We start from the raw sequence: 72,089 nt of genomic DNA, 5'->3' as shown, positions 1-72,089 counted from the left end.
TGTTTGGAATGGTTACAGGATTTTATTGGGCTGCCCTGGTGGCTCAGATAATAAGAATCTGCTGCAATGCAGGAGACCCAAGTTCAATCCCTGGGTCAGGAAGATCCCCTGGTGAAGGGAATGGCTACCTACTCCAGTACTTCTAACTGGAGAATCCCGTGAACAGAGGAGCCTAGCAGGCTACAGTCCATGGGATCACAAAGAGTCGAACATGACTGAGTAACTAAGCACACACAGTATTTTATTATACCAAACTGGGAAAAGATCCATACACATATGCTTGACTATCCAAAATCACTTAATAAATAGAGATCAAGGTCAAGTTTGTCTGGATCAAAGCTCACGCATTGCAGACTCTATTGTCTACTACTTTTCATAGCTTAAGTGGTCTGACGTATATTGGTTAGAGTTAGGAATGCCAACTAGGGTTTCTAACTTTTCTTTCTGTTTTACTGAAAGGCACGTACAAAGTAACATTTTGTCATAGGTCAGAGACCACCTCCATCTAGATTTCCTCCAAGTATTTCAAGAAAAACTGAGAATAAAAATTAAAATCATTGAATTCATAATACATTTTAGGCTTATATTAATCATTTTATATGTTATTTCTGTTTACAACAAGTTCAATATGCTCTAAAGTTCTATATACTACATACGTGTGTGTGTGTGTGTATATATTATAATGTTTTGTATACTGTAACATTCTAGGTACTAATCACCTTATTTTGCAAATGAGAAAACTGAGACTGAGAGGGTTGAAGAGTCTGCCCAGTACATGCAGGTAGAAAGTATCAACTCCAGAATTCAAACCATCTGTTGGACTACAGAAAAATCTATGCTGCTCTGAATTTCTCCATTCTGAAATATTTCTAGAGAAAAAGATTCCTCCAACTCCTCCCACTTCTTGTGCTGGCATCAAGTTTCTGTGTTTTGGCATAAATAAGATCTTGGCATAGTGCTAATCATTAAAAAAGAAAAAGTAAGAGCCTGGGATTAAGCATGAGCCGATATTAGAGATAATAGGCAGATCTGGTATTTTATCCTTAGCATCTTCAGCGCAGAGATCATTAAGAGCCTATATCTTCAATAGTAAAAGTTCACTCAGCTACAATGAACTCAGACCCTTAGTAGGGCACCATTAAATACTTAAATGTTAATGACCAATTGAAGCCAAACTTTCTCTATGTTTGTAAAAACCTGTGTCTCAGAACACAAGTGCCATGTGACCGCCTGGCCAATAATATTCTCACTGAATCCCCCATCACGTCCTTCCCTTCTGCTTCTAATTCCTGACCAGTTCCTGAACACCTGTGTACTTGACCCAGGGAATTAGCTTCTTGCCCTCACTCACTCTTGAACCCTGATGCTTTGAGTGGCTGATTTACCATCACCTTAACTTCCTCCCTCAGTAGTCTCTCACTTGTTATTGGATCACATTTAACAGTGTCAACTTCAGGAAAAGAGGTACCAGATGATTCTTAAGGTCTGGTGCTATCAGTGGGTTTTCCTCTAACTAATGAGAATCATGCATGTTCCTTTAGATGCAAAAAGAATACTAGCTAAGTTCATGCCCAGTTTGCCTTCTCTTAATTCTCAGAGTAGGGTTATGAGCAGATTAACACTAACAAGATCATGTTAAGAGATAGGGGGTAAAGTCAGTTGGCACCTGATCCCATTTGAGACAGCAACACACACACATGCATGCACGCGTTTACGCATGCGCGTGCACACACACACACACACACACACACACACACACATTACCTTCAGGAACAAGGCAGTGACCTAAGAGAATAGCAGAGTGGGGACAGTAAGGAATGGTGGAGACTGTGATGAGCAGCAAAGTTCAGGGCCAGCAAAAGATCTACAGCTTTTTAAGTACTTAGCGGACCAAACAAAAGAGGTGTGCAGCAAATTCATGATCTCTATATTGGACAATCCATCTTTTAGCCTGGATTAATTGCACGTCTATCAAAAAGTTGATTTCAGATAAAGATAGAATAATGGGATTTGTCCTAGAGGTGTGTCCTGGCCCTAATCTCACAGGCCACCTCTGATGCCACAGAAGTTCTCCTCATTTCCCTGCATGAAGCAATGGGCTGGCACCAATTTCACCATCATATCAGTCATCATGTATTGCAAGAACAAGTGGTGAGTGAGAACAAGAACTGGAGAGCCAGGGGACCTGGGTTTGAATCCTAGTCCACCATTTGCTAGCTAGGGAACCTTGAGGAACTTACTTAATCAGGCTCAGATCTGTAAAATGTAAAGACTAATGGCACCACCACTTCATAGAGCTGCTGTAATTACTTAGAACAATGTCTGGCACATAATAAAGACTCATTGTCAGATAACAATCATCGCATGACCAACTGAAATGTCTCATGTCTGCTTTGGAGAAGATAACCTGAGGATGGCATACTCAGTCATCGTTCAGTTTGGCAGGGAACACTGGAATGGAAAAATCTGGAACTAATTACATCTTCCTGGGAAAGACCTGATATGGATGACAGAAGAGGGGGTACATGTTGTACACACAGACTCCATCTGAAGGGAAGGATGGGAAAAATCCTCAGTGTGGCAGAGGAGAGGTAGGTGGGGTTTGAAACTGGGTTTGTCCCAGTCTGAAGTATGGATGGTACAGGGAACGAGTTAGCGCACATCAACTTCCCTGTACTGTGAGGATGAGCTTTTCCTGGCACCTGCCTCTCCTCTAGCCTCTCTTGATTTTCTGTTTGTTTTTGACCACACCCTGCAACATGTGGGAGCTTAGTTCCCCAACTAGGGATTGAACCTGTGACCGCTGCCTTGGAAGCTTGAGTCTTAACCACTGGACCACCAGGGAAGTCCCTCCCCTAGCCTCTCTTAACATCCTCTTAATTTGAAAACACGTTGCCATCAGCATCCAACTTATGCTTGTCTCTCCACAAATCACCCATACTAGAAAATCGTCTTTTTCTCCATGACTCTAACAAAGATGCCAGACTTTTCCAAAGAAAGCAGTTTAGTTTTCTAAATTACAAGATAGTGTAATGATTGCTTACTTTATTTGCATTTTAACCTTTATCCCCCATCAAGACTTTCTAGTCACTATAGTACAGCATTTTTCAAATCATGATTCATAACCTATTGGTGGTTAAATCAGCTTAATGAGTCCAGACCAGTATTTTGTTGTGAAAATAAAATAGAAAATGTTAAAATAGAATTAAAAGGAATAGAAAATAGACTATAAGCATTGAACTATATATATATATATATATATATATATATATATATATATATCTACATCTTTATCTGTCAATTATGTCCTAATATAAAATGAATTTCTTACTGAAGGTCCATGATTGAAATGGTTTAAGAAATACTGCTTTAATGCCCATAGTCTGATGTGTTTGGGTGCTGGCTTAAGAGAACTCATGGTTCTTTTCTTTCTTTCTCTCTCTCTTCTTCCCTCCCTTCCTTCTTCCATTCATCACAAATACATTGAGAGCCTACTGAAAGCCATAACAATATTTAGGCAAAGGGAGTTCCAGGCAAAGGGACCAGTGGAGCAGAGGCCTTGAGATGATAATCTGCTTGGGATTGGGAAGAATGCCAGGAATCCAGTGTGATTTGGAGGCAGGAATGAGGGGACAAGTGGGTGGCAAATGAGATGGGGTGATGGACAAGACTAGGACTCTGGCTTGCACTTGAAGCACGATGCAGACCCACTACTGTTTTTGGAGCAGAGGGCTGATCTGACCTCACCAGCATTTCTAAAAGAACACTAGGGGAAAGATGAACTGGAGAGAAGTAAAGAGAGGACATGGGGACACCAGCTAGGACAACTTGTTATCCAAGGAGTAACGTGGTGGGTGACTCTGGCCAGAAAGATAGCAGTGGAGGTGTTAGAATGTGCTTGAATGTAGATTTGACACACTGATGAGGTAAATATGAGTGTGAAAGAAATTTTAAAAGGTAAGAATAAATCCAAGGACTGTGTCTGAGAAACCAAAAAGATGAAGTTTCCTTTCCTGAGAAGGGGAAACCTACAGGAGAAATAGGTTTCAGGAAGAAATGAAGAGTCATTCTGAACATGTTAAGGCTGGATGCCTATTAAGTATCTAATAGGAGATGCCCAGTAAGCCTCTGGGTATAAGGAGCCTGGGATTCAGAAAAGAGATCTGGGATGGAGGTATAGATTTGGGAGTTGTCAGTATATAACTAGTATTTAAAGCCATGAGGCTGGATGAGATCACCAAGGAAGTACACATAAACAAAGAAGAAAAGATATTCAGACAGTGAGGTAATGTTCAAGCACTTTATAACCGTCTTCATGCCCACCAGATGGCCAAAGCCCCTTTATATGTATGTAGGGGACTGTACAGAAATATCTGGACTGCAGCATCAGGGAAGCTGCCCTTCCTTCTTGCAATAAACAGTGATTGACTGCCTGCTGGTGCCAGGCATTGACAACCTTAAAGTGAAGAGGAGATGCAAAAACATTCAGTCTTGAAGGAGAAGAAGAGACTTGCTAATGAACATGAAACTCAAAGTGATGTGGTTTCCACAGGCAGAAGAACTTTCATCAGGTCTCTCTCTGCTGCCTGAAAGCAAACTCAACCAGGAGGCTGTGCACGGTCAAGCACCCTCCGTGGGCTAGGGCAGAAGCCCATCTCCGCAGGAGCCCCACCCCCATCCTCCAAGACCCCTTTCCTGCCTTCCTTCTCCAATGACCCACCCTCAGCCTGCTCTGCCTTTCTTCCCAGAACTCCAGGACATTCTCCCAAGAAGCATCAGCTCAGCTGGATCTGGTGAACACAGTGATCTCCCCAACTCTCCATCCTGAGTATCCTTCTTTCAAAACTTTTAGGGAAAAGCATTGTGATTGGCAGTGGGTGAAAAGGGATCCTGACAGCTACAGCAAACCACAAAGTCAAACAAGACTAGCAGCAGCCCCATAAGCAGGCATAACTGGTCAAGCCTCATTATAGTGAATTATCCTATGTCTTTAAATACCATTGCCTAAGGCGTTGTTTTTGTTTACAGTGGCCCCTCGTAGATATCTAGAAGGAAAAATTGCTCTTTCTGCCAAGCCCTGGAGCAAAAGATTCACTTATTTTGATAAGCAGTTTTCTGTATGTTTTCTCATATTTCAGAGTGTTCGTTCATAGAAATGCTATAGTGCGTGTATGGTGTGTGTGAGGGTATACTGCGTTGGCCAAAAAGTTTGTTTGGGATTTTCTGCATGATCCTTTGGAAAAATACGAATGAACTTTTTGGCGAACCCAATAATATGTTGCATGAGTAGTATGTGTTGTATACAAATGTGTGTGAGTATGTGAGCAGTATGTGTGTGAATGTGTGTGAGTGCTGCCAGTACTGTGAATGTGTGTGAGTGATATATATGTGTGAATCTGTGTGTGAATGCATGTGTGTAGGTCTGAGTGTGTGAGTGATGTGTGCTGTATGTATGTGTGTGTGAGTGGTGTGTGTTTTTAGTGTGTGAGGGACTGCTGCATGTGTGGGTGCATGTGAGTCTGTGTGTGTTTCTACCTCTCTAAATCTATATCACACCTGTGCTGGGGCTCAGACTGCAGAGAAGCTGTAATAAAGCCAAGATCCACTTGGCGGGAACTTCCTCCCTGCCTGGAAGATAAAATGGGGCTGCAAGTCAGGTGAGGCCATGAATCACTATTTAGATCCTAGCGATCAACATTCAACTAAGAGCCCAAATAAACAGTGTGAGCTAAGTTGGGGCCTCAAAAAGCATTTGAATGGCTGAGTTTTCCTTCCTGATGAGGTGATACGTTTGCTAATCGAGGTTGCATGAAGTCATGTGTCTCAGAAAACAGCTGCCCCATTCTGCTGCCAGGGGAGTTGCTGCTGTCCCTTGCCCTTTCCAGATAACACAGGCATCTCCCACTGTACTGGGAACACAGAGCCACGTGTCTCCAGGAAGGAGGGGGAGAGCGCTGTGGGATCCTGGCAGTTGTCAGAGGCTGCAGGGCAAATACTGTCTGAAAATCCTGGCCTTCTAAATAGCTTGGAGAAAACTTTACTATAACTGTCCCTCCAACTTTACTATAACTGTCCACTCCAAGCGAGGGCTCCTGGGCTGCATTTGAAAAAAAGGGGTGAAAACACCTGGACACTACTTTAGAATGTGCAGAGGACTTTTATATGGGTCATTCTCTTTGTTTCTCTTAACCCTGAAAATGAAACTGAAGCTCAGAAAACTTAGTTTTACAGAAGCAATCTCAGAAATGAGCCTAAAGCCTTTAATTTTCTTAATATTTATCATAAAAGTAATGCATGCTTATGATGGTTTTTTTTCCCAAACTATACAGAAGAGTATAAGGCAAAAAGTAGGAAAAAAATTGTTCATTCCTAGTATAATAAGGGAAGAACAAATCTGATTCCATATTCAATCTATTTCTTTGACTTGACCTCTCTATTCTTTTGCTTTTGCTTCCAGTTAAGAATATTGCCCTACAGGCTGAAATGTACACAACAGTCCATTCTTAAAGCTCCAGTCTTTAAAGGCATAACACTTTCCATTTATATACAGATAAAAAGTTGCAGAACAGAGAACATTTGTCTTGTTGGAGGGTTACAGGATCATAGTGACTTGACCTATGTGAACAGCTGCAAGAACGAACAATTCCTATACCAAGAAGTATGCAAGAACAAAACATGCCACTCCCTCACCTGGCCTTTAAAGGTGCTTTGCTGAAAGCCTTCAGGGAGTTTGAGCTTTTTGGAGGAAGAGTCCCCCGTCTCCTTGCATGGCCCTGCAGTAAACCTCTCTCTGCTCCAAACTCAGGTGTTTCAGTGTTGTCTGGCCTCACTGTGTGTTAGGCACACAAAGCTGAGATTAATCAGTCCTTAAAGATAATTATCTACTGGTAACTATGTCTTGTATTCCCAAAATATATATGATTGTTTTACACACATACATATGAATAGAAAACACTTTCATTTGACAATGTATCTGTATATCAATGTATGTGCATGCTAAGTCTCTTCAGTCATGTCTAACTCTTTGGGACCCTATGGACTCTGTCCATGGGATTCTTCAGGCAAGAATACTGGAGTGGTTTTCTGTCCCCTCCTCCAGGGTATCTTCCTGACCCAAGGATAGAACCCATGTCTCTTATGTCTCCTGCACTGGCAGGTGGATTCTTTACCATTAGCATTACCGGGGAAGCCCATGTATACCATCCATTAATACACAGAATTGCTTGAGTCAGTGCACCCTGGTTTATGTAATTAGCTCCTTGCTGATGAATGTTTAGATGGTTTTAAACCCAAATACCTTGCTGTACATACCAGGCTCTCTTGCTAAAAAACTATATTGCTCTAGTCAGAGAATGAGTTTTCCAGGCCAGCCTCAGGCAAAATTAAAGTTATTTATATGTGTAGGTATTTCTTTATTTACACAACACCAAGTGTCAAATAAGGCCTAAAACCTTCACACTCAGACCTCTTCTTCCTGAACGCTGTTCTCATCAACTGGACTTTGGACTCTTTTTCCATTCCTCTGTCAGATCCTTCGGAGAAGGCGATGGCACCCCACTCCAGTACTCTTGCCTGGAAAATCCCATGGATGGAGGAGCCTGGTAGGCTGCAGTCCAAGGGTCGTGAAGAGTCGGACACGACTGAGGGATTTCACTTTCACTATTCACTTTCAGGTATTGGAGAAGGAAATGGCAACCCACTCCAGTGTTCTTGCCTGGAGAATCCCAGGGACGGGGGAGCCTGGTGGGCTGCCGTCTATGGGGTCACACAGACTCGGACACGACTGAAGTGACTTAGCAGCAGCAGCAGCAGCAGCAGCATATACCTTGGGACCAACGGTTTTGACACTGAGTAGGACCCTGTGGGGCTTCCCTGGTGGCTCAGAGGTTAAAGCGTCTGCCTCCAATGCAGGAGACTCGGGTTCGATCCCTCAGTCCGGAAGATCCCCTGGAGAAGGAAATGGTAACCCACTCCAGTATTCTTGCCTGGAGAATCCCATGGATGGAGAAGCCTGGTAGGCTACAGTCCGTGGGGTCACAAAGAGTTGGACACAACTGAGCGACTTCACTATTCACTAGGACCCCCTGGGGCTCCTAGGCACAAAAGCCTTTCTATGTCCCCTGTTTCTTATTTGCAGAAAAGAAGCTTCATTCAGCTTCCATGACCTTCCCTGACTGTCAAAGTGTAGATTCAAACAGTTGCTCTGTGGTTGATATTGCTTTCATCTTGTACTGTTTTGCTTTATTTTAATGAATGTTTTCAAAAGCAGAGACATTACTTTGCCAACAAAGGTCCGTCTAGTCAAGGCTATGGTTTTTCTGTGGTCATGTATGGATGTGAGAGTTGGACTGTGAAGAAAGCTGAGCGCCGAAGAATTGATGCTTTTGAACTGTGGTGTTGGAGAAGACTCTTGAGAGTCCCTTGGACTGCAAGGAGATCCAACCAGTCCATTCTGAAGGAGATCAGCCCTGGGATTTCTTTGGAAGGAATGATGCTAAAGCTGAAACTCCAGTACTTTGGCCACCTCATGTGAAGAGTTGACTCATTGGAAAAGACTCTGATGCTGGGAGGGATTGGGGGCAGGAGGAGAAGGGTACGACAGAGGATGAGATGGTTGGATGGCATCACTGACTCGATGGACATGAGTCTGAGTGAACTCCGGGAGCTGGTGATGGACAGGGAGGCCTGGCGTGCTGCGATTCATGGGGTTGCAAAAAGTCGGACATGACTGAGCGACTGAACTGACTGAACTGAATGAATGTTTTTGTGGGGCATGAACACTCCAGTTCACCAGTGGCCTCCATTTTATCAATCTTATTTGCTGTGTTTTTTTTTTTTTAACTATTGCCAGCCTGGCCCTTGATGGCATTTAAGTTGGCAAAGCTGGGAACCAAAGAGGTAGGCAGAGTTTGGGTCACAGAGGTCTTGGTGGGCCATGTGCTTCACTTAAACTTGAACCAAGAACTTGGTGGAGCTCGAACTTCACCCTGAGTGAGGCCTCTGAAGTATCCCACGAAGGTTTCAAGGCAGAGGATAGACCTGGTCAGATTTTCTTTGCAGATCAGGGGTAACGAAATCTTTTTCATAAAGGACCAGGAAGTAAATATTTTAGACTTGTGGGTCATACAGTTTCCGTTACAAGTACATAGCTCTGTGGTTGCGGACATGAAAGTGGCCACAGACAATATGTACATGAATGACCACGGGCATGTTGTACAGCAAGACTTTACACCTGAACATTGAAACTTGAATTGCATAGAATTTTCACATCATAAAACACTATTCTTCTTTCAATGTTTTTAACCATTAAAAAATGTACAAGCCATCTTAGCTCATGAGTTATCCAAAACTAGATGAGCCAAACATGACCAGGAATTAGTTTACCAGCCCCTATTTTAGATGGATCATTGTGGGAGAGTGATGAAGATGAAGGCAAGATGACAGGACTAAAAGCAGAAGCACCACTTAGGTGGCCATTGCAATGGCCCAGGTGAGAGGTGACCAAAAAAAAAAAAAGATGCTTCTGAGCCTGGCATGGAAAAGGGGCAGAGAATCAGATTGGAGGAACTGTGATCATGGAAGTGGGAGAGATGATAGACAGATGAGTCAAGGATGACCTGCAGATTTCCAGCATGGATGAGTGAACAAGATGTTGCTATGAACTGAGAGAGACCAAAATTGGGTTCAGGAATGCAAACATAAAGTTTTCCTTCAGACATGCAGTCACCTTGGGAACTTACAGGGTATGTGGGTGGAGTAAGGCCCTGGCAGTGACTGGAACTGTTATAAAGAATACGCGTGGCTTATATCATCACAGACTCTGGGAGGAAGGAGGAATCCTGTTGACCTTTCCACCTCAAGAGAAATTCAGAATTAAATCATCCCAGACCAATGAGAATTCTTCCTTCTTTTCCAGTAGTCACATACAGATGTGAGAGTTGGACCATAAAGAAGGCTGAGTGCTGAAGAATTGATGCTTTCTAATTGTGGTGCTGGAGACGACTTTTCAGAGTGCTTTGGACTGCAAGCAGATCAAACCAGTCAATCCTTAATGAAATCAATCCTGAATATTAATTGGAAGGACTGATGCTTAAGCTGAAGCTCCAATACTTTGGCCACATGAGGCAAAGAGCCAATTTACTGGAAAAGACCCTGATGCTGGGAAAGATTGAGGGCAGGAGGAGAAGGGGGCATTAGAGGATGAGATAGTTGGATGGCATCACTGACTCAACGGACATGAGTTTGAGCAAACTCAGGGAGATAGTCAAGGACAGGGAAGCCTGGCGTGCTGCAGTCAATGGGGTCACAAAGAGTCGGAAACAACTTAGCAACTGAACAACAGCAACAGCAGGCAGTATAAACTGCATCCTCCATGCAAAACATGCTAATTTCCTCTCAATTTGCTGCAGCAGAGATGGAGGCCCACTGACAAATAACGCCCGTGGATGAACACTGTAAAGCTCTTAAGTTTACTCATCTTCATGAAAATTGCTGCATGACAAATTTGCTCCTCTGAAAGTTGCCAATAGTAATTGGGAGAAAGAAAAATGTTGAAGATCTTAGTACATGGTCTTATCAGTTCAGTTCAGTTCAGTCGCTCAGTCTTGTCTGACTCTGCGACCCCATGAATTGCAGCACGCCAGGCGTCCCTGTCCATCACCAACTCCCAAAGTTTACTCAAACTCATGTCCATCAAGTCGGTGATGCCATCCAGCCATCCCCTTCTCCTCCTGCCCCTAATCCCTCCCAGCATCAGAGTCTTTTCCAATGAGTCAACTCTACGCATGAGGTAGCCAAAGTACTGAAGATTCAACTTTAGCATCAGTCCTTCCAAAGAACACCCAGGACCGATTTCCTTTAGAATGGACTGGTTGGATCTCCTTGCAGTCTAAGGGACTCGCAAGAGTCTTCTCGAACACCACAGTTTAAAAGCATCAATTCTTTGGTGCTCAGCTTTCTTTACAGTCCAACTCTCACATCCATACATGACCACTGGAAAAACCATAGCCTTGACTAGATGGACCTTTGTTGGCAAAGTAATGTCTCTGCTTTTCGATATGCTATCTAGGTTGGTCATAAATTTCCTTCCAAGGAGTAACCATCTTTTAATTTAATGGCTGCAATCACCATCTGCAGTGATTTTGGAGCCCAGAAAAATAAAGTCTGTTTCCACTGTTTCCCTAGCTATTTCCCATGAAGTAATGGAACCAGTTGCTATGATCTTAGTTTTCTGAATGTTGAGCTTTAAGCCAACTTTTTCACTCTCCACTTTCAATTTCATCAAGAGGCTTTTTAGTTCCTCTTCACTTTCTGCCATAAGGGTGGTGTCATCTGCATATCTGAGGTTATTGATATTTCTCCTGGCTATCTTGATTCCAGCTTGTGTTTCTTCCAACCCAGCGTTTCTCATGATGTACTCTGCATATAAGTTAAATAAGCAGCCTGACAATATACAGCCTTGATGTACTCCTTTTACTATTTGGAACCAGTCTGTTGTTCCATGTCCAGTTCTAACTGTTGCTTCCTGACCTGCATATAGGTTTCTGAAGAGTTAGGTCAGGTGGTCTGGTATTTCCATCTCTTTCAGAATTTTCCACAATTTATTGTGATCCACGATAAATTTGGCATAGTCAATAAAGCAGAAATAGATGTTTTTCTGGAACTCCCTTGCTTTTTCCATGATCCAGCAGATGTTGGCAATTTGATCTCTGGTTCCTCTGCCTTTTCTAAAACCAGCTTGAACATCTGGAAGTTCATGGTTCACATATTGCTGAAGCCTAGCTTGGAGAATTTTGAGCATTACTTTACTAGCATGTGAGGTGAGTGCAGTTGTGGGGTAGTTTGAGCATTCTTTGGCATTGCCTTTCTTTGGGATTGGAATGAAAACTGATCTTTTCCCATCCTGTGGCCACTGCTGAGTTTTCCAAATTTGCTGGCATATTGAGTGCAGCACTTTCACAGCATCATCTTTCAGGATTTGAAATAGCTCAACTGGAATTCCTTCACCTCCACTAGCTTTGTTCGTAGTGATGCTTTCTAAGGCCCACTTGACTTCACATTCCAGGATGTCTGGCTGTAGGTGAGTGATCACACCATCGTGATTATCTGGGTCGTGAAGATCTTTTTTGTACAGTTCTTCTGTGTATTCTTGCCACCACTTCTTAATATCTTCTGCTTCAGTTAGGTCCATACCACTTCTGTCCAGTAATGCTGAAGAAGCTGAAGTTGAATGGTTCTATGAAGACCTACAAGACCTAACTAAGAACTAAGTTCTAAGAACTAACACCCAAAAAAGATGTCCTTTTCATTATAGGGGACTAGAATGCAAAAATAGGAAGTCAAGAAACACCTGGGGTAACAGGCAAATTTGGCCTTGGAATATGGAATGAAGCAGGGCAAAGGCTAATAGAGTTTTGCCAAGAGAACGCACTGGTCATAGCAAACACCCTCTTTCAACAACACAAGAGAAGACTCTACACATGGACATCACCCAGTGGTCAACACCAAGATCAGGTTGATTATATTCTTTGCAGCCAAAGATGGAGAAGCCCTATATAGTCAGCAAAAACAAGACCAAAAGCTGACTGTGGCTCAGATCATGAACTCCTTATTGCCAAACTCAGACTTAAATTGAAGAAAGTAGGGAAAACCACTAGACCATTCAGGTATGACCTAAATAAAATCCCTAATGATTATACAGTGGAAGTGAGAAATATATTTAAGGGACTAGATCTGGTAGATAGAGTGCCTGATGAACTATGGACAGAGGTTCCAGACATTGTACAGGAGACAGGGATCAAGACCATCCCCATGGAAAAGAAATGCAAAAAAGCAAAATGGCTGTTTGGGGAGGCCTTACAAATAGCTGTGAAAACAAGAGAAGTGAAAAGCAAAGAAGAAAAGGAAAGATATAAGCATCTGAATGCAGAGTTCCAAAGAATGGCAAAGAGATAAGAAAGCCTTCCTCAGGGATCAATGCAAAGAAATAGAGGAAAACAACAGAATTGGAAAGACTAGAGATCTCTTCAGGAAAATTAGACATGGTCTTATGGTCTCTATGATTACCTAGGAGCCTATCATAGCATCCTGGAGAGTGGGAATTAACCTCAAATAATGATTCTCAAAATGTGGTACTCAGACAAACAGCATCAGCATCACCTGGAGACTTGAGAGGATGCAGATTCCTGGGCCTGATCCCCCAAACCTACTGAAACTCTGGAGATGGGCCTATTAGTCTGTGGTTTAACAAGCCCTCCAGGTGATTCTGATGGATACTCAAGTTTAAAAACCAATGACCTAAAAGAGGTAGCTGCTGCTGTCCTTGCCATGACCTTTGACATTCCCCTGCTCACCCCCTCCTCACTGCTCTGGTTTATTCAGTTGTTCCACACCCTCACCCTGTCTTTATAAACCTTTCCCTGAAAGCTTTAAGGAAGTTTGGGTCTTTTAAACACTAATTGTCCTAGACTCTTCACCTGGCACCTTGTAATAAAGCTATTTTCTTCTACTTCACCCAACACTCTGTCTCCAAAATTCAGTTCGGCATCAACTGCACAGGCCATGAGGCTCTTGCTGAGTAAGGTTAAAAATTCTCCATCCCAGCCTTCATCCCCACTGCTCAGCTATGCTCAAGGAAGTTTGGCCCAATGATTTAAAAACTAATGGGAGTATGAATATCCATCTGGATAAACTGGGAGAAAGAAGGGCTCTAAGGAGTGTTATGGTTAAGAGTACAGCTCAGAAGTCAGACTTCATAAACGAGAATTTCTGCTCTATCTCTTACGATGCTGGGTAGTCTCAGGCACATTATCGAACCTCTCTGTGCTCGGTTTCCTTACCTTTATAATGAAGATAATTAGAGTATGTTGCTCCTCAGGTTGTTGTGATGACTACAGGAGTTAATATTTACAAAACACATTGAGCAGTGCCTGGCACACAGTGCTACATGATTTCTAAGCAGCAAATTCTTCATTTTCAATCAACCACGTAACCCATAACACACTGCATGCTCATGGGGCAACCATGTTCTGAAGATCCCCAAGAAACTGTAATCCTCTTCCTGGCAAGTTTAGGCCTTGTCTCCCAAATCCTGTACAATGCCCTACATTCATGAACCAGGCTCAAGCACACATCTCTGAGAATTTTCCTTTACTTCTTCTCTAATTCAAAGGACTATTTTGAAGCAGGCCTAGTGGTTCTTTCCATAAGACTCACAGTGTCACCTTAGTCCCGGGGCTCTTACCTCTCCAGGGGTCCAATGAGTCCACTGAAGGAGCCTTCCTCCTTGACAAGAACTCAGGTGCACTAAGCTATCCTGGGGGTCTCCTCTCCCTTGAATCTCCACCAACCCTCTCAAAGTGGATGAGGCTGAAATCTCCAAAACAGGGAGTCAGAGTATTGTACCAGAGGCCTAGGATTCTGACCAGGGTGGAAATGCAGAAAGCAAAGACAGTTTGTGTTTCCTAGGGCTGCTGTCACAAATTACTACAATTTAGGCTGAAACTACAGAAACTTATTCTCTTACAATTCTGAAGGCTTTAAGTCCAAAACTGAGACGTCAACAGGACCCTGCTCCCTCTGAAAGCTTAGGGAAGAATCCTTCCTCAATGCTTCTTAGAATCTGGTATTTTCCAACCATTCTTGTTGTTTCTTGGCTTATGTAGCTGCATCACTGCAACTTCTCCCTGTGTGTCAGTATCCCTGAATCTCCCTCTCTTTATAAGGATACCAATCATTGGTCTTAGGGCCACCGTAATCCAGCATTCAAGACTGGTGCTGAAGTTGAAAATCCAACACTTTGACCACCTGATGTGAAGAGCCAACTCATTGGAAAAGACTCTGATGCTGGGAAAGATTGAGGGCAGGAGGAGAAGGGGGCGACAGAGGACGAGACAGTTGGATGGCATCACCGACTGAAAGGACATGCTGCCAAGTCACCAAGTTACCCCAGTCATGTCCGACTCTGTGCGACCCCATAGACAGCAGCCCACCAGGCTCCCCCGTCCCTGGGATTCTCCAGGCAAGAACGCTGGAGTGGGTTGCCATTTCCTTCTCCAATGTATGTAAGTGAAAAGTGAAAGTGAAGTCGCTCAGCCGTGTCCAACCCTTAGCGACCCCGTGGACTGCAGCCTACCATGCTCCTCTGTCCATGGGACTTTCCAGGCAAGAGTACTGGAGTGGGGTGCCATGGCCTTCTCTGGAAAGGACATGAGTTTGTGCAAACTCTGGGAGATAGTGGACAGGGAAGTCTGGCATGCTGCAGTCCATGGGGTCACAAAGAGTCAGATGAAACTGAGCCATTGAACAATGACAATCCAGCATGACATCATCTTAACTTGATTTCATGTGAAAGACCCTACTTCCATATAAGGCCCCATTCACAAATATACCTCTGGTTAGGACTTCAATATTTCTTTTGGGGGGCACAATTCAATTCACAACAGATGGCAGATGTTTCGTCTCGAGTGCAAACTCAGAGCTGTTGAAAGCAGCCTGTGTGCAAGGCTGTGTGAGGATTGGAGGTGGTCAGGAGTCTCGGCAGAAAGGAGCCTGGGAATGAGTCACTGAGGTCACGCCTGCCTGGAGCAGTGAGAGGGCTCCCCCGCCTGCTCTTCTGCCAGCTTCTTGCCTCCTGGAGGCAGAGAACAGAGAAAGTACCGGGATGCAAAATGTCCAAAGGGAATGTCCAAGTAGGGGACTGGGGATATGGCCTGGCAGAAGGAGGCCTGGGCTCTGGCTGGAAAGAAGCATGGAACAGAGTCCTTTGTAAGTACTAGGTGTACTCAATGTTTAGATGTGTAGACATTACCTAGCATATAAGATGCACTTCATCAGCCTCAAGGCATGCTCAGCCTTGATTTCAACCTTGACTATGCTGCCTGAGAAAGAGAAGAGACTGGGAGGAGAGAGGGCGAGGGCAGGCACGTGGGGGTAGCAGGGCTGGTAAGCACATGCCCTCCACATCTGGAACACTGGGTGAGATGCTTGGAGTCAGGACCACTTCCACATGCTTCAGCTGGAAACTCTGTCACTGCCCCCAGAGGCCATGAAATCAGATCAAGGAGGGAAGAAGGGCTTTCCCATTGCCTCCTGGGATGACCCCAATCAGCTTATCCATGCCTTAGCAACAGTGTGAAAGCCAATCCGTCACACACCCCACAGTGAGATTTAAGGCTCACGGAAAGATTTCTGAGGGCCGGAGTGGCAGCTGCCTCCTGTCAGATCCACTGGCTGAGGTTCAGCTTTGCTGGGTTTGCCCACCACCCAGTCTAAACAATGGCACCCTGCTTATTCGTGTCTCCAATGAGGTGGGAATGGCTTAAGGGACACATTATAGGGTATGTCTGGAAATAGGGCTTTCAAGAGGGTAGTGAAAGTGAAAGTCAGTCACTCAGTCATGTTTGACTCTTTGCAACTCTAGTTGCAACTCTAGCTGCAACTCTAATTCTCCAGGCCAGAATACTGGAGTGGGTAGCCTATCCCTTCTCCAGGGGATTTTCCCAACCCAGGGATAGAACCAGGATCTCCTGCATTGCAGGCGGATTCCTTACCAACTGAGCTATCAGGGAAGCCCTGATATCAAGCCCTGTTTATCAAGAGGATAAATTCATCGCAAAAGGTGGTAGGGAGCCAGCACCCAAAAGGCCACCCTGAAATGAAGTGAGTGTGGTTTTGCCATCATTTAATAACAGATGGTCCAGGATCTTCATTCCATGCAAGAATCAATTGTCCTCTTGCACATATCCAAGGGGCCTGAGTCTTCCAATGAAATGGATTTGATCTCATGGGCATTTGCCTGATAGAAGATTTTTCTTCCAGTTTCTCAAGACAAGAATTCAAAGTGAGAGGGAGAGAGAGAGAGAACAAGAGAGAGAGAGAGAAAGAAGTTAGCCTCTAGGGAAAGAGAGAAACACTTTAGTCCTGGCACACACTACAGCAAGCACACAAAACCCTTTTTGTTCCAAGGCCAGAGCCGGAACAATGAGCTGTAGGGGCGTCTTTGAGAACCGCTCACGTGTCCACTGAAGCAGAGCTGACCGAGTTACAAGCCGGGAGCCCAGGAGTTGTCTGCAAATTGGTGGAAAATGAAGTTCCATTATCAATTCCCTGAATGGGAGGCCTGGCTGGCACCTCTCACTCTTGATGTGTGGTACCTTCACTCTCGATTTGAGAAAAGGTCTCATCCCTGGGAAGCAGTGGAGAAAGTTCTTTACAAGTGAATCCTTCCTGACAGCCAGACCCCTGATAGCAGCTGTCAGACGGACAGGTCCTCATATGTGAGCATTGCACCCACTCCCACGGGGGTGACTGGACCATGACAGGGGAATCCTGCTCTGAAGCGGTCACTAAGGCCCACCTGACTCACCTGGAGGGCTCCTTTCCTGTGAGTCGAGCCCCCAGTACTGCTATCCCAAGCTGAAAGTAGAATCTAGCCCCTTCCAGCAGGCACATGGGGAGCTGCTTTCTCACACCTGTTCCTCACATGCATCCTGGTGCCTTCCTGATCTCTACCTCTGACTTCAAAAGTTTCCACATCACCTCTCACCTGGCCACCACCTTTCCAGCCTTCACCATGGCCACTCTTTCTGAGAATGATGTATTTAGCTTCTTCATACAGCCTCAGCCCACCTGGTGTAAACCCCAGACCCTCCCAGCAGAGCCCATTCATGGTCCACAGAGTCTGAATGGCCAGGTGGAAGAATGGGAGGGTGAAATGAGCTGTCTGCCACGAACTGTCAGCAGAGGTACTAGTATAATGAAACTAGACCTTTGAAATATAAAGCAGCCAGCCTTGTCTGCTGGTCTCTGAATGAATAAATCAGGAAATGTGTTGATTCAGTGACCATTGCCAGATTGGGGGACCAGGAAGACTCACCCGCTTAATCATTTATTCAGCAAATATTTCTTGGCACCAACAAAAGGCTTTTGGAACCTTGGAATACAATGGGCATCAAGATTTTTGTTTGTTTAATTCCTACCTTGACGGGTTTTTTAAACTCCTTTTTTGCAGGGGAAAAAGTCCTGAGATAGAGACAAAGTGTGGCATGTTTGGGAGCAGAAAGAAGATGAGTGTGGTCAGAGTACAGCACAGTCAGGGGCCAGTGGGAGGTGAGGTTAAATAGAACTCAGAGGAACAGGAAGTGAAGTCATCTGAATAACAGGGTCTTCTCTGGTGGTCCAGGGTTTCCCTGGTAGCTCAACTAGTAAAGAATCCACCTGCAATGCAGGAGACCCCAGTTCGATTCCTGAGTTGGGATGATACCCTGGAGAAAGGATAGGCTACCTACTCCAGTATCCTTGGGCTTCCCCTGTGGCTCAGATGGTAAAGAATCCATCTGCACTGCAATGTGGGAAACCTGGGTTTGACCTGAGGGTTGGGAAGAGCAGTATTCTTGCCTGCAGAATTCCATGGACAGAGGAGCCTGGCAGGCAACAGTCTATAGAGTCTTAAAGAGTTGGACACGACTGAGTGACTTTCACTTTCACTCTCCCTGGTGGTCCAGGGGTTAAGACTTCACCCTTCCAAAGCTGAGGGTTAAGTTCAACCCCTGGTCAAAATTGATGAGATCCTACATGCCATAGGGCAGCGCCAAAAAGTCAAAATAAATAAAAAATATTCATGTACCTGCTCTGTGGAAAACAGATTGCAAGAGAGTAAGAGTAGAAAAGGAAACCAATGAAGAGCTATTATAGGACCATCTATTTAGTGTGGGCCATCATAGGAAGTGCCTTTGGAAAACTGCTGGGAATCCAAGGAAGAGAACGTCCAGACCCAGAGAATCAAAGCGTCTCCTAGTGTGGGGATGACTGAGGAGGCAGAGTTTGAGTCAAGCCTGAGAGATCTGGGTACAGCAAGGAGCAGAGGAATGAACAGGGTTTGTTCTGGGATGCTGAACAGTGATGTGATTTTGGAGACTGGGTGTAGAAAGGGAGGTAGAAGGAGTTGAGGTCAGGAAGGCCGTTGAGTACCAGGTGGTGAGGGCCTCAATGCTGGGCAAAAATATCAGTCTTCTATGTCATGAGTGAGGGAGGGGGCTTTCTCAGGAGGGAAGCGAGAGCACAGAAGTCATGGTTGCAGTGGGGAGGACAAGCTCTGAGAAGAGAGTAGAGCAGAGGTCTGCAAACTTTGTCTACACAGGACCAGAGAGTGGATATTTTAGGCTTCACAGGCTGTAAGTTTTGTTTTGCAACTACTCAACACTGTGCCCCAGACAAATATAGAAACAAAGGGTGTGGCTTTGTTACAGTCAAATGTAACTTACAAAAATAGGCCTTGGGCAGGATTTGGCTTGCTGGCTGTAGTTTGCCAGCCCCTGGATTAGAGAAAGGAGAGAAGTTAGCTGGCCCTACAGAAGATGCGGAGGACTGAGCAAGATCAAACATGGAAGTGAGGACACAGATTTGAGAGGCATTGTGCAAACTGTCAAGGGAGGCAGGGGGCAGAGTGGAAGTGCAGAAGGGCAGAGGGTGATTCAAAAACTTCTAGTAATAGTAACAGGCAGAAGGGCTTTATTCCTTAGCCAAAATGAAGAGCAAGCAAAGGATGGGGGGTGATTTAAGCTGGAGACTTACACATGTACTCACACACATGCATGCAAAGAGAAGAAGACAAAGAGAAGACACATCTATGTTTATTAGACAGCCAAAAATACAGAACATGGAGTCAGCTGCAAAAGAATGATTAGAGAACTGCAGGATGACACAGCCTTCTCGGGGACTCCCAGAAGAGCATTTCACCCCTAGAAGTGGGCTGGTGGTGCTGATGACCTCAGGGATTTCATCCACTGCCCTGCCTAGCTTCTCCCACATATTATGCTGGTCCTCTGGCAATTTGGCAGCACCTGTTTCCTGAGTACCTGCCAACTCTTTAACCTTGGACTAGACACTGAAGGACCATGACAGACCATGTGGTGCAATATTTACTGTTAAGTCATGGGAGAGTCAAGAGATACCAAGGATCTGGGAGGGACAGCTTATTGCAGTGTCTGGGAATGCTTCCTGGGAAAAAGAGGGTTCAGAAGGGCAGGGAAGGCAGGTGAGAAATGTCTAGGTGAGGAGAGAAACATGAAAATCAGCTAATGACAGCAAGGAGCAGGCTCCCCAAGAAATAAGAACAGTCTTTAGGACATTGCATAATTCATATTAGAACACACAGGATGATTTTGAGTCTTGCCTTTTTTTCCTCTAGTCTTACTGTCCCTGGTTTTCAGTGAGAGGCAACAGAGTTCAGTAACACAGAAAGAGGACTTGCCGTAGCAATCAGGTTTGAATCTCACGTTGTCTGGATCATGCCACTTCCCCTTTCTGGACCTCAGTTTTCTCCCTCTGCAAGAGGGGTAGGTAATAACAGAGCCCACTGCATGGACCGTCACAGGCATTAGATGGTCAGTCTCTGTGCAGGGCTCAGACCTGTGTCATCCTATGTCCTATGTCAGTGCTCTCCTCTGCGTTTTCCTGTTCTGCTTATCCTGGGGACTAACTTAAAGGACATGGAAGAAGTGGCTGGAGGTCCAAGGAGTCCCCCTGCCCAGCACCAAGGACTGACCCTTTCTCTTTCTCTCACTGAGAATGTAGGTGAAAATTGAACCAATCTTACAGCCATCATCATCTCCTTTCTTCCCATGCCTTTTGGGAAAGATATTTTCTTTCACAAGACTGAAACTAGGCAGGTAGAGAACATTTTGCAGTTTTAATTAATACAGATTTATCTACCTCCCAGGGCTGTTTGTAGAATTAATCCCTACCCAGTGCCTTAAGCTTCTTAGCAGACAGGCACTGTGTTCTCGCCAAATAAGCTGGTCTCTGGATCTTTCAACCCAATTCTCTCAGCCACTGCCCCCTCATCTCATATAACAGCCTCCTTGCTCTCTTTAAATTGGTTGGCTGGCCTGTGTGAATTTAAGTTTATCCTCTGCCTGGTGCAATTAAGTGTGAAAATCCTTGATCCTTGCCTTGGGCGAGGGGAGGTAGGGATGTTTGTGTGGTCTGGGCACAAGGCTGGGGCTCAATCCTGAAGTGACTCTGACAGGCGATGCTATAGTCCCTGACCTCCTGGCTGTGTTTCTGAGAAACTCATGGAGTGGCTGAAGGCATGAGGGAGGGATTCAGGGTGCAGAAGGAGCAGGGCTGGAGGATATGGATGGATTTGATAACTGGGTAGAATAGCCTGAAAGCATGATCCCTGAATTAGTCATAGGGTCCTACTTAGAAACTGTTGCAAGAAATAAATCTGCTCATCGATTTGTAAAATCTTGTTTTATCTAGGATATATCAATATAAATAATTTGCATCAGGGTTTTGCCTAGCTCCATGCTTTGCTTTTGTTGATTTGGTTTGTTCCTGTGTGGGCATCTTATTTCTTGAGAAAACTCAGAACAAAGTGTTACAAACACATCTCAGCTCTTCGGGCGTATTTAAAATTTAATTCCTTGCTACTTTAGCACACGTCTTAACCAAGCTGCAATGACCTGGGTAAATGAAGTAGAAAAAGACAGCAGGAGATTCCATGAGCCAAAGAACCATAATAAAATGTTAAAAAGTACCAAGGAATACAATAACTAAAATTGAGGCTATCTCTTTGCCTGTGACATAATTGCATCAGCAGATTAATTTTACAAATGCTATTTTCACATGCATTAGTCCTCACCTTGGCCTTGCTAGTAGTGACCAAACATAGCTCAAATCAAATTCTGATAGAGCTTCAAAAATCCTTTAAAGTACAATTTCCTAAAGAAGAAACTATGAGAAAAACAAATGTTGTATATTAACACGTATACATGGAATCTAGGAAAAAGGTACAGATGAACTTATTTGTAGGGCTGGAATAGAAACACAAATGTATGGACACAGTAGGGTGAAGGAGGAGTGGGATGAATTAGGAAATTAGGACTGACATATATACGGTCATTATATAATAGATAGCTAGTGGGAACCTGCTATAAAGCACAGGAAGCTCAGCTTTGTGACCTAGATGGGTGGGATGGGGGTAGGATGGAGGTGGACGTGGGAGGGAGACCCAAGAGGGAGGGCGTATACATAAACTTAGAGCTGATTCACTTCATTGTACAGAGAGAACTAACAAAACATTGTAAAGCAGCTATGCGTGCCTGCGTGCTCAGCTGTGTCTGACTTTCTTTGACTCCATGAACTGGAGCCCATTTTTTTCAGGCAAAAAAATTCTGGGGATCCAACCCATGGGATTCCATTTGATCATGGAAATCCAATCCAGGGATCAAAACCGTGTCTCCTGCATTGCAGGTGGATTCTTTACTGCTAAGCCTCTAAAAGAATGGTTCTCAAACTCTGGGTTGTATCAGAATCACCAGTAGAACTTATGAAAAAGTACAGAATCCTGTGCTTGTTGAGGGAGAACAGGGCCTGAGCCTCTGAACTGTTACCAGCTTGTCCCCAATAATTGTGATGCTCAGCATGTTTGAGAATCGCTGCTTTAAAAGCCAGTCCAGAAGTAGAGAGAAGCCCAAGAGAGGGGTGGTTGGGGCCAGGCCTAAGAGCTTGTCAGAATACTGAATCCAAAAGTGTTTGCTGTGTGTCCACCATCTATCCAGCTTAGGTTACAACACCACTAATATCTCATGACATTCTAGGTAGTATACTGTTTGTTTCTCTAGATACAGTCCATCAGGGAATAAAGAGAATAAAATGGAAAGAGTGACAAGGTACAACTCAGTTGGTCTCCAAAATTCCTTTCCTAATCAGTAAGTACTCCACCACTGACACTAGATGATATAAAAGTAGCTGTGAGAAATTCTAAATGAGGGACAAAAGCTCATGTCCATGAATTCATTATTAATCCTTTTTATTTTTACTTTTTGCGTCTCTAAAACTGAGCCTGAAATATACTAAAATCTACCATCATAGGACTTCCCTGGTGGTCTAGTGGTTAAGACTTTGCTTTCCAATGCAGGCGATGTGGGTTCAATCCCTGATCAGGAAGCTAAGATCCCAAATACCTCTCAGTCAAAAATCCAAAACATAATACAGAAGCAATATTGTAACATATTCAATAAAGACTTTAAAAAAATGGTCCACATCAAAAAAAAAATTTTAATTAAAAAAAATAAAATCTACCATTTTTTAACAAACTTTTATAGTTTATGAGGTCAATACCTATTCCATGTAACAGAAAACTCTCATAATTTCTGGCTTGTTTATTTGTAATTTTAATAATTTCGACTTGAGAAAAAAATGCCAAAAGGCTGTTTCTAGGTAGCCTTTCCACAGAAATTACCTGAGCACATCATTAATTACCTCTGAGTCAAAGAAGAGAGCTCTCTACTCCCTTCCCAAGCCAGACATGAGAGATACGTGGGTGGGGTATGCCCATTTGGATGGATAAAATGGCATTTCTTCATTTATCATTGAAGATCTGGGCTTCCCTGATGGCTCAGATGGTTAAAGAATCTGCCTGCAATGCAGGAGACCTGGGTTCTATCCCTGGATTGGGACATTTTGCTGGAGAAGGGAATAGCTACCCTCTCCAGTACTCTTGCCTGGAAAATTCCATGGACATAGGAGCCTGGTAGTCTACAGTCCACGGGATCGCAAAGAGTTGGACACGACTGAGTGGCTAACACTTTCACTTTTCAATTATTATTATTGAGTCGGTTAGATCTGTAATTTTGCCAAAATCCAACGAACTGAAACAACACTGGATTAAGATTGGGAAGCGAGGGCAGTTGAAAGGGACTGAGGAAAGGAGACTCTTTGAAGACGCTCACCTGGGAATAACAGATTCTGTGCATTATGAAATTCATTTGAACATGCCTAAGGGTATTTTCAAAGCTTCCGAAGTTAAAATGTGACAGAAGGAAAAAAAGAAAGCATCCATAATTTTAAAAGTTCAACCTTAGATTTACTAAAGGAAAGGCTGAAATTTCTAAGCACTTGCTTAGAAAGGCCACAAATCTCAGACAAGTATGATTCAAATCCTGCCATCACTTTTGACATTCCTATCCCACCCAAGGAGCCACAAGGAAATCCCTACATGTATTTTCTTGCAGAGTGAGTCTGGGACTCATTTTAATGACTGTATCATGGTCACGGGCTTCAGCTTTTAACATGATAGTTTAATGCTGATGAAACTCAATAACAACTTACTGATATTAACTCACATCTTCTCAGAAAATTCCTGTTCCAGTATCAAGTTTCAGTGATTTTTTTGGAGAAAGGAGCGTGATTTAAAAAAAACAAAATCTACAGCTCTGATGAATACATAATATGGACCTGATTTTAACATTATGTCTGTTTTCAGGATAAAATTATTTATTTCATTTGATGGAACTCCTAAAAAACAGCTTTTAGTCACATACAACACCTCAACTGAAATAAAGTTCTATCGCTCTAATTCTTCTTACTGAAATTCTCATTAATAGCCCCTTGATTTTCATGATCAAAGATTCCTTGCTCTATGAAGGTGTGTCTCAGCCATTTTCAAATATTCTTCATTGACTTTGTGGGAGTAAGTTTATAGGATTGTATGGAATCAATATATTAACTATTTATTTATTAGTTTAAAAGACTAATCTCCAAATTAGCTAATAGCTCTTATGACAAACCTAGACAGCATATTAAAAAGCAATGACATCACATTGCTGACAAGCATCTGCATAGTCAAAGCTATGGTTTTTCCAGTAGTCATGTACAGATGTAAGAGTTGGACCATAAAGAAGGCTGAATGCTGAAGAATTGATGCTTTTGAACTGTGGGGCTGGAGAAGACTCTTGAGAGTCCCTTGGACAGCAAGGAGATCAAACCAGTCAGTCCTAAAGGAAATCAACCCTGAATATTCATTGGAAGGATTGATGCTGAAGCTGAAGCTCCAATACTTTGGCCACTTGATGCAAAGAGCCAACCTAGTGGAAAAAACCTTGATGCTGGCAAAGATTAAGGCCAAGAGGAGAAGTGGGCAGCAGTGGATGAGATACTTAGAAAGCATCACTGACTCAATGGACATGAGTTTGAGCTAATTCCAGGAGATAGTGAAGAACAGGGAAGCCTCGCGTGCTTAGTTCATGGGATCGCAAAGAGTTGGACACAAGTTAGTGACTGAACAGCAAGAATAAGACATTTTATTAACAAGTAAATCCCAGCTACAGAGATATCCAGATGGCAGGTAATAGCCAAAGAAAGAAGAATCACATACATATTTGGTGAAAATAAAGGGCACAAGAGTCCAGAATGAGTTTCATGATTCATAGTAACAAATTTTGCCTATCAAATTTGAATAATAATAATAGTAGCATTGCTCCTGTGATCAAAAACTTTATGTCCCACAGTCCTGATATTCCTTTAGTATTAATTGAGAATGAAAGCAAGTAGCTTAGAGGCAGACACACAGTCATAATGAGGAGATCCTGGTATCACATTGCCTCTTTCTTTCAAGAAAAGAAAAGAGTGTTGGCATTACCAGGAATAGAACGAAGAGACCAGGCTTCTTGGAGCATTTCTGGGTCACTCAGTGTGCCAGCCTGGGCAAAACTTCCCCCCTATCCAAGTGTATTCTCCTCTAAGGAAAATGAGGATCACAGTCAGAATCTGACTGCCTCAAGGCTTTCATTTGAGATTCAAGAGTCAGTAATAGAGGTGAGCACAAGATAGTATAGTTGCATAACGCCACTTTTGCCTTTGCAAGTTTTCTTGAGCTGCCCTCAGAATTCTGTTCCTAAAAGAAGTCAAATCATGCAGCTTTTCTCTTCAGAGACTCTCGGTCGCCCATAATATAGAGAGTAAAATTCAATAGCACGCAATATCCTTCATAGTCATGTGCTTCTCTATTTCTCTCTGTGTTTCCACAAACCAACCACAGTTTTAAACATTTCACATGCTCTCATATCTGGATCTTTGCACAAACTGTCTAGTTAGCTCATGATGAAATTCTACCTCTCCTCAATGATCAATTCAAATGTAACATTCCCTTAAAGACACTTTTCCTGATAACATTCACTCATTCAATTATTTTGGAGTGTCTTTTATGTGCCAGGCATCAGAACTGTATTATTTTATTTTCCCTATAATGGTACTTTGTGTGTATTTCTAACATAGTGCTCATTTCAGCCTGCTTCCTGGGATTTTTTTTTTATTACTTTACAACTAAATTAGAAGTTATTTGAGAGAAGAAATTGTTCACTCTTCATCTCTTTATCTCCATGCTAGTACATAGAAACCACTTGTCAAATGCTTGTTGAATGAATAAACTATGTTTTATTCAGCTTGAAATTTATATGGTTTTGATATCCAGGTACCTCAAAAACTGAAAGGATGAAGGACAATTTCTGCCATTTTTTATTCTAGAAATGAGTGGTTATAATTCATGCATGTGAAGGCTTTGAACCTTATTTACTACCATCTTGATAAATCACAGTCATTCAATACTTTCTTCTCTCTCTCCACCTTGGTTACTAGCTCTGAGCCATGAGAGGAGCCAAGGTGGGACTGTGGCCCATCTTCCAGATTTGTACTCCCTAAAGACAACCAGGCTTCTAAGCTCACATCCAGGATAATCCCTATTGGATAGCTTAGCCTTCTGTATCAAGCTAACTCATCAGAACTGGATTTTATACCCCAAACATTATCTAGATAATGAACAAGGAAGCTAGAGATACATAACAAATATCCATCACACATTTCAGAAATATTTTCCAGAATGATAAAGCTCAAACATTTGGAAAGGGTGTGTCAAGAGTTACTCATAATACATAGCAATAATAAGTAAGGCAATTAGCAGAAAAGAGGGCACCACCCACATAGAGTAGTCCCTTAGGAATTTTAATTTAAATTCCTGGATCAGCTTCATTCTAGAGAAATGTGATATTTTTTTAACCATCAGAAACCCACTTAATCCCAGTAGGAGGCAAAGATCTTGAGACGACAGTGTACCTTCCTGCTTTCTTGGGTCTCCTTTCTTCCTCATTGTCAATAAGTAGCTTGATTTTCTACCCAGAACTCACACTGAATATGGGCTTTTGCTCTTAGATCATCTCTTTCCTCCTTTCCACCATGAAGAGAAATACATACAATGGGGTGATTTCTATATGAAGTTGTGCCCTGATGGCTATAAAGGGTATATTTCTTGTAAGATAGCAACCTTCCAAGTACCCCAAAGTACAAAGGATTAATGAAAGAGATGGAGGAGGTAATAAATTGTATTTAGAAGAAGATGAATTAGAGATATATTTGTATGCTGGGGAAGAGAGAAGCTGGAGGAGATAACTTCTCCACTCTGGGCTAAAGGACCAGTGTTCTCAGAGCCCCTCACATTACTGTGCTGGCCTCTCTGATCTCTGCATTGCTACCCAACAGAACAAGGTGTGCCCAAAGAGGGGCATTTTCTTCTTCCCTCTCAACATGCCAGCCTAAACGTGGAGAGCAGGAGGGGTGCTGAAAAGTTCCAGGCAACCCCATATCCAGAAGAAGGGCAAATAGTCTTTTCTTCAGGCTTTCCTTGTGGCTCAGGTGAAAAATGAAAGCCACCAAACAGTCTGGAATTATTCCACTGGTTAAAATTAATAAGCACACACACATACTCACCCCCAGTGGATATATGTATGTGTACAATTGAATCACTTTGCCGTACACCTAAAACTAACACAACACTGTAAATCAACTATATTTTAATATAAAATAAAAATTTAAAAAGCTATGGAATAAAAGCCTTAAAGATGGAAAAAAATAGACCAAAAGAAAATAAGACATTGATAGTCTTGCTCTTGAGTGATAGTGCTATGGGTTATTTTGTCTTTCTTCTTTCTGTGTATCTCTATTTTCTACAGTAAACTTGCTTTCTTTTTAAAATAAGAGTACAATTATATCAGAAAATCTTCTGCCTTCAACAAGCAGCTCTTTCCCACTGACCAAGATTTCCATGAAAATGCCATCTGTATTGGTCAGAGGGGACAGTGGGGTTAACAAGGTGTTTCAATAGGAAGGGCAGAATACAGTCTTTGTTTTCAGGGCTCTCTGGGGCTTTTGTACTTTTTTCTTTTCTCTTCTTAGAAATGTGAGAATGACCCCCTGCCCAGAGAAATGACCTTGGATTTAAATTTGAAATACTAGCACAGGCTAAATGCCTGAAAAGGGGCACTGCATTCAAGAACAGGAGGTAAAATGTTTCTCTGTTCTTTTTTGATGTGTGATGCATCCATCAGATCACTTGTAAGAAATGGATTGTTGCATTCTTCCACCTCTGGCAGCTGTAAAAAAATTTCTTGTCCCCTTCCCCTCCCCTCCAAGTAAGAGCAGCCACAGTCTTGCAAGGTGGGACCCAGACTGCAGCCAAAACCAGGCAGGTGATCATTTGGCAAGAATTCATCTTTTCACTTTATTGCTTTTGCACTATCTGTCAGGATGGATATGGTTCGTGGGATCCTCCATTCCCCAAAGGGTCTATGTTTCTTGCCTGTCAGTCAAAGACAAAAGGAATTCTCCAGTCAAAAAGGGTTCTTGTGTTATTTTGTTGGTTTGTCTTTTATCTTCAATAATATAGCAAGACTCCTTGCACCCCATGAGATGACATGATGTCTGAGGTTCACTTTAAATTATTCTACCCAAGATGAAAAGGCTGGGGGAGGGGAATGTGGCAACTAACAGGCTCTCCCCATGGGCTCCTGCAGGGTATTAGAGACCTCTAACTTCCTTCTAAAAGAGAAATGTTAAAACATCCTTTCTTCTATCAAACCCCCTTCAAATATCCTTGTTTTCAAACTTCCAACCTTCTCTTTTACAGACTAAGCAGGACGGAGGTTTTTACCTAATTTGCTATAACACATCCTATATAGGGATTTCCCAAGTGGTGCTAGTTGTAAAGAAGCTGCCTACCTATGCAGGAGATATAAGAGACACGGGTTCAATCCTTGGATTGGGAAGATCCCCTGGAGGAGGGCATGGCAACCCACTCCAGCATTCTTGCCTGGAGAATCCCATAGACAGAGGAACCTGGGGGGTTATAGTCCATAGAGTCTCTAAGAGTTGGACATGACTGAACCAACTTAGCACGCACACAGGCATCCTGTATAGAAGTATTTGGCAGTACCCTATAGAATGTGGGTGTACTTAGCACCCACAGATTTCAGCTTTGACATGTCAACCAAAATTTTTGGACATCAAGAGAGGCATTTCAACATTCTGTTATGTTCACAATATACACATTATTAATTTTTCATACAGACTAACAGTAAACTTTTTCTTCATGGATAGCTCACTACTGCACCTGGCTGCCACTCATAGGGCATAATGAACATTCCATATTTTTGAAAATTCCAACACCATCAATAAACTTTTGAATTCACAGGGAAGATAAGAAGGAAATATGAAACCAGAAAATGCCAGAAAGGTTTCTAGAGCAATATCCCAAGCTTCATTACGGAAATAAGATATTATCTTGAAAAGGAGAGGTAGGCATTGGCAGAATATCTGCATTGAGTCTCACAACAAATGATACAATTGATGGATTCTCACAGGACAGAGAAAAACCGGAAACCGCTAAGAGCATGTGGGTTGAAAAAGCACATCTTTATCCTTTCCTGATCTTCCATCTCAAATATACTCAGTGTTGTTTTTAGCTAGACCATTTAAAAGGATGGTACTTCATCACACGATCAATCACCCTTATTGGCCTCCCAGATAATACACATTGAAGTACTTTTTAAACTGCAAAATGATGAGTAAGTGTAAGATATCATGATCTTTAGACTAGCAGTTTATTCTTCTGGTTATAAGCTCTTGGTTTATGATCAATGTAAATACTCTCTGCAGAGGAACTTCATTTCTTCTTGCTTCTTTGTTATTGTGTGTGTGCTAAGTCACTTCATGTCTATCTCTTGGTGACCCTATGGACTATAGCCCACCAGGCTCTTCTGTCCATGGGATTTCCCAGACAAGAATACTGGAGTGGGTTGCCATGCCATCCTCCAGTTGACTTTCCCAACCCAGGGATTGAACCCTTGTCCCTTGCATCTCCCACATTGGCAGGCGAGTTCTTTACCACTAGCATCACCTGGGAAGCTCCTCATCATTAATATGCTGGCACCAAAAAATGCTAAGAAAAGTGGAGACACAAGTTTCTCATTCCTGTATTTGCCACAACATAGTAGTGTGTTAAGAATGGGGAGATGGCCTCAATTAATGCCAAGAAATACTTAGCTTTGTCTGCCTGACATTTAAGAAAGATTGAATAGATGTAAAGCCTTCTTTTCTTTTATTTTTTTGAGTGTAGTTGATTTACAATGTTGTGTTAGTATCAGGTGCACAGCAAAGTGATTCCGTTATCTATCTATCTATATTTTCAGAGTGTTTTCCCTGATGCTGCTAAGTTGCTTCAGTCGTGTTCGACTCTGTGCAACCCCATAGACAGCAGCCCACCAGACTCCCCCATCCCTGGGATTCTCCAGGCAAGAACACTGGAGTGGGTTGCCATTGCCTTCTCCAATGCGTGAAAGTGAAAAGTGAAAGTGAAGTCACTCAGTCGTGTCCGACTCTTCGCGACCCCATGGACTGCAGCCTACCAGGCTCCTCCGCCCATGGGATTTTCCAAGCGAGAGCACTGGAGTGAGTTACCATACAAATATTGAGTACAGCTCCCTGTACCATATGCAGGTCCTTGTTATTTATTTCATATATAGTAGTGGTAAAGCCTTCTGCAATGCTGTCCTTAAGAGGATTTTTGCTGTTCAATCACCCAGCCCTTTAGGAACTTGTACTGAGTACCTACTATACAGCATTGATAAATAGCAGGTACTGAGAAGGAATCCATCTGAATGGATGCTACAAAATAGATTTCCATGAAGGAAACTTAGAATGTTAAGAAAGAAAATAGTGAGAACAAACAGTTGTGAAGGGCTAGGTAGAGAGCATCCCTAGAGCTGAAGTAAAGCTAAATTTAAATATCCAAAGTCCCACCTCAAAAGCATTTCCTCCTTACTTCTCCATGAATCATAGAGAAAAATCTTAGAATAGGGATTTCCCTGGCAGTCTAGTGCTTAAGATTCCGCACTTTCATTGCCAGGTGGCCAGGTTTGATCCCTAGTCAGGGCACTAAGGTCCCACAAGCCACCTGATGTGGCCAAAAATAAATAAAAGCTAAAACAACCTTTACAAAGATCATAGAACAGTAGAGTCAAATCCTAGGCCCCCATGTAGACATTCCCTTAGTAACACCTCTATGACTTTTGATAGAATTATTTCCCTAACTGAAAGTTCACAATATGAGGTGGGGGGGTAGGGTATTCCACCTCTCTTATGTTCAATGGATACAAAACTACTTTGTAAGGGAAAAGATTTATACAGATGCCCACTGCTATGATTATGGAGAATGATTTACTCCCTGAAGACTATCCTGCAATAATACCAGCCCAGGACTAAAATTAAGGTTGTAATAATAGTAGCTGCGTAACATTTATCTAGCTCTACTGCTCACCAAGAAATTTTAGCCACTATTCAGTTATTCAGAACAAGGAAGAATGTGTTTAACATTAGCCTGAAAGTAGAATAATCAAGGATATGAAACAGAGTTAGAGATTCCTTCTAACCCAATCCTTTGGCTGTGATGTGGCCCCAGTCGCTACTCTCCTGCCTGCTACAGAGTTGTCTATGTTGTTTCCTCAAATTCACTAAGTTAATGTCCTATACAGCTGCTTCTGTTCCATATGGAGACTGGCTCCACTTTGTTCCAAGACCTCCCTCTTCATTCTCTTCCCTGTATTATGGGTGGTCCAGCATTCCCTTTACTGAAGTGGGAAATCATTGTATAGCACATGACTATACTGGGGCTATAAAACTGGAATTGGTTGTGTTCTTAGAGTGTTAAAAGAAAAAGAAAGCATTCTTTTTAGTTTCTTACAGCTTCTTTCTCATCGCTCTTACATGAGCTCTTGAAGAGAGCAGTCCAAGAATTTTCTGAAGCAGTCTCTCCCATCATCCATTGTCAATGAAGCAAGTTCTGTCCCCCAAGGGTCATCCCCATAAATTTCTCAGGTCCTGCTACAACAAAACCCTGGTACAGATGTACTATGTTGTTCCAGGCTCCTGGAGCAAGACCACCATGGACCAGCAATGCTCTATCCACCTCCTCCATCTGTGGTTTATGTTAAAGGCACCCTTTCAGACACTAGAATCTTGGCAGCACAGTTGAAGGGATGAAAAGGCTCAAAACAACAGTAAACAAGTTAGCAATAATTATAGCACAATTGCTACATGATGTTTTTCAGAGCATGTAAAAGCTGTCAGTTATCAGACTATTCATTTAGTGTCTCTTCAACATTATGATGCTATTTGAGTAGAGCCATTTCCTGTCCTAAAATCTCTTTATGGACTCAAGATTCAGAACCCTGGCATGTTTCAGTACATATGTGATGATTTTGGATGCCATTTAATACATATCATACTTTTAATGACAGTTTTCATTTAATGTTCCAACTACAAGAGACAGCTCTAAGAGGAAAATTTTAGATTTTAAAAAAAGTTTACGGATTGATAAAATGTAGCAAACCCTAAAAACTGAAAGCAAAATGAAATAATCTGTGTCTGAGTTGTTGGCACAATGTATAGAGGGGAACCACTCAATGACTTCCACTAAACATCTTAATACACGCCAAGAGGGGACACACACACACACACACACACACAACTACAGTAAACAACTAACAAAGGGCTTAAACTTTTTTTCAGCAATCTATTGTTGGGATACATTTGCTGCTTATTCCCAGACTGTTGCAAATGCACTGTAAAATAAACCAAATTAAAAAATAAATAAATAAATAAACCAAATTGGTAATTATGTTGATATCACTGTAAAGTGATATTCAGCCCCTGGAAAAAGAAATACAGGTGTAAGGTCAAATGGTTTAGTTAAAATGCTGTGGTCTTGAATATGAATCAGAAAAATCTGCATTTATATCCATGATATACTTTATCTTTATAAAATTATATAATTACAGTATACATTTTCTTAGCTCTGAATGATGAAAAAAACAACTGGAAACAATGACCAACCCTCTAGCAATGAGTCCTCCAAGAAATCAAATCAGGCTTTCCAAATACCAATTTCCACCAGAATGAACCAGGGTTTCTCATTAAGATCCCATTAAGAGGCAGGAGGTAGACACAGAAAGACTGAAATATCTTGTCATATCAGAGAGCAAGGAAGCTTCCAAAGACCTCTAAGTTCATGCCAAAAAGATTCAGGCACCAGTTTGAAGAGGAGGCTCCTACTGACCAAAATGAGAAAAAAATGAGCCTTATTGCAATGGTTTAAAACATAATGTGTTTTTAAATGTTAAAGTACATAATAGTATTTGTAAATGCTTAGTCACCATAGGAGGATGCTAAAGAGCTAACTTATCACTTTGAAAGCTATTAAACAAAAGCAAAGAATCAAGGTTCTCCTTTATAAATTGTACCACAGGTAACATGTAGGTGAGGGAAAGTTTCCTTTTATCAAATTATTCTGCTAGTAAATGAGGATCAAGGGATACAATTAGAATATTGCTCCCTAGATTCATAAAGAATTAATGGATCTAGGTAATAATCATTCGTGATTACTGAAGGAAATATATAACGATATCATCTACAACATATTCTGGCTCAAAAATAAAGTAAAATGAATTTAATCAAGCTTCTAGATCTAAATACCAAGTTAAAGGAAATGTAAGCATAGAGAAATATGGTAAATAACACCATGAGATTCAATCAGCAAAATCTAGAAAAGGAAAGACTTTATAGGACAATCTATTTTCTTCAACAAACACATTGCAAGGGAAATAAAAGAGAGTCTTAGCAGCTTAAAGAGAATTAAGAGACATAGCAGCCAATCACAGTGTATTTACTTAGACTCCTATTTGAAGTGTAAAGAAATTATGACACAATTGTGAAAATTTTGTATTAAAGAATTATTAATACCTGGGGTATAATAATGACATTACCATGCTTTTAAAAGGTCTTTATCTTTCAGAAATAGATGTTGAAATGATAGAATGCCTGTCAGTCGAATAAAAATTCATATTTGAAAGCAGGACAGGAAAGTGTAAAATGTTTTCACCGCCCTTCGGCCTCCTCCCTCCTCCTCTCATCTGCATCTTGCATTAACCTGAACTCCCCAATGGCAGAAATACCTGTTTAACTATAAAGATCTACATTTCTCCTTCTGGTGTCACCCATGTAAATCCTTACAAGATAACACACCTTTCTCAATCCTTAATGACCCACTACTTACCTTGTATGTGCAGCCATCTTTGGTGAACTTTATGTATGATGCTAATATATCGTGTCCCTTAAAGACAGGGGTTGGTGCAGAGCAAACTAGTCAGACAGTCTGGGGAGATACTGGGCAGCATCCATTGGAAGTTCTTAGCTGAAATATTCACTTATGCCCTTATTAATTTTGGTAGTTATATTACTCATTATTCTGCCTATTTTGTAAGATCATTGTGTCTTGCATTAGCAAATACGTGACTGAGCCTCCAATTAAAATGATAATTACTGATCAACTTAAAGAGACTGATCAAATATATAGCCCTATAAGATCCCTGATTGTAATAGTGTCTAACTCTAGATACAGGAAGAAGCCTATATAAGAGGGAAACATTGCCCAGACCATAACAGACGTTTGTGTGTATGTGTGCATATTCAGTCATGTCCAACTCTGTGACTCCATGGACTGCAGCCCACCAGGCTCCTCTGTGCATGGAATTTTCCAGGCAAGAATACTGGAGTGGTTGCCATTTCCTGCTCCAGGGAATCTTCCCAACCAGGGACTGAATCCACGTGTCTAGCATCTCCTGCATTGACAGGCACATTTTTTACCAACTGCACCAACTGGGAAGCTCCAGACTAGTAAAACAGGCAATTTAGAGGCTTTTGGTTACTGTTAAAAGGTCTAGTCCAGTAATAGTACATTGAATAGCTTATCAAAATCCTCTCCTGACCTGGGAGTGAGCATTCCCAGGGACAAATTGGTCGTGAAATGTTTCTCAAATCTTGGTCAAAATTAAGACCAAAATGGAAGGCATTGTAAAATGAAGAATGTTGCTCACTATCCAGTTCTACAAGAATCAAGTCATTAGCTACTGCAGTCACTGACCTATAGTACACTCTGAAAAGAATTCAGAGCTAAGAGCAGGATGAGGCATTTTGTGCTCTCAGAAAACTGACACAACTGACCTTCAGATAGTTAGATATTTCAGAAGAAAATTTTGTGAACCCAGTTTCTTGCATCTTCCCATACTTAGAAAAGCACTAAAACCATTAACCAAGATATCTGCTCCTCCCAAATTGTAGCAACCTTCTACTAAGATGTATTTGATTGCACGTAACCCTTTACCAAAAATCATGTATATACTGACCTCCCCTTTTACCTCTTTGGAATAGTTTTCTGAAAGACTGTGTTCCAGCTTATAATCCTCAGGTTGTCTTGAATAAAATTTTCCATTTCTTTCTTAGACTATTGATTAAGTTTTTCATTGACACAAATAATCTGAAAATTGCGAGGAAATAAGAACAGATAAACTAATTTTGGGTATTTATAGATAATTTTTTAATCTGGGAAATACATACATAGAGATTTACTATACTATTCTAAGTTTATATATGTTTGAAATTACTCAGGATAAGTCTTTCAAAAAGGTGTATATATTTAAAAAGAAATTGAAGAGAAGTAGCTTTTAAGGAAAAAAATAGTTTATGTAATATCACATGCCAAAATAAATTTCAGATGAATTAGTTAAATGTTTAAAAAAGGATATCACACAAAAAGTAAAGGCTATATAGATGAATAAATATTTTTACATTGGCAGTAATAAATTTCCCATCTTAAAAGCAATGAAATAATCACAGAGGAAAATATATGGACTACATAAAAGCTTAAAATTCCTATGTCTTAAAAACAAACAACAACAAAAAAAAACCTGGATAAAATATTTGTATAAACTCTGACAGAATAATGGTTAATATTATTCCTTCATAAAAGCCATGAACAAATCAATGAGAAAAATACAAGGACCTCAGAGAAAATGGGCACAAAAAGAAAATTCACAAAGCAGAGAATATAATGGATAATATTTATGAAAATATCAGTCTCCATGGGTAATTAAGGAAATGTATGCAAAATAAATAATATGTACAATTTACATACTTAAAATTTTAAATATTTAATGCTGCCATAAATGTTTTCTATAGGCACTATAATAGACTGCTGTTAAAAATGCAAACCAGGAGAAATTTTCTATAGGGTAAGTATGTCAATATATAGTAAGAAACATTTATAAGCAAACATTTATATTTTCTGAGGCATTCTGTTAGGTTGGCCAAAATGTTCATTTGTTTTTTTCCATTTGATCTAATGGAAAAACCCAAAGCAATTTTTTGGCCAACCCAATACTTTCAGAAATTCAAGGATGCCTGATGCCTTCCCTGATGCCTCAGTAGGTAAAGAATCTGCCTGCAATGCAGGAGACACAGGCTCAATTTCTGGGTTGGGAAGATCCCCTGGAGGAGGAAATGGCAACCCACTCCAGTATTCTAGCTTGGAGAATCTCACGGACAGAGGAGCCTGGCAGGTTGCAGTCCAAAGGATCACAAGAGTCAGACAGGACTGAGCAGCTGAACACGCACACATAGTAGGTTGTATGCAAAAATGGTTGCAGTTGCCATCATTCCTCCCAGTTTTCAGGCCCCTTCTCGGAGTGATTTTCTCCCCCTCCCATCAGGAGGTGGAGTCTATTTGTCTATCCTTTGAATATGACTTTGGTCATGGCACTTTCTTAAGCAGCTGGACTTGAGAAAATGTGACATAAGCTGAAAATTAAAAACCACCTGGCTTCCCAGGTGACCCTTGTGGTAAAGAACGTGCCTGCCAACGCAGGAGACATAAGGAGACACAGGTTCAATCCCTGGATTGGGAAGATCCCCTGGAGGAGGGCATGGCAACCCACTCCAGTATTCTTGCCTGGAGAATCCCATGGACAGAGAAGCCTCGTGGGCTACGGTCCCTAGCAGTGCAAAGAGCTGGACATGAATAAAGTGACTTAGCATGCAGTATGCCCTCTCCTGCTGTTGGGGACCCTTTTGCCATCATGAATAAGTCTGGGCTAGATTCCCAGAGGATGAGAGTCTCCTCATCCCAATGCCAGTCATCCCAGACACATGAGTTAGACCATCCTAGACCACTCAGTCCTGGCAGAACCAACCCAGACCAGAAAAACATGTTCTGTCAATCAACAGAATCATGAAAAATAATAAATGTTTGTAGGTTTAAGTCATTAAGTTTGAAGTGGTCTCTTAATAAAAGCTAAATTATTGAAAAGTAATCAGAAAAAATGGGCAATTACATGTACAAAGATGTTCATTTTAATATCATCTATACTAATAAATTGGAAACAATATAAGTGTCCAACAAGAAAGAATTAGGTTAATAATAACTACAGATCTGAGATCATAAATCATTAAAAATCGTATTTTCAAAATGTAATGATATTTTATCATTGATGGTTTGGTCAATGATAAAATATTTAATGATATTAAAATATTTACAAGAGAAAATTGATTACAACTGATTATAATTATATGTAAAATATGATTTCCAATTATGCAAATATGTGTGTTGTATCACAGATGGAGATTTATTTTAAAAAATTACTGTTTTCAAATTTTCATGCAAGATCTCACTTTGTCTTTAGGGAGATTACTCCTGACTTCTGTGTGGTCCCTTGAAGTTATACAACCTAAAGCAAGAGTGAATATGTAAATGTGTTGAAGCAATCTACAAGCAGAAGGTTCTGACTGAGATGTTCTGTTTAATAAATGTAAAACAGCTGCATTTTAAAATTATATCTCTGAAGATCAGTTCCTTTAGAGAGTATTTTTTCTTTAAACTTGGACTTAGATGGCAATATACCATCAAATCATTGCTTGTCCTTAAAGAGAGATGTGCTGTTGTTCTGTGAGGTATAGCTCAAAGATGGAAAGATTTGATCTTCTGTTCATGTGACATTGGAGGATATCTGGAAATTAGGGTCCACGTCGGGCTTCATGCATCAATAATTTTGACTTTGGGAAATATTCTCTAAGGGTGGTACAAGTGAGTCATCTGCCCCAGTGGTCAGACAGATCATCTCCCTGTGGGTGGGGCTGGGGTCTTCTATTCTCTGAAGGGAATGAAAGTCCCTACTTTTAATCATTCTGTAAAAGGGTTAACACAGAGGCATTCAATACAGAGTCTAGAAGGCTGCTCTTGGACTCTACTGGAGTGGGTGGATTTCCATTCCATTAAAAATTGTGGCCAGTTTTATGAGTAGGCATTTCTAGAAGCAGTTTTAAGCTGTTCTCTATGTCAGATTTCTTTTCTGTATCCCCTAAACTTCAGTAAACTCTTCTGGAAAATGCCCCACTTCCTCAGCTGTGCATCAGGGAATTAGGGAAGGGCTGTCCCAAGAATTGATGGGAAAGACCGCAGAATGAGCTGTGTCCTGTTCTAAACCATGGAGTGGCCATATCACTAGCAGTCATCAGAGAGGACCAGGAGAAGAAACACCTAACTGATCAAGTCACATGGGCAGCAGCTGCCATAGCATGGCTGTATACAGTAGAGGCCAGAGCAGAACAAGTCTATTTTTAAGCTTTTATGAGGCTAAGCCTCTGAAAAACTCTCAGAAGCTGCTGAGGAACACTGTCTCGCAACTCCATTGTTGGAACACAAATTAACATAACTGGACATTAAAAATGATGGTTAAAGCAAGCAGGCCACAAGACCAAGTCCAAGGTACTACAAGGTCACTTAGTGGGCTTCCCAACTTTCTTCTAATAAACAGAACAAGATGCGAGTAACAGTGTGTAACTTCCAAGACCAGGACACTAGGACTCCCTCCTTGCCATTTTGAGAATCATCACTCTGAGGAAGCCAGTAGCTACATTGGGAGGACATGCAAGCCACCTTATGGAGAGACACATGGTGAGGACCTGGGACTCCAGCCAGCAGCTGTGGGGGTGGGCCTTTGTGAAAGCAGGTCCTCTAGCCCTGGTCAAGCATTCAGATTACAGTCTACTGACATCTTGATTGCAATTTCATGAAAGACTGAATTAGAACCACCCAGCTAAGGCGCTGCTGAATTCCTGAGCCATAAAAACTGTGAGACAATAAACGTTTACTGTTATTTTTTTTTAATGAAGGTTAAAGAAAACTAACAAGGTCACCTTATTTTGTAATCTCAGGGAAACAAGTACTGCTGGGGTTGATAGTTTATGTGCAAATACATAAATGTCTATGCAGGAAAACAGACTGGAAGGAAATGCACCAGAATGTTACCCAACTGGGTCAATCCTTGCTATGGGGTTATTAGAAATTTTTATTTTCTTTTGTATTATTTCCATATTTTTGCAAAATTTCTACCATAATAATCAGGAAAAAAAATGCTACTTAAAAAAAAAACTGATCAGATAGCCTTCTTTAAGAATATTATACTGTGACAACTTGGAGGGATGGAGTGGAGAGGCAGGTGGGAAGGGGGTTCAGGAAGGAGGGGACACATGTATGCCTATGGCCAATTCATGTTGATGTATGGCAAGAAACCATCACAACATTGTAAAGTAATTATCATCCAATTTAAGAAAAAGAATAATGTATAGCTGTGTGAAAGGCTGAAGCTCCCCAGAACTCTTCTATCTTACCCTACCTGCTTCAGAGAGTCTCCATCTCCTCCTGGCAAGTCTATATTTTGCATTCACAGTGATATAATTTCTCTTTCTCATTCTTCAATCTATCGTAAAATATTCTATTCAATGCTGCCACCCTAGGTTTTCTTCAGGAAAATTTAAATTTTAACAGAGGTGTAAGTTAAAGAAATGCAGCCATCATCAGTGAGAATCTAGTCAATAGCCAAAAGCCAGAAAGGTATTTTGGATTGTTTGGCCTTTCCCAGAAACTAAGAAATTATCCCTACAGGCCCCTGGATAATTGAATTTTCTTTTTAAACTTATTTGCATATACGGCAAGATTCCTTGAACCTTTTTTCAGAGATTAGAACCTCAAATGACCTGATGGATGATTTGAAGGACTTCCTTTCCTCCATAGTCATGCATAGGGCTGCCATGTAGTAGCCACAAATACAAGCTAAGGACCACCAGTTTGTGTCTGGGGAAACTGTCAGCTAAGGTTGACCCAGAGCACACTGGCTTTCCCTTCAGGGCACTCTGCAGAAAGAAGTGATTGCCAAGTACCCAGATCCTAAAAGAACTGAATGAGTTTGTCCTTCATTTTCTTTCCCATAGCCAGTTTATGAGCACTAGTGAACCTAGGAAGGTGTCACAAAAAGTGGATAAAAGAGTGGAAGTGGGAATGGTAATGTTCCTGAAGGCCAGCTGTCTGCTTCGTAACCTGACCAAGGGGCGCCTCATCAACAACCACACAGCTCTCCCCTCCCTGTGCAAATGGAAGCCTTCATCAGTCAGCCAGGGGCTATCTCTCAGCATTCCCAGGCAGTCTCATGATCTTACCCAACACACTGTGGTGGGCAGCCAGTGCCCAGAGTCCACTGATAGGAGTCAGCCTGGGAAAGAACAGTCTTCTGCCATTTTCAACCTAGAGTAAATGTTCTCCCTTACCCGTGGTGCCCCTGAAATGGAGCAGGGCTGTATGGGGCCCTCCTGGAAACAAATCCTTTCTGCATCCCTCATTTTTTATTTGTAGAAAATAGGCTTCATTCAGGCACTCTACATTCCCTGAGTTCCAAAGGGCAAATTCAAACAAACTCCTTCCTTGCTTATCAAGGAAGGGAGGGGATGCAAAAACAAAGGAGGAGCAGTGAAGAAAACAACAGAATAACTGTGGGGCAGGGTCCTGATTCCTCTTCAAGGAATATATGTATATGTATACATATATAAATATATATCTTTGAGTTCTTCTGTAGGGACCAATGCCTCCATGCAGGTGAAGGATGGTAACTTCAGGCTGAGCACAAGATTCCTAGAGCACTACCCTGTTACCTCACCACCAACCAATCAGAAGTCACATACCCTGTAGACCTCATCCTAAATTTTGCCCATAAAAACTTCTCACCCCGAATAAGCAGGGAGTTCTGGTTTTTGAACATAAGCCACCCATTATCCTTGCTTGGCTCTTCAATAAACCTTTCATTGCTCCAAACTCTGGCATTTAGGTTTGTTTTGCCTCACCTGACTTGTGCTCAGTAACACACCTTCAAATTAAGGTGTCTCCAAAAAAATGAGAAATGCAAGCAGGAAGTGTATGAGATTAGAAAGCAGCATCCCTGCCATCAAGCTTAAGCAAAGAGAAGAATGCAAGAAAGCATACAGATGGAGAAGGACAAGCCTACCTTTCATGATGTAATGAACAAAATCCAGTTTGCGTGTAATAAACCTGGTTAATCCACATCCCAATCCTGAGAGATGGATGGTATCAACTTCATTTTATAGATGAATATCAAAAGGGTGTAGAAAGTTTGTATTATGATTCAAGGGGTAGAGCTGGGTGGGATCTGAATCCAAATCAGTCTGATTAGGAGCTTCCCATGTGGCACTGGTGGTAAAGAACCCACTTGCCAATGCAGCAGACAGAAAAGATTCCTGGGTGAGGAAGATCCTCTGGAGGAGGGCATGGCAACCTATTCCAGTATTTTTTCCTGGAGAATCCCATAGACAGAGGAGCATGGTGGGCTACAGTCCACAGCATTGCAGAGTCAGATACTACTGAAGCAACTTAGCATGCACCCACACATGCAGTCTGAGTAGAAAATTCAGGTACTTTCAATGACACTAAATAGCAGGCCTCTGAAAAATAAATATACCATGATTGACTGGGCTCATGAATAGAGCCCTCTTATCCAAAATCATATAATCTCAAAAAGAACATACTGTCTTGGACTAGGGCTGAATAGAAGACATCGCTGGGTTGTTCAGCACTCATAAGTACATTCTGAGCAAAGAATACAGTTTAATCCCTCAAACAGAAGCTCTTATCTGTACATGGTTAGATGGAGATTTTTACCAATCACTTCAGTCTTACCTTAATCACCATGCAGCTCCTCTCTAGCTATTATCTGTTAAGCCTCTTTCTTACTCACTGAATATTTCATACATGAAGTAATGGAATGCAGAGTTATGGGCTGAGTACTAGCCTTTTGGTTTCCATTTAAATTTACAGCTTACTGGTATGAAAAGAGTCCCGGGGTGCTAACTAAGGTGGTGATTACACTATCCATCAATTAGCTTGCATTTCAGCCCAATGTTCATGGCCCTTTTCCACTCCTTCATAACAAAAGGCTGTTTAACTCAACACATGCACACACGCATGCTTTCTCCCAAGCATTTTTACTGAGTTACAGAATGTGTGTCACCCAGATGTGCTTGCCACAATACATTAATTGTATTGGAAAAATGATCAGAGACATATTTATGTTAATCAACTCCCATAGCTGAGACCAGTTTTTCACTATGGTACTATTTTCTCACCACCTCATTTTAGAATTAATTACCCTGTTGCCATGTTAACATTCTTCTCCACACTTAAAATTTGCAAGCTAGGAAATCTTTGAGAGTTTTCCAGGAAGAATCACTTTTAGGGAAACCTTGTTTCTGAATATGGAGAGCCTTTGTGTATTTTTAGATGATTCAATGACAAGCAACCAGAATTGGAAGTGGTAAAGACATAGGGTTGCCAGATAAAATACAAGATGCCCAGTTAAATTTGAATTTCAGATAAGTAATGACTTTTTAAATTGGATGTCCCATGTGACACTGAAATATATACTAAAAAAATGTGTGCATTGTTTATCTGAAAATCAAGTTTTGCTGATGTCTTTGATTTGAAAAATCTGGCAACTCTAGACAGAGAAAAAGGAAGGAGGAAAAGATTCCCAGGTGTTACAGATATTTGAAGGTGATATAACAGTGCAATCTTTTAGAATAAATGTGCTAAACAGGCATAAACTGCCTACCTTTAATTTACACAGTGTGACGATTTTAAAGTAGGGGAATAAAAAAAGGAATCTGGAGAAATGAATGAACAGACAAAGGCCACGGAGGGTGGACATTTTCCAGGAGACCTTTTCATGAGATTCTAGACTTGTGACCATCAGTCTGCATGAAAATACAACATAGAAGTTGAACCCTCTGATAATATAGGAGATCAAGGGAAATACTCTTCCAAACTGAAAATGAAGATTTTCTATGCAATTTTTCTAAGCTGATCTTCAGTTTTTGAATAAAACCTGGTATGATTTTATAAGCCTATCTAATATGTCCTCATAAACACTATAGGAAAGCACCTTGATTAAAAACAAATTTGTTGAAGGCTACCAAATAGACAGTATTGTGCTCAAAATTAAAGTGACAGGATGAATAAACAATAGTTTGTACCCCCGAAATGCGAGAGAGATACAAAAATAACAATGATAGCACAAAATACATATGTTGTATTAATAGCAAAAGCATGAATAAAGCACAGATGAACAGCCAGCTGTAGGTGGGAATGTATTCCACCTTCACCAAGGGGAAATCTGACCCTAACCTTGAAGGAAGGGTCTGATTTCATAAGACAACAAACATCAGCTTCTCTAGGGTTATGAACAAAGAAGGAGTGAAATAGCAACATGGTCCAAGAAGCACAGAGCAGTGCAATGAGTAGAGAACTTGGTAGCTGAGAAAGCTGGATAAGGTATAGCTTAAGAGTCACATTATGGAGGAATTTTAAGGCTAAAATGATGTATTTTGGCAGTTAAAAGCTATCAAAGATTTTCAAAGGCAAGAATACTCATAAGATCTGTTTTTAAAAAAGATTTTCACAGAAAACAATTTGTAACAAGTCTGCAGAGTTTAGAGATCAGGACACTAGTTTAGGAGTAAACTGGTTATCCAAGAGGCATATTTATACCAAAGGAAAAGCAGAGGGAAAGAGACCCATTAAAGAAGACTGACGATGGCTAGTCAGAGAGGCAGAAAATATGAAAAACTGGAGTCATGAAAGTCAGTGAACGAGAAAGGATAGTCAAAGAATGAAAGCTTTCAAGTAGGCAGCTCTCAAGAAGTGACAGTGGATTTAGCAAAGGGCAATTTGAGAACAGTGGTAGAGGCGAAGGCTTGGTTAGGAGTGAATAGAAGTGTTTCTGCTTCCAGTAATATAACTGATGAAAATATAGTAAATGTGCTTTAAAATGCATATCTCACTTGAAAGAAAGGGAAAAATCCTAAGCACTAAAAATACCAAATGACCAAACAAAAAAGGAAACAGAAAACCAGAAAGGAAAGCAAATGCTGGATCAGTAACTATGCTGATAGAATTTCCCCACTACAGGGACCTGGAACTTGGGGAACAGGGCACAAAGCTTCCACAAGGTGGGGAGTTGGGACTTAGATGAAAACCCAAGAACTTTGAAAGACTAGATACTCCGTGAAATGATAGATTAGAAAAAGATTCTCTTCACCTACAAATGAAGACAATATGTAAATTTCTCATACAGTTTCAGCTCTTCTTAGGAAAACAAAATTTCTCCACCCACTGGCCAAAAGTAGCCAGATAAAAAATTAAAACTAAAAAAAAAAAAAGTGCTTATTATCTACCTGAAAATCAAATTTAACTAGATGAAAAAAATATTTTGTTTCCTGATAAATTTATTGACTTTCCCACTCCTTCCCCACAACCAAAAGTTATTAAATATAGGCCTATTCCACGTGAGCTTGGGGCTCAAATTTACACAAACACCAGAGTTTGGAAACCAACAAACCAAAATGGTAACTGAATGATGTTCTAATTGCTCAGCATTCCAAGATGTGTGGTAGAAGTAAATGCAAAGAAATACACACTCACCCAGAGCTCTCAGGATTCTCACAGGTAAAGAGCAGTCAGATATAAGTTCTCAATATAAAATAACTTAAAAAAATGATGACTCACTATATTGTACACCTGAAACTAATATAATACTGTAAATCAACTATACTTCAATTAAAAAAGAGATTATTCAAAAAACATACCTAAGTTAACAGGCCACTAGGGGAAAGCATTTGTAGAAATAAAACCTTCAAAAGTAGACTTCCCAGAAGTTAGTATATTAAAGTTTGTGAAAGATACAAAATACAAATAAGAAATCTTAAAAAGCCAAATTAGACTTACAGAAATTAAAATATAATCATTGATGTAAAATAGATATATAATTATTGAAATTAAAAATTGTTCTGCTGTACAACACTGTGAATAAGCTGTAAGTATATTTTCTTGGGCTCCAAAATCACTGCAGATGGTGACTGCAACCATGAAATTCAAAGACACTTGCTCCTTGGAAGAAAAGCTGTGATCAACTTAGCATATTTAAAAAGCAGAGACATTACTTTGTCGACAAAGGTCTGTCTAGTCAAAGATATGGTTTTTCCAGTAGTCATATATAAATGTGAGAGTTGGATCGTAAAGAAAGCTGAGAACCAGAGAACTGATGCTTTTGAACTGTGATATTGGAGAAGACTCTTTAGAGTCCCTTGGACAGCAAGGAGATCAAACCAGTCAATCCTAAAGGCAACCAGTCCTGAATATTCACTGGAAGGACTGATGTTGAAGCTGAAGCTCCAATACTTTGGCCACCTGATGCAAAGAACTGACTCACTGGAAAAGACCCTGATGCTGGGAAAAATTGAAGGCAGGAGGTGAAGGGGACGACAGAGGAAGAGATGGTTGGATAGCATCACCGACTTGATGGACGTGAGTTTGAGCAAGCTCTGAGAGGTGGTGATGGACAGGGAGGCCTGGCGTGCTGCATTCCATGGGGTAGCAAAAAGTCAGACACGACTGAGCAACTGAACTGAACTGATACATATATTCCCTCCCTGTTGAGCCTTCCTCCTACCCCCTCAACCTGCTCAATCTTAATTATAAGCAAAAGACCTCTCTGAGGTACTATCATACCTGCTGTCAAATTAGAAGAAGTTAATACATTTGGACATTATTAGTTGTCAGAGAGGATGTGGACCAATGTATTACTCTTAGCATATGACTTGTGGGAGTATAAATTAGTTCAACGATTTAAAGAACAAATGGCAACCTCCAGGAAGTTTGACAAGGTACAATTCCCACAGTTCAGTAATTCTACTCCTAGTCACATATCCTTCACAACTCTTGTACATGTACACGAGGGGATATGACCATGGCAACAGTATTTGAAACAAGAAAAAACTGATTTGTAGTGACAAATGACAATCCATAAGGTGCTCCCTCCATATTGCCTGGTAAGAAACTAAGTGCATTACAGGCATCCCCCTTAAACCTCCAGTGTGAGGTAGCTAATGTCCCCAAAGACTGCAAACAGTTCACACTTCACCTTCATACTGACACCAAAGGAGTCTGCCCCCAAATCTTACAAGGCTCTTCTCCTATTCAATTCACAGAAAGAGAGAGTAGCAAGAGGGGGAACATCCCACTGGTGGACTCTGTCTGCAGGAGACCCATTCCACAGTGCATCCCAATGCCCTGGAGCTCAAGCACACCGCTGAAAAGGATGATGAGACTCTGACCACTTTCCTGCTAATGAGTCCCTTTTTACACCAAGTGATATTAATGATATCTGTCCTGACCCCTTGACACAGTAGTTGCAGGCAAACTAAATGTCCATCCACAGGAGAGAGTGGAAACAAATTATGGAAGTTCGTACAAAGGAAGACCATCATCTTGGATGAACCTTACCAACACAATAATGAATGAAAGTACCAAGATACCAAATGATAGAATAATACATACACCTAATACCATCGTGTAAAGTTTAAAAATATAGAAAACAATATGATGTAATGATTAGGGATGCATGCATATCTAGTATGACTGTAAAGAATGATACAGAAATGATAAGTATCAAATCCAAATTTGAGATAGTTGTTGCACAATTGCACATTTGAAGGAAGTAAGATGCAAGGGGACAGGAACGTCAATTTTATTGGTAATGTTTTATTTCTTAGCCTGAGTGGTAAAACATGGGTCTTTATGAAATATTTCATAATATTTCATATAATGTTTCTGAAATATTTCATAATAAATATTTTGAATGAATGGGTATGAAGTAAAGAAGTAGAGTTAGAACATATCACTCTTATAAAGGAGGAAATTCATAAAGATTGAAGAAGGTTTCTCCTAGGTTAGGGAGATGTAGAATCTCTAGGAGATCACTTGAAAGGGAATTGAAAAGGAGACATTCTTCAGAATATTCTGGAATCATTTTACAGCACTGAGATGATTATAAATAAAATATCTGCACTGGCCTAGGAATTATATAATTAATATATATATTTAAATAATGAAGCAATCTTCTTCAACAAGTAATCCATTTTACCAATCTTTCAACATACTGGGTTGACCCAAAAGTTCCATTTGGGATTTTCTGTACACCTTATGGAAAAATCTAAATGAACTTTTTTGGCCAACCCACTACTAAACAACCTCTATACACAATATCACTTCACTTGCAAAAAAAAGTTTCTAGATTACTTACGCAAATGTCAAAATTTAGTCTGGAATTGCACTGATATTTATTATATATATATACATACTTATATATATACATATATATATACATACTTATACATATATATATATACATACATTATATATATATAAATACATCTGGTCTGGTATGGTAGTTCTCTCTAAGTATTTTCCCAGTGAATGGATGAATAAATAGAATGAGTGAAAACCACTTAAAGAATTAGTGTGTGGTGAAAAGATTCAAATTAATGCTGACTGCAACCAAAGTACAACTTTCAACTAATATGAAGTTCCACACCACCAGTTAAGCCCTGTGTTAGACAGAGGGGAGGTGAAGACAGTTAAACTGCTTCCTAAGAATCTACACCGTATTTGCACCATAACACTCATACCTCTCAAGGTAATGACTCCCCCATTCTCCTGCACCCTTTGTGAAAACATGGATTTTGCTCCATTTCTCTTTATCCTTCCTCAGCAATTAGGCATAGATACAGTGGATAAATTCGACAGTTAAATTGTAGAGTCAAATACAAGTTCTTTGGAGGCTCTCTGGTATTTGAGGATCTTATGCACTTATGTGCATCTCTGTTCATGTGGACAGCCGAGATTTCTTAATAGCTATAAGAGCTGCAAATGTTAGCAACTAGATATTTCTCTGCTTTCCCACAGTAAAATGTTCTAATTGTTTTCTTTCCTTCTACCTGTCTTACTGAGGTTCTCCCCTACCCATGCCTTCAAGCAATCCTATTACTTTATGAAAGAAAACATAGAAGACTGTTGTATTAAAATATCTTATAAATACCGCATTTAAAAATAAACCCTAATTTTATTTTAAAAGATCAATTATTTTTACCTTTCTCCACCATCTTCCTCCACAGCTACATCTGGTTCTGTTTTCTGGCCACCAAGAGTGAGAGGTTCCTGAAATTTGATCTCTAATCCTAGTCCACTGCAGGATGTCAGCCAAGATCTGGGCGCACTCTGGAATAATGTTTCTAGAGCAGACTAAAGTCAGACACTGACTGCCCTGTGCATGGCCATCCCCTGCTCCTGCCTGGCTGAGCTTGGAGCTAACAGAGTGGGAGATGATGAAGGCAAGCACGTGGGCACAGCTTCCTGCCAGAGCAGGAGCCAGCCCCGAGGCCATGGACTCAGAGCCTGCTCTGGGAGACTGTGGTTTGTCCAGTTTAACCAGCTCAACCTGAGGGAACCCCACGCCTCAGCATGTAGGGACCAGAGGAGGTAGTGGGACTTCAACAAGTCAGACATCTGCTTAGCAGAGTTATCTTGAATTCAAATTCTTTCAAGGAGAATCATCATCCATCACCTCTACCATGTAAATGGAAAACCTATTATAGCAAGACGCTTTTCTCCATTCAGTGATTAACACATCTATCCTGGTTAAACTCTCATTAGCAGATCAGCCCAAGTAATATTTTACCATTTTATCAAGATGAATATATAGAAAGACTTGTCTTAGAATCAGGCGGCCTCTGCCTATATTAATTTTTCTTGTAGCAACAACTCAGAGAATGTATGAATCAGTCAGTCAGAGGGGAGGGGAAAGAAAATGTGCTTGATACACCCTGAAGAGTGGGGGTGGGGAGCTGAAATATTTATAACTAGAGGATAGTCTTCATAGAGTGAAGCTAAAATATTTCACAAGCAAGCAAAACTGTAAAAGTGCAAAATTGAGATATTCATACATTCCACATTGCCTCTGAATTATTGACAGGAAAGACCACTTTCAGAGCACTCTTTATAATGTTGAGATAAAGTAGTGAGAAATCCAACTGCTGAGGAACTGGATTCCTGGCTTCTAACAGAGCTTGGTCCATTAATTTATGGCAGTAAATAAATGTTATGAAAGTTCATGTAGAAACCATTATCTAAATGGCTAAACAAGAAAGACTTGCATTATAGCCAGGCATGCATTTCTGGCAGGGGAAGCACAAGTTTGCTCACAATGTCTTTTTTTAGATTGCTTTGAGGAAGAATGTCATCGTTGGAATACTGCAAACCATAGCAAGTTTCATCTTTCTCTCTCTCTATTTTTTTTTTTTTTATGGAATGAGAAATGACATCAGTTTACATGTCATCTGAGAAGAAAGGAATTTATTTTGTTGAAAGGCATCCAAATCTCCCTTTCTTTGGGAGGCTTTGTTACTGAAACAAACTTTATCATTGTTAACTATTTGGCCATTTATGGGATTGGGAGCTAAATAAAAGTTTGTTTAATCAACAAGTCTGTACATTTATACACACTTTATTGACCTAGTAATTTTACCAATACTATACACCCATGACAGTCTTAAGGCAATGCTTCCATTTAAAACCCTACTATTTTAAGCTCCAGAGAAGGCAATGGCAATCCACTCCAGTACTCTTGCCTGTAGAGTCCCATAGATGGAGGAGCCTGGTAGGCTGCAGTCCATGGGGTCGCTAAGAGTCGGACACTACTGACCGACTTCACTTTCACTTTTCACTTTTCATGCATCGGAGAAGGAAATGACAAACCACTCTAGTGTTCTTGCCTGGAGAATCCCAGGGATGGGGGAGCCTGGTGGGCTGCCATCTATGGGGTCACACAGAGTCGGACACGACTGAAATGACTTAGCATTCTAAACTCAGTAGGAAAATGCCATAAAGAATGTGAAATTCATATATATATATATATATATATATATATATATATATATACACACACACACATTTATATGAAATTATCTCAACCTACCCCACAACTACTCCATGACCTAGAAACTGTTGCTCCTAACATTTAATTGTCCTCAATTATATCCCCATTGCTACCCACACAACCCCTGTGTTCTGTCCCTAGGTATCTTTCACCTGAATTAATCCAATATCTTCCCAATCAATCTCCCCACCTTTGACCTTCCTGTCTACAGTCCAACTCCTTATCCTAGTCATTTTGAGGCTCCCCAAGTCTTGTAATACAGTCCAAAAGCCATCATGGTACCCCAAATCCGTTATAACCTGGGTTAGTTTTTCTCCCTCCAAACTCTTTACCCAGTTCCCCCATTCACATTTCATAGACCAACCACAGGAAAACAGCTACAGCTCTTGAAAGCACCAAGTTCTCTCTTACCTATAAGCTTTCATATCTTTAGCTTCCCCTATTCTTTTCCCAGCTTCCCCACCCCTCCCTGAAACTTTTTCCTGTTGAACACCTATTTGTCCTTTAGGGCTTTCACATGGAAGCCTTCCCAGACACATCTCTGCCCCTACACCTTGGCTTAACTGTCCTCTGTACTCTCTCTGGGTACTATGTGTTTAAGATATGTGGAATGAATCATTTACCCTAACAAACATCTCCAATTGCATGAAACCTCTGATGTGTCCATGATCATTGCTTGTCATCTCATGAACACACCCTGTATATGCCCATCTCCACACCTGTGCTCACACTATTCATTCATCTTGGGATGGTTTCCTTCTTCCTTAAAGATTTCTCTGAACATTTCAACCCTAGGCAATAATTCTGACCTCTGAATTCATGGTACATTTTGCGTATGTTTCTCATTTGATATTTATTTCTACACAGTGCCAGTGACATCATTTCTATTTTAACTTTTGAGTTATTTAACTTTTTTATAGATATACATCTAGTCTCCTGCCAATTGCTTGGTCCATAGCAGGAGCCATGCTTAAAATAACTTGGTCCAAGTTACTTTAAGCAACTTAAAAACAGGAACAGAACTACTCTGCATTCCTCTTCTTTCTTCTCTGAGCTCACACAGTTTGCCACAATGTACATAAGAGATAACCAGTACATATCCTTTAATGTTTGTTATATGATGAGGATAAAACTAACAAATAAAGACTACACAATGTAACAAATATGTTTCATTTTCAAATGAATAAATTATTTCAGATGAGATCATAAACAAAATGAGAAATTCAGGACCATAAACATAATTTACTGTAGACTGGCACATGAATGTAAAGCCTAGCAAAGCAGCAGCTGCAATGGAAACTCTTAACTATCATGCCAAGAGTGTGAATGTACTCAGCTGTAGGACAAGCCAGATGTCAGTCAAAAGTGAAATGAAAACAAGATGTACACTCTCTGCACCAACTTGTATGTATATTTAATCAAGAGCTCACAGCCATATGGCAAGGGTAAAAGAAAAATAAAGGAAACGGTAAAAAATAATACAAAACACTAAATGTTAGAAGTAAAACAAACATATCATTAACACAATAAGTGGGTTAAACTCCCCTAATAAGGCCCTAATAAGCATCTCACACTGCATCATAAACAAAATCCAATTATATGCCTCCTAGAAGAGATACAAATTAAACAAAATGACTCCAAAAGGTCTGTTCATCCTACAGACATTTTTGTAGGATATCCCCTGTATACCAATATCACGCTAAGTGACTACGTGATCAGTCGCTTCAGTCATGTCTGACTCTTTGAGATCCCATGGCCTATAGCCTGCCAGGCTCCTCTGTCCACGGGATTTTCCTGGCAAGAATACTCGAATGGGTTGCCAAGCCCCCCTCCAGGGGATCTTCCCATGAAAGGATCGAACTTGCATCTCCTGTGTCTCCTGCATTGCAAGTGGATTCTTTACCACTGAGCCACCAGGGAAGCCCAGTGACAAAAAATTTACATGTTAAGAGAGACAGGTATACATGGCAAATGCAGACAAAAAGAAAACAAGAATCACAATGTTAACATTAAAGAAGCAGTGGTAAAGCAAAAAGTGTTTATGTAAAAATATTTGTTTTTTATTTGCATGTCTGTTAATGAAGAATAAAATCCACAAGGATCCCCACTAGAAGTGATAGATATAGCCACCTTATTATAAATGTGTCATAAGTATTAAATAAGAAAATTCATCTAAAACACCAAACTCAATACTTGCCACACAGTACATGCTCAGAAACTAATAGCTGTTTTTATAGTATCTGTTTCAGTAATAGTAGTATTAGCAAGATATAATTGTTATTGATATTAATACTACAGATAACATAGCATTAAAGTATATAAAGAAAAATACTGTAAATACAAGAAACTTCATAAAATCATAAGAAAAAATGATTAAGTTTTACCAGTTTTTCTGTTGTTCTCAAAGCAAAAAGTGACCCCAAAAAAGGTAACAAGATCTAAACAATACTGACTGACCCTCTGTGTTGTTTTGTTTGTGTATATGCATATATGTCCTGGCTTCCCAGGTGGCGCTAGTGGTAAACAGCATGACTGCCAATGCAGGAGACATAGAGACACAGGTTCAATCCCTGGGTACGGAAGATCTCCTGGAGAAGGGCATGGCAACTCACTCCAGTATTCTTACCTGGAGGATCCCATGGACAGAGGAGTCTGGCAGGCTAAATTTCAAGGGTTGGCAAAGAGTCGGAGACAACTGGAATGACTTAGCATGCATGCATAATATATGTACACATACACATTTTTATGTAGTCTTCAAACTCTATGATCTACAAAATAATATGCTTCCTCTTCCATTACTCATGGAATATTTACCAAATTTGAACATTATGAAATAAAAATCACAATTCCTAAAGCAAATATAGGCATTGCTCTATGATATCTATGAGAAAAAACTTAGAAATAAACTAATAAATAGTAGCAAACAAAAACCTGAAAAGTTATATTTATTTATTGTTTATTTATATTATTATTTATTTATATGTATTGGTTCAGCTAAAGAGCTCTCAGATCAAAGACAACATAAAAATTAAACTTATGGAATAATGTAGAAAAACTTGTGAGATACAGGGAAAATTGTATTCATAGGTAAACCAACATTTTTTAATGATTTCAACATTCAAAAAAAAGAGTAAATAATAAATTACCAAATCTTAATCTTCAAAAATATTGAGATATAAACTTAGAAAAGCATAGAAAGATTAACATGGATTGAAGTAGAAAGGATTTTAAAAACAAAATATAAAAAGCTTGAAAATAAACTTAATGTCTAATTTTCACAAGGACAAAAATAAACCCGTGATAATACTATGATGAAAAAAGAAAATTTACAAAGATTCACAAATAAAAATTATAAAGTGAATATGAGAATACATAGAGATAATGGATCTCTCCCTCTCTCTCCGTCTCTCTCTATATAGGTATATATTAAAATATATAGATATACAAATACATGTTGTTCTTGTTCAGTCCCTCAGTCATGTCTGACTCTTTGCGAATACATGGAATGCAGCACGCCAGCCTTCCCTGTCCTTCACCAGCATCCAGAGCTTGCTTAAACTCATACCCATTGAGTCAGTGATGCCATCCAACCATCTCATCCTCTGCTGTCCCCTTCTCTTCCTGCCTTCAATCCTTCCCAGCATCAAGGTCGATTCTGATGCTTTGCATCAGGTCGCCAAAGTATTGGAGCTTCAGCTTCAACATCAGTCCTTCCAGTGAATAATCAGGGTTAATTTCATTTAGGATTGACTGTTTGATCCCACTGCAGTTTAAGGGACACTCAAGAATCTCCTCCAACATCTAAGTTCAAAAGCACTAATTCTTCAGCACTCAGCTTCCTTTATGGTCCAACTCTCACATCCATACATGACTACTGGAAGAATGATAGCTTTGACTACACAGATTTTGCCAGTAATATAATACCTCTGCTTTTTAATATGCTAAGTTGGTCATAGCTTTCCTCCAAAGGAGCGAGCATCTTTTAATTTCACAGCTGCAGTCACCATCCATTGTGATTTAGGAGCCCCCAAAAATAAAGTCTGTCACTATATCCATTGTTTCCCCTTCTATTTGCCATGAAGTGATGGGACTGGATGCCATGATCTTAGTTTTGGAATGCTGAGTTTTAAAGCCAACGTTTTAACTCTTTTAACTTTTCATCAAGCTCTTTAGTTCCTCTTTGCTTTCTGCCATAAGGGTGGTATCATCTGCATATCTGAGGTTATTGATATTTCTTCCAGCAGTCTTGATTTCAGCTTGTACTTCATTCAGCCTGGCATTTTGCATGATGTGCTCTGCATATACGTTAAATAAGCAGGTGACAATACACAACTTTGAAGTACTCCTTTCCAATTTGGAACCATTCCATTGTTCCATGTCCAGTCCTAACTGTTGCTTCTGTGTTTTTTTTTTTTTAATTTTATTTTATTTTTAAACTTTACATAATTGTATTAGTTTTGCCAAATATCAAAATGAATCCGCCACAGGTATACATGTGTTCCCCATCCTGACTTGCATACAGATTTCTCAGGAGGCACGTAAGGGGGTCTGGTATTCCCAACTCTTTTAGAATTTCCCACAGTTTGTTGTGATCCACACAGTCAAAGGCTTTAGTATAGTCAATGAAGCAGAAGTAGATGTTTTTTCTGGAATTCTCTTGCTTTTTCTATGATCCAGTGGATGTTGGCAATTTGATCTCTGGTTCCTCTGCCTTTATAAATCCAGCTTGAACATCTGGAAGTTCTTGATTCACATACTGTTGAAGCCTGGCTTGGAGAATTTTGAGCATTACATTGCTAGCATGTGAGATGTGTACAACTGTGTAGTAGTTTGAGCATTCTTTGGCATTGCCCTTCTTTGGGATTGGAATGAAAATTGACCTTTTCCAGTCCTGTGGCCTCTGCTGAGTTTTCCAAATTTGCTGGCATATTGAGTGTGGCACTTTCACAGAATCATCTTTTAGGATTTCAAACAGATCAGCTGGAATTCCATCACCTCCACTAGCTTTGTTCATAGTGATGCTTCCTAAGGCCCACTTGACTTCACACTCCAGAATGTCTGTCTCTAGGTGAGGGATCTTACCATTGTGATTATCTGGGTCATTAAGATTTTTTTGTACAGTCCTTCTGTATATTCTTTTCAACTCTTCTTAATATTTTCTGCTTCTGTTTGGTCCATACCATTTCTGTCCTTAACTGTGCCCTTCTTTGCATGAAATGTTCCCTTGGTATCTCTGATTTTTTTGAAGAGCTCTCTATCTTTCCTATTCTATTGTTCTGTATTGCTTTCCTCTATTTCTAGTCTATTGTTTTCCTCTATTTCTTTGCATTGATCCCTGAGGAAGGCTTTCTTATCTCTTCTTGCTATTCTTTGGAACTCTGCATTCAGATGTGTATATCTTTCATTTTCTCCTTTGCCTTTTGCTTCTCTTCTTTTCTCAGCTATTTGTAAGGCTTCCTCAGACAACCACTTTGATTTTTTACATTTATTTTTCCTGGGGATGTTTGTGATCACTGCCTCCTGTACAGTGTCATGAACCTCCATCCATAGTTTTTCAGGCAGTCTGTCTATCAGATCTAATCCCTTGAATCTATTTGTCCCTTCCACTGTGTAATCACAAGGGATTTGATTTAGGTCATACCTAAATGGGCTAGTAGTTTTTCCCTACTTTCTTCAATGTGAGTCTGAATCTTGCAATATGGTGTTCATGATCTCAGCCACAGGAACTCCCAGCCTTCTTTTTGCTGACTGTATAGAGATTTCCCATCTTCAGCTGCAAAGAATATAATCTGATCATATTCTGGTGATGTCTATGTGTAGAGTCATCTCTTGTATTGTTGAAAGAGGACATTTGCTATGACCAGTGTGTTCTCTTGGCAAAATTCTGTTAGCCTTTGCTCTGCTTCATTTTGTACTCAAAGACCAAACTTGTCTGTTACTCCAGGTATCTCCTGACTTCCTACTTTTTCATTCCATTCCCATATGATGAAAAGAACATCTATTTTTTGGTGTTAGTTCTAGGTCTTGTATGTCTTCATAGAACCATTCAACTTCAGCTTCTTTAGCATTAGTGGTAGGGGCATAGACTAGGATTACTGTGATATTGGTCTCTTCAAGATGGCAGAGTAGAAGGACATGCATTCATCTTCTCCTGAGAGAACTCCAAAATTGCAACTAACCACTCACTGAACAACCATCAACGGGAGAATGTTGGATCCCACCAAAAAAAGATACCCCACATCCAAGGGCAAAGGAGAAGACCCAACAAGACAGTGGAGGGTGGGAAATTGCATTTAGAATCAAACCTCTTACCCTCCATAGATGCCTGGAGGGCTCAAACACAATCTTGTGGACACCAGGACCCAGGTATCCCACCAGAACGGAGCCAGACCTGCCTTTGAGTGCTTAAGTGTTTCCAGTGGAGGCACAGGTCAGTAGTGGCCTGCCACAGGGACAGGGGTTCTTGCTGCAGCAGACCTGGGAGGTGCAACATATGGCATAAGTCCTCTTGGAAGAGGTCGCCCATAGCCCCATCATAGAGCCACTGAGCAGATGATTCAAAAACTGAAGAACAATTATGCCAAATAAATTCTCATACTATTGCAAAAGTTCTAAGACCTACAACAGATTTCCCAACCTGGGTATCCACAAAGGAACTGAGAACCCCCAGGGAATTTGACTTTGAAGATGAGTGGGATTTGATTACAGAGCTTAAACAGGACTGGGGAAACAGACTCCTGGAGGGCACCAAAAAAATCTTGAGCACAGCAGGACCCAGGAGAAAGGGTTAGTCATGGGAAAACAAACAAACTGATCACATGGATCACAGCCTTGTCTAACTCAATGAAACTATGAGCCAAGCCATGTAGGGCCACACAAGACAGACAGGTCATGGTGGAGAGTTCTGACAAAACTTGGTCCACTGGAGAAGGAAATGGCAAACCATTTCAGAATTCTTGCCTTGAGAACCCCATGAACAATAAGAAAAGGCAAAAGGATAGGACACTGAAAGATGAACTCCCCATGTCGGTAGGTGCCCCTGATATACTACTGGAGAAGAGTGGAGAAATAGCTCCAGAAAGAATGAAGAAGCTGAGCCAAAGCAAAAACAACAGCCAGTTATGAATGTGACTGTTGATGGAAGCAAAGTCTATTGCTGTAAGGAACGATATTGCATAAAAATCTAGAATGTTAAGTCCATGAATCAAGGTAAATTCGAAGTTGTCAAACAGGAGATGACAAGAGTGAACATTAACATTTCAGGAATCAGTGAACTAACATGCCCAGAAATGGGTGAATTTAATTCATAAGACCACTATACCTACTGCTGTGGGCAATAATCCCTTAGAAGAAATGGCGTAGGCTTCACAGTCAACAAGAGAGTTTGAAATGCAGTTCTTGGGTGCAACCTCAAAAACAAAAGAATGATCACTGTTCATTTCCAAGGCAAACCATTCATTATTATAGTAATCCAAGTCTATGCCCCAACCACTAATGCTGAAGAATGTGAAGTTGAATGGCTCTATGAAGACTTAAAAGACCTAGAACTAACATCAAAAAGAACATGTCCTTTTCATCAGAGGGGAATGGAATGCAAAAGTAGGAAGTCAAGAGATACCTGGAGTAACAGACATGTTTGGCCTTTGAGTACAAAATTAAGCAGAAAAAAGGCTAATGGAGTTTTGCCAAGAGAACATACTGGTCATAGCAAACACCCTCTTCCAACAACACTAGAGATGACTCTACACATAGACATCACCAGATAATCAACATCTAGCCAAAATCAGATTGAGTATACTTTCTGCAGTCAAAGACGGACAATCTCTATACAGTCAGCAAAACAAGACTGGGAGGTGACTGTGGCTCAGATCATGAACACTGTATTGCAAAATTCAGACTTACATTGAAGAAAGTAGGGAAAACCACTAGCTCATTTAGGTATGACCTAAATCAAATCCCTTGTGACTATACAGTGGAAGGAACAAATAGATTCAAGGGATTAGATCTGATAGACAGATTGTCTGAAGAACTATGGATGGAGGTTCATGACATTGTACAGGAGGCAGTGATCACAAACATCCCCAGGAAAAATAAATGCAAAAAAGCAAAATGGTTGTCTGAGGAAGCCTTATGAATAGCTGAGAAAAGAAGAGAAGCAAAAGGCAAAGGAGAAAATGAAAGATATACACATCTGAATGCAGAGTTCCAAAGAATAGCAAGAAGAGATAAGAAAGCCTTCCTCAGGGATCAATGCAAAGAAATAGAGGAAAACAAAAAAATGGGTAAGACTAGAGAGCTCTTCAAAAAAATCAGAGATACCAAGGGAACATTTCATGCAAAGAAGGGCACAGTTAAGGACAGAAATGGTATGGACCAAATAGAAGTAGAAAATATTAAGAAGAGGTGAAAAGAATACACAGAAGAACTGTACAAAAAAAATCTTAATGACCCAGATAATCACAATGATAAGATCCCTCACCTAGAGACAGACATTCTGGAGTGTGAAGTCAAGTGGGCCTTAGGAAGCATCACTATGAACAAAGCTAGTGGAGGTGATGGAATTCCAGCTGATCTGTTTGAAATCCTAAAAGATGATTCTGTGAAAGTGCCACACTCAATATGCCAGCAAATTTGGAAAACTCAGCAGAGGCCACAGGACTGGAAAAGGTCAATTTTCATTCCAATCCCAAAGAAGGGCAATGCCAAAGAATGCTCAAACTACTACACAGTTGTACACATCTCACATGCTAGCAATGTAATGCTCAAAATTCTCCAAGCCAGGCTTCAACAGTATGTGAATCAAGAACTTCCAGATGTTCAAGCTGGATTTATAAAGGCAGAGGAACCAGAGATCAAATTGCCAACATCCACTGGATCATAGAAAAAGCAAGAGAATTCCAGAAAAAACATCTACTTCTGCTTCATTGACTATACTAATACTATACTATACTTTGACTGTGTGGATCACAACAAACTGTGGGAAATTCTAAAAGAGTTGGGACTACCAGACCCCCTTACCTGCCTCCTGAGAAATCTGTATGCAAGTCAAGAAGCAACAGTTAGGACCAGACATGGAACAATGGAATGGTTCCAAATTGGAAAGGAGTACTTCGTATTGTCACCTGCTTATTTAACTTCTATACAGAGCACATCACGCAAAATGCCAGGCTGAAAGAAGCACAAGCTGGAATTAAGACTGCTGGAAAAAATATCAATAACCTCAGATATGCAGATGATACCATCCTTATGGCAGAAAGTGAAGAGGAACTGAAGAGTCTCTTGAAGATAGTGAAAAAGGAGAGTGAAAAAGCTGGCTTAAACATTCAAATACAAAGTTCATGGTATCCGGTCCCATCACTTCATGGCAAATAGATGGGGAAACAATGGATATAGTGACAGACTTTATTTTCTTGGGCTCCAGAATCACTGGAGATGGAGACCTCAGCCACGAAATTAAAAGACTTGCTCCTGGTGAGTGAAGTAGCAAATGGGAGAGAGAGCTGCATTACAGGTTTTAGCCCAAGAAAATGTTTCAAGAAAGAGAGTAGTTACTAGTCAGACACTGCCCAGAACAGAGCCTTGGCTGGTGTACGTTATATAGCAACAAGGAGGTCACTGCTGGACACACAGACTTGTTGGAGAGCGCGACTGAACAAAGAGAAGAAATACAGCTCCACCCATCAGAACACCAACACAAGCTTCCCTAACCAGGAAACCTTGACAAGCCACCTGTACAAACCCACACACAGTGAGGAAAAGCCACAATAAAGAGAACTCCACAAACTGCCAGAATACAGAAAGGACACCCCAAACTCAGCAATTTAAACAAGATGAAGAGACAGAGGAATACTCAGCAGATAAAGGAACAGGATAAATGCCCACCAAACCAAACAAAAGAGGAAGAGATAGGGAATCTACCTGATAAAGAATTCTGAATAATGATAGTGAAATTGATCCAAAATCTTGAAATTAAAATGGAATCACAGATAAACAGCTTGGAGACAAGGATTGAGAAGATGCAAGAAAGGTTTAACAAGGACCTAGAAGAAATAAAAAAGAGTCAATATATAATGAATAATGCAATAAATGAAATTAAAAACACTCTGGAGGCAACAAATAGTAGAATAACAGAGGCAGAAGATAGGATTAGTGAATTAGAAGATAGAATGGTAGAAATAAATGAATCAGAGAGAATAAAAGAAAAACGAATTAAAAGAAATGAGGACAATCTCAGAGACCTCCAGGACAATATTAAATGCTACAACATTCGAATCATAGGGGTTCCAGAAGAAGAAGACAAAAAGAAAGACCATGAGAAAATACTTGAGGAGATAATAGTGGAAAACTTCCCTAAAATGGGGAAGGAAATAATCACCCAAGTCCAAGAAACCCAGAGAATCCCAAACAGGATAAACCCAAGGCGAAACACCCCAAGACACATATTAATCAAATTAACAAAGATCAAACACAAAGGACAAATATTAAAAGCAGCAAGGGAAAAACAACAAATAACACACAAGGGAATTCCCATAAGGATAACAGCTGATCTTTCAATAGAAACTCTTCAAGCAAGGAGGGAATGGCAAGACATACTTAAAATGATGAAAGAAAATAACCTACAGCCCAGATTATTGTACCCAGCAAGGATTTCATTCAAGTATGAAGGAGAAATCAAAAGCTTCTCAGACAAGCAAAAGCTGAGAGAATTCTGCACCACCAAACCAGCTCTCCAACAAATACTAAAGGATATTCTCTAGACAGGAAACACAAAATGGTGTATAAATTCGAACCCCAAACAATAAAGTAAATGGCAACGGGATCATACTTATCAGTAATTACCTTAAACGTAAATGGGTTGAATGCCCCAACCAAAAGACAAAGACTGGCTGAATGGATACAAAAACAAGACCCCTACATATGTTGTCTACAGGAGACCCACCTCAAAACAGGGGACACATACAGACTGAAAGTGAAGGGCTGGAAAAAGATTTTCCATGCAAATAGGGACCAAAAGAAAGCAGGAGTAGCAATACTCATATCAGATAAAATAGACTTTAAAACAAAGGCTGTGAAAAGAGACAAAGAAGGTCACTACATAATGATCAAAGGATCAATCCAAGAAGAAGATATAACAATTATAAATATACATGCACCCAACACGGGAGCACCGCAGCATGTAAGACAAATGCTAACAAGTATGAAAGGAGAAATTAACAATAACACAATAATAGTGGGAGACTTTAATACCCCACTCACACCTATGGATAGATCAACTAAACAGAAAATTAACAAGGAAACACAAACTTTAAACAGTACAATAGACCAGTTAGACCTAATTGATATCTATAGGACATTTCATCCCAAAACAATGAATTTCACCTTTTTCTCAAGCGCACATGGAACCTTCTCCAGGATAGATCACATCCTGGGCCATAAAGCTAGCCTTGGTAAATTCAAAAAAATAGAAATCAGTCCAAGCATCTTTTCTGACCACAATGCAGTAAGATTAGATCTCAATTACAGGAGAAAAACTATTAAAAATTCCAACATATGGAGGCTGAACAACACGCTGCTGAATAACCAACAAATCACAGAAGAAATCAAAAAAGAAATCAAAATTTGCATAGAAACGAATGAAAATGAAAACACAACAACCCAAAACCTGTGGGACACAGTAAAAGCAGTCCTAAGGGGAAAGTTCATAGCAATACAGGCACACCTCAAGAAACAAGAAAAAAAGTCAAATAAATAACCTAACTCTACACCTAAAGCAACTAGAAAAGGAAGAAATGAAGAACCCCAGGGTTAGTAGAAGGAAAGAAATCTTAAAAATTAGAGCAGAAATAAATGCAAAAGAAACAAAAGAGGCCATAGCAAAAATCAACAAAGCCAAAAGCTGGTTCTTTAGAAGGATAAATAAAATTGACAAACCATTAGCCAGACTCATCAAGAAACAAAGGGAGAAAAATCAAATCAATAAAATTAGAAACGAAAATGGAGAGATCACAACAGACAACACAGAAATACAAAGGATCATAAGAGACTACTATCAACAATTATATGCCAATAAAATGGACAACGAGGAAAAAATGGACAAATTCTTAGAAAAGTACAACTTTCCAAAACTCGACCAGGAAGAAATAGAAAACCTTAACAGACCCATCACAAGCACGGAAATTGAAACTGTAATCAAAAATCTTCCAGCAAACAAAAGCCCAGGTCCAGACGGCTTCACAGCTGAATTCTACCAAAAATTTAGAGAAGAGCTAACACCTATCTTGCTCAAACTCTTCCAGAAAATTGCAGAGGAAGGTAAACTTCCAAACTCATTCTATGAGGCCACCATCACCCTAATACCAAAACCTGACAAAGATGCCACAAAAAAAGAAAACTACAGGCCAATATCACTGATGAACATAGATGCAAAAATCCTTAACAAAATTCTAGCAATCAGAATCCAACAACACATTAAAAAGATCATACACCATGACCAAGTGGGCTTTATCCCAGGGATGCAAGGATTCTTCAATATCCGCAAATCAATCAATGTAATACACCACATTAACAAATTGAAAAATAAAAACCATATGATTATCTCAATAGATGCAGAGAAAGCCTTTGACAAAACTCAACACCCATTTATGATAAAAACTCTCCAGAAAGCAGGAATAGAAGGAACATAGCTCAACATAATAAAAGCTATATATGACAAACCCACAGCAAACATTAACCTCAATGGTGAAAAATTGAAAGCATTTCCTCTAAAGTCAGGAACAAGACAAGGGTGCCCACTTTCACCATTACTATTCAACATAGTTTTGGAAGTTTTGGCCACAGCAATCAGAGAAGAAAAAGAAATAAAAGGAATCCAAATTGGAAAAGAAGAAGTAAAACTCTCACTATTTGCAGATGACATGCTCCTCTACATAGAAAACCCTAAAGACTCCACCAGAAAATTACTAGAACTAATCAATGAATATAGTAAAGTTGCAGGATATAAAATCAACACACAGAAATCCCTTGCATTCCTATACACTAATAATGAGAAAACAGAAAGAGAAATTAAGGAAACAATTCCATTCACCATTGCAACGAAAAGAATAAAATACTTAGGAATATATCTACCTAAAGAAACTAAAGACCTATATATAGAAAACTATAAAACACTGGTGAAAGAAATCAGAGAGGACACTAATAGATGGAGAAATATACCATGTTCATGGATTGGAAGAATCAATATTGTGAAAATGAGTATACTACCCAAAGCAATTTATAGATTCAATGCAATCCCTATCAAGCTACCAACAGTATTCTTCACAGAGCTAGAACAAATAATTTCACAATTTGTATGGAAATACAAAAAACCTCGAATAGCCAAAGCAATCTTGAGAAAGAAAAATGGAAATGGAGGAATCAACCTACCTGACTTCAGGCTCTACTACAAAGCCACAGTTATCAAGACAGTATGGTACTGGCACAAAGACAGAAATATAGATCAATGGAACAAAATAGAAAGCCCAGAGATAAATCCATGCACATATGGACACCTTATCTTTGACAAAGGAGGCAAGAATATACAATGGATTAAAAACAATCTCTTTAACAAGTGGTGCTGGGAAATCTGGTCAACCACTTGTAAAAGAATGAAACTAGAACACTTTCTAACACCATACACAAAAATAAACTCAAAATGGATTAAAGATCTCAACGTAAGACCAGAAACTATAAAACTCCTAGAGGAGAACATAGGCAAAACACTCTCTGACATACATCACAGCAGGATCCTCTATGACCCACCTCCAAGAATATTGGAAATAAAAGCAAAAATAAACAAATGGGACCTAATTAAACTTAAAAGCTTCTGCACATCAAAGGAAACTATTAGCAAGGTGAAAAGACAGCCTTCAGAATGGGAGAAAATAATAGCAAATGAAGCAACCGACAAACAACTAATCTCAAAAATATACAAGCAACTCCTACAGCTCAACTCCAGAAAAATAAATGACCCAATCAAAAAATGGGCCAAAGAACTAAATAGACATTTCTCCAAAGAAGACATACAGATGGCTAACAAACACATGAAAAGATGCTCAACATCACTCATTATCAGAGAAATGCAAATCAAAACCACTATGAGGTACCATTTCACACCAGTCAGAATGGCTGCCATCCAAAAGTCTACAAATAATAAATGCTGGAGAGGGTGTGGAGAAAAGGGAACCCTCTTACACTGTTGGTGGGAATGCAAACTAGTACAGCCACTATGGAGAACAGTGTGGCGATTCCTTCAAAAACTGGAAATAGAACTGCCTTATGATCCAGCAATCCCACTGCTGGGCATACACACTGAGGAAACCAGAAGGGAAAGAGACACGTGTACCCCAATGTTCATCGCAGCACTGTTTATAATAGCCAGGACATGGAAGCAACCTAGATGTCCATCAGCAGATGAATGGATAAGAAAGCTGTGGTACATATACACAATGGAGTATTACTCAGCCATTAAAAAGAATACATTTGAATCAGTTCTAATGAGGTGGATGAAACTGGAGCCTATTATACAGAGTGAAGTAAGCCAGAAGGAAAAACACCAATACAGTATACTAACGCATATATATGGAATTTAGAAAGATGGTAACAATAACCCTGTATACGAGACAGCAAAAGAGACACTGATGTATAGAACAGTCTTATGGACTCTGTGGGAGAGGGAGAGGGTGGGAAGATTTGGGAGAATGGCATTGAAACATGTAAAATATCATGTATGAAACGAGATGCCAGTCCAGGTTCAATGCACGATACTGGATGCTTGGGGCTGGTGCACTGGGACGACCCAGAGGGATGGTATGGGGAGGGAGGAGGGAGGAGGGTTAAGGATGGGGAACACATGTATAAAATTAAAAAATAAAATAAAATAAAAGACTTGCTCCTTGGAAGAAAGCTATGACAAACCTAGAAAGCATATTAAAAAGCAGAGGTATTACTTTGCTGGCAAAATCTGTGTAGTCAAAGCTATGTTTTTTCCAGTAGTCATGTATGGATGTAAGAGTTGGACCATAAAAAAAGCTGAGTACTGCAGAATTGATGCTTTTGAACCATGGTGTTGGGGAAGACTCCTGAGAGTCCCTTGGTCTACAAGTAGATCAAACAAATCTATCCATAAAGAAAGTCAGTCCTGAATATTCATTGGAAGGACTGATGTTGAAGCTGAAGCTCCAATACTTTGACCACCTGATGTGAAGAACTGACTTATTAGAAAGAACTGACTCCCAGCCCTGATGCTGGGAAACACTGAAGGCAGGACGAGAAGGGGATGACAGAGGATCGATGGTTGGATGGCATCACTGACTCAGTGAACATAATTTTAAGCAAGCTCTGTGAGTTGTTGATGGATTGGGAATGCTGGTGTGCTGCATTCCATGGGATCGCAAAGAGTGGGACACAACTGAGCGACTGTACTGAACAGAACTGTGATATTGAATGGTTTACCTTTGAAATGAACAGAGATCATTCTTTCATTTTTGAGACTGCATCCAAGTACTGCATATTGGACTCTCTGTTGACTATGAGAGCTACTCCATTTCTTCTAAGGGATTCTTGCCCACAATAGTAGATTCAATGGTCATCTGAATTAAATTCGCACATTCCAGTCCATTTAAATTCACTGATTCCTAAAATGTTGATTTTCACTCTTGCCATCTCCTATTTCACCACTTCCAATTTACCTTTATTTATGGACCTAACATTCCAGGTTCCTATGTAATACTGTTATTTACAGCGTCAGACTTTACTTTCACCACCAGACACATCCCCGACTGGGTGTTGTTTCCACTCTGGCTCAGCCTCTTCATTCCTCTGGAGCTATTTCTCTGCTCTTCTCCAGTAGCATATTGGGCACCTACCAACCTGGGGAATTATTTTAGTGTCGTATCTTTTTGCCTTTTCATACCGTTCGTGTGGTTCTCAAAGCAAGACTACTGATGTGGTTTGCTATTCCTTTCTCAGTGGACCATATTTTGTCAGAACTCTCCACCATGACCTGTCCATCTTGGGCAGCCCTACCTGGCATGGCTCGTAATTTCATTGAATAAATATAGAAATATGTATACATATAAACTTATATAGAGAGAGATAAAGAAAGAGAGGGATCGTTCATAAAACACATTTTACTTGGCCTAACAATTTTGAAGAGCTCCATAGTCTAAAGACAAGTTTCTCTTGAAAAAAAATTATTAAAATTAACTGAAATAAAATAGGAAAACTGGACAAGTTAAAGAAGAACTTGAGGGAAATTGTCCCTAATTCTTTTTTTAGAAAACTGTTGCCTTGTTGAACACGACTAATTTCAAGGGAAAGATAATTTCCATGCAATGATAACAATGTAATCAGCATCATTATAATCATCTTCATCATCATTATCTCAACAGAAGCCACATCCATTTAAGGCTCACAATGAGCCAGGAACTACAATAAGGGCTTTGCCCATTTAACTACACAAAACCTTTTAGGATAGGTACTTGTGTTTACATTTTATAGGTAACAAAAATGATATTTAGACAAGATGAATAACTAGCCCAATTTTATGAAACTTCCAAGTGAACAGCCTAGAATCATACAGACATCTGTGTATATCCCCAAAGACCACGGGCACAAAGGCTATGCTTCATTGCCTTATCTACATAGACAGTTTCTGTGTTTCTAAAACACAGAAAAAGATGAACATCTTCCAAATTCATTTTGTGAACTTGAATAAACCTGATAGCAATCTTGATAAAGCTAGTAACTAATAAAAATGGAAAACTACAAGCCAGACTCATTTATAATGTCTCAAATAAAAGAGTAATCAAGATCGGCAGTTTGAAAAGGAAGAAAGTATCACAAACAAGAATGGTTTGCTATGATATAATCTATTACAATACTAGATCAAGTAGCCAAGTTTATACACATTTATAGAAAGCTGAAATTATTTTTGTGAAATTCAACATTTATTCCTGATTTTTGCTTATTAAAAAAAAAAGTAAATCAAGAATAGAAGCATACTTCCATAATACAGGAAAGAGGTTCTACCCAAAACCAACTGCTAAATATATTAAATAATAAAATATGACCATCCTTCCTCTTTGTATCAGAGGCAATGACAAAACATTTTGAGTTGACACAATGAGAATAGAAAAAGAAAGAAAGGAAATATATGAATATTGGAAGGAAATTAGCCTTTTCAGGATTTTCTTTCTTTGCTTTCCAAAGTGAAGGAAAATAAATAGACCAAGTTTGTTATGCCCATACTCCAGGTCATGAATGATGTAAGTGCTTTAAACAGGTTTGAATTGAGGTAGAGCATAAGATCATACTTTCTTTTTTTGTTGTTATAAAGTTTCCTATTTTAACCTCAAAAACTTCCATGACCTTCTACATGTCAATTTTTTTTGCATGTGCTGATCCAAAAATAGATTATAATTTAAACCTACTATGAGTTCAGTAAACTTCAACATGTTTAAAGGGTATTTTAATCCATTAATTCATGGTACTGTATTATGTATACACACATATATATTACATACTTTTAAAAAGTTTTTATTGGAGTATAGGAAATGGCAACCCACTCTAGTATTCTTGCCTGGAGAATACCATGGACAAAGGAGCCTGGCAGGCTACAGTCCATGGGGTTGCAAAGAGTCGGACACAACTGAACAGCTAACATACACACAGAGAGTAGCTTTACAATGTTGTGTTAGTTTCTACTGTACAGCAAAATAATCAGTTATATTTATACATATAACCCCTATTTTTTGGATTTGCTTTCCACTTAGTACTCTTGCCTGGAAAAATCCCATGGATGGAGGAGCCTGGTAGGCTGCAGTCCGTGGAGTCGCTAAGAGTCGGACACGACTGAGAGACTTCACTTTCAGTTTTCACTTTTATGCATTGGAGAAAGAAATGGCAACCCACTCCAGTGTTCTTGCCTGGAGAATCCCAGGGATGGGGGAGCCTGGTGGGCTGCCATCTCTGGGGTCGCACAGAGTCGGACATGACTGAAGTGACTTAGCAGCAGCAGCAGTAGCAGCAGGTCACCACAAAGCATTAAGTAGAGTTCCCTTTGCTATACGGTAGGTTCTCTTTAATTATCTATTTTATACATAGTATCAATAGTATATATATGTCAATGCCAATCTCCCAATTTATCCCATCCCACTCTTTCCCCCTACTACTATATGCTTTTGAAAAATAGTAGTACATGTATTGCTGCTTGGGTTAGATATGAATTTATACACCCTTTGCAATAACCCGTAGAGTTCATGGCCTATTGGCAAGAACAATCACTGGAGACATCCCCAGAAACCAACAACAACAAAAAATCTGAGTGGGATGATCTCTTGATCTGACATGATCTGCAAGACTACTCAGGAATGGCTTAGTGACTCACCACCTTATAAAAGCTATGAAAGGCACTTGATAAGCACATAAACTTTAGTTCCCATATTTACATATTAAAGTAGAAGGACTGATTCACCCATGTGATTCCTAATGAGGAAATACAGAAGAGGGAAAATCAAGTTCTCAAATTTTAATAGAGAAACATCTTTGGTTCTTGTTCAGTTGCTAAAGTTATGTCTGACTCTTTGCGACCCCATGGAGTGCAGCACGCCAGGCTTCCCTGTCCTTCACAATCTCCCATAGTTTGCTCAAATTCATGTCCATTGAGTCAGTGATGTCATGCAACCATCTCATCTTCTATTGTCCCCTTTTCCTCCTGCCTTCAGTCTTTCCCAGCATCAGGGTCTTTTCCAAATAGTCATTGCTTAGTATCAGGTGGCCAGAGTATTGGAGTTTCAGTTTCAGCATCAGTCCTTCCAATGAAAATTCAAGGTTGATTTCCTTTAGAATTGACTGCTTTGATCTCCTTGCTGTACTAGAGATTCTCAAGAGTCTTCTCCAACACCACAGCTCAAAAGAATCAGTTCTTTGGTGCTCAGCTTTCTTTGTGGTCCAACTCTCACATCCACTCATGACTACTGAAAAAACCACAGCTTTGCCTAGATGGACCTTTGCCAGCAAAGCAATGTCTCTGCTTTTTAATACACTGTCTAGTTTTGTCATAGCTTTTCTTCCAAGGAGCAAGTATCTTTTAATTTCATGGCTGCAATCACCATCTGCAGTGATTTTGGAGCCCAATATCCCCATCTATTTCCCATGAAGTGATGGGACTGGATGCCATGATCTTAGTTTTTGAATGCTGAGTTTTAAGCCAGCTTTTTCACTCTCCTCTTTCACCTCCATCAAGAGGCTCTTTAGTTCCTCTTCACTTTCTAACATTGGGGTGGTATCATCTGCATATCTAACATTGTTGATATTTCTCCTGGCAGTCTTGGTTCCAGTTTGTGCTTCATCCATTCCAGTATTTTGCATGATGTACTCTGTATATAAGTTAAATAAGCAGGATGACAATATACAGCTTTCACATATTCTTTTCCTGATTTTGAACCAGTCTATTCTTCTATGTCCAGTTCTAACTGTTGCTTCTTGACCTGTATGCAGGTTCCTCAGGAAGCATGTAAGGCGGAACACCAGACCAAGATCTATATTGAATATTAAATAAAGCCAATAATAATCACAAGGCAAGAGAAGAGGATACAGTGTTGAGTCAGACAGTTGTTCACTTTCTAAGGAAGGAGAACACATAGTTCAAAAACGTAATTTCCACAACCTCCCTATGGAGTCATGTATGTACATGCAGAAAGATTTAAAAATCAAATAGTGAATGATGACAATTAAATGGAAAGCAGCAACATATTGATGGGGAATTTGTCCATTAAAGTTTTTCATCCAAAATGAATTTCAGCCAGAAATCAGTTCTTTATTCCTCCCTGTAGTATGCATTCTTGGTAGCTCCCTTCAGAACACTGCCAACAGCATTACACATTTGCTTTATATAGCTTTCGAGTTGCTCTGCAGTTTCCTTTTGGCCAGCGAACTTTATAAAACCTACTAAGGGAATAAGAAGCACAGACACGTTGTCTCTCAGGCTTGCAATCCATTGTCTGCCCAGTTTCTATCTAAATTTCCAGTACAGTTGGAGTGGCTAGTGATCTCAGCCAATTACTGTTATCAATTAGTTTAGTTGACTGTATGAGAATAAATTGATGAACTGCATTCAATTTTCTTTGCATCATTTGTCACCTTTCACACAGATTTTTTTCATCCTGGTAGATGTAGAGACAAGCCCAAACCTTGCCCCTCTTGACTTCAGTCTCCTAATCAGTAATGGGGGAACATTATCACATGGAATTATCACAGTAATAAGTTTTAAGTACCTGGTTCACAATCAGGCTTTGCCAGGGGAAGTTTCCTCACTTGTTCTTTCTTGTTCTAATGCATCCTATGTTCCCAATATTAGGGATTAGTCCATGGTCTGTCTTCTGGCTACCACCTGTGTCCAGCTCTGGTTTGAAGGCTGTTAAATGAATTTTAATATTAGACATAGCCTAGGGAAAGCATTTTATCAGCTCCTTCAAGACTCAAAACTCAATGTAATCTTTCCTTTTCTATTCTTTCCTTTACTCTGCCAACAATTGTAAAGAGTGTCTTTGATTCAAAGCATATTACAGAATGTATTGCTAGGCTGCTCTATAATTATTCTCAGATGCATGCCTCATTTCAAATAAATGGTACAGTTTTTAAAAATAAAAATAATGTTTTCTAGTCCTCTACTCCTATACAGGAAAGCCCAATTTGGTTTTTTATACATAGTAGGCACTCATTAGATACTTGCTAACCCACTATTTTATGAAACAAATCAGAGAATTTTCCATAAACAAACATGAGTCTATCTCATTTATCAAACACATTTTTATGAGTGCCTGACCTTAAAAGGTCCTTTAAAGATAACACTATTGCACTTATCTTTAATTCATCAAGAAATGTAGATGGTTAAATAGTATGCAGAAATTTCTACAAATTGTCTTGTTCTTAAAGCTGCAAACTATTCTAGCCTTGATTGAAATGAATTCAACAACATCTAGGACTACTTTCTATAGAAACTGAAGCTAGAAACAGTTTCTATGGCTGTTGTTCACATTTTCAAGGGTAAGTACTGTGTTTGGTCAAGCAAATAACACACTTCTGCAAAAACTCAACCTTTGTGTTATCTTTATCTACTGAGTAGTCATAAGATCACAGACCTGAGAATTGAAAGAAAATTAACAAAATCAGGAGGTTCAGACTTCTACCTTTAGGGAAGAATCTATCATTATTACCATTTTACTTATCAATAATTAAGACCCTGAGTTTTCTGATCATTTTTCCAAAGTAAATGTTGGGGTAGGGGGCAGTTGTCATGGTTTTCTTGGTGATTAGACATAAAGTTCTCTGGCCTTTGGGTCTGGCATTCTTTTTGATTCATCATATGCAAGTTAAAAATTCCTCAAAAAAAAAAAAAATTCCTCAAATTTCTAAACTCAGGATGACAAGATGACTGAGATTAAATAGTAGCACTCACCCCAATCTCTTCCCAGTCCTGCATCAGGAGCAAAAATTTCCTGCTTGTGCCACCAAAGGCTCCATTTCCATCCTTTTGGCTCTCCCTGGGCAGCCCCTTCTCTGTAGATTCTGGCCTATGTGGGCTCATGTCTTATCTTTTCCTTATGTCCAACTGATGGTACATTTTTGAAGACAGCAATTGTTTCATATTCACAAAATCATTCCAGTGCCTGGCACAATACCAAACACATGGTAGTTTCTAAATAGTTTCTGAATGAATAAGGTATTCCTCCCCGGTGCTGAGCTTTCACAAGTAGTTTGATCAGTGAGATTGGTGGAGGAATCAGTGCCATATTTTCCATCTTCTTTACCATCACAGAGGTTCCTACTTAGGCTCTTCTCAGTATTTTGGAAGTGTCATAACCTTCAACTGGAGTCTTG

Source organism: Bos javanicus, chromosome 2 (assembly GCF_032452875.1).
Source record: "Bos javanicus breed banteng chromosome 2, ARS-OSU_banteng_1.0, whole genome shotgun sequence".
NCBI classification, from domain to species: domain Eukaryota; kingdom Metazoa; phylum Chordata; class Mammalia; order Artiodactyla; family Bovidae; genus Bos; species Bos javanicus.
Note: the sequence above shows the minus strand (reverse complement) of the source record.